The sequence below is a fragment of the Mus musculus genome, chromosome 3, assembly GCF_000001635.26.
Source record: "Mus musculus strain C57BL/6J chromosome 3, GRCm38.p6 C57BL/6J".
Classification (NCBI taxonomy): domain Eukaryota; kingdom Metazoa; phylum Chordata; class Mammalia; order Rodentia; family Muridae; genus Mus; species Mus musculus.
Window position 1 is genome coordinate 149,894,707 of NC_000069.6, and position 72,089 is coordinate 149,966,795.

At 36.6% G+C, this 72,089-nt stretch overlaps 1 long non-coding RNA gene across 1 annotated transcript; it reads left to right on the plus strand.

Annotated features, from left to right (window-relative positions):
• The first annotated feature begins 12,812 nt into the window (after positions 1 to 12,812).
• Positions 12,813 to 44,186, plus strand: Gm31244. The gene is made up of 6 exons (XR_376250.2): positions 12,813 to 12,853; positions 15,263 to 15,300; positions 15,632 to 15,746; positions 41,626 to 41,766; positions 43,394 to 43,465; positions 44,156 to 44,186. It is a non-coding gene; the product is annotated as a predicted gene, 31244 (long non-coding RNA).
• The last annotated feature ends 27,903 nt before the right edge of the window (positions 44,187 to 72,089 follow it).

Genomic DNA, 72,089 nt, shown 5'->3' on the forward strand with positions numbered 1-72,089 from the left:
GACCTTTAAAACTTTCCTCATCTGCTTGGGTAATAGTCTCAGTAGCTTTAATAATACTTGAAGTGGGTTTTTTGAAGAAGTTAAAAAAAATAACATAGTCATTTTAAAAGGTTATTTTTCCTCTGTGTGTATATGTAAGTATGTGTTGTGTGCATATTCAACTGTTTGCATGTGCATGTATTTGTGTTGAAACCAGAGCTCGATCACAGATGCCTTTCTTCAAGAACTTTCCACCTTAGTTTTCGATGTAAGCTCTCACATTGGAACATAATGCTTACCAATTAGGCTAGGCTGCCTGGAGAAGAGCCCAGGAATCTTCCTTTTTTTTAATTAGGTATTTTCCTCATTTACATTTCCAATGCTATCCCAAAAGTCCCCCATACCCTCCCCCCTCCAACCCCCCCCCACCACTTCCACTTTTTGGCCCTGGCATTCCCCTGTACTGGGGCATATAAAGTTTGCAAGTCCAATGGGCCTCTCTTTCCACTGATGGCCAACTAGGCCATCTTTAGATACATATGCAGCTAGAGTCAAGAGCTCCGGGGTACTGGTTAGTTCATATTGTTGTTCCACCTATAGGGTTGCAGATCCCTTTAGCTCCTTGGGTACTTTCTCTAGCTTCTCCATTGGGGGCCCTGTGATCCATCCAATAGCTGACTGTGATCATCCACTTCTGTGTTTGCTAGGCCCCTGCATAGTCTCACAAGAGACAGCTCTATCTGGGTCCTTTCAGCAAAATCTTGCTAGTGTATGCAATGGTGTCAGCGTTTGGAAGCTGATTATGGGATGGATCCCTGGATATGCTAGTCTCTAGATGGTCCATCCTTTCGTCTCAGCTCCAAACTTTGTCTCTGTAACTCCTTCCATGAGTGTTTTGTTCCCAGTTCTAAGAAGGGGCAAAGTGTCCGCACTTGGGTCTTCGTTATTCTTGAGTTTCACGCATTTAGCAAGCTGTATCTTATATCTTGGGTATCCTAAGTTTCTGGGCTAATATCCACTTATCAGTGAGTACATATTGTGTGAGTTCCTTTGTGAATGTGTTACCTCACTCAGGATGATGCCCTCCAGGTCCATCCATTTGCCTAGGAATTTCATAAATTCATTCTTTTTAATAGCTGAGTAGTACTCCATTGTGTAAATGTACCACATTTTCTGTATCCATTCCTCTGTTGAGGGGCATCTGGGTTCTTTCCAGCTTCTGGCTATTATAAATAAGGCTGCTATGAACATAGGGGAGCATGTGTCCTTCTTACTGGTTGGAACATCTTCTGGATATATGCTCAGGAGAGGTATTGCAGGATCCTCCTTTAGTACTATGTCCAATTTTCTGAGGAACCGCCAGACTGATTTCCAGAGTGGTTGTAAAAGCTTGCAATCCCACCAACAATGGAGGAGTGTTCCTCTTTCTCCACAGCCTCGCCAGCATCTGCTGTCACCTGAAATTTTGATCTTAGCCATTCTGACTGGTGTGAGGTGGAATCTCAGGGTTGTTTTGATTTGCATTTCCCTGATGATTAAGGATGTTGAACATTTTTTCAGGTGCTTCTCAGCCATTCGGTATTCCTCAGGTGAAAATTCTTTGTTCAGCTCTGAGCCCCATTTTTAATGGGATTATTTGATTTTCTGGAGCCCACCTTCTTGAGTTCTTTATATATATTGGATATTAGTCCCCTATCTGATTTAGAATAGGTAAAGATCCTTTCCCAATCTGTTGGTGGTCTTTTTGTCTTATTGACGGTGTCTTTTGCCTTGCAGAAGCTTTGCAATTTTATGAGGTCCCATTTGTTGATTCTCGATTTTACAGCACAAGCCATTGCTGTTCTATTTAGGAATTTTCCCCCTGTACCCATATTTTTGAGGGTTTTCCCTAATTTCTCCTCTATAAGTTTCAATGTCTTTGGTTTTATTTGGAGCTTCTTAATCCACTTAGATTTGACCGTAGTACAAGGAGATAGGAATGGATCAATTCGCATTCTTCTATATGATAACCACCAGTTGTGCCAGCACCATTTGTTGAAAATGCTGTCTTTTTTCCACTGGATGGTTTTAGCTCCCTTGTCAAAAAATCAAGTGACCATAGGTGTGTGGGTTCATCTCTGGGTCTTCAATTCTATTCCATTGGTCTACTTGTCTGTCGTTATACCAGTACCATGCAGTTTTTATCACAATTGTTCTGTAGTACAGCTTTAGGTCAGGCATGGTGATTCCACCAGAGGTTCTTTTATCCTTGAGAAGAATTTTTACTATCCTAGGTTTTTTATTATTCCAGATGTATCTGCCGATTGCCCTTTCTAATTCGTTGAAGAATTGAGTTGGAATTTTGATGGGGATTGCATTGAATCTGTAGATTGATTTTGGCAAGATAGCAATTTTTACTATATTGATCCTGCCAATCCATGAGCATGGGAGATCTTTCCATCTTCTGAGATCTTCTTTAATTTCTTTCTTCAGAGACTTGAAGGTCTTATCATACAGATCTTTCACTTCCTTAGTTAGAGTCACGCCAAGGTATTTTATTTTATTTGTGACTATTGAGAAGGGGAATCTTCCTGCCTGCCTTCCTGACAAACTTTTCTTTGTAACTAGGTGCTGGGGATCAAACCCAGGTCTGTGCTTATAAGACAAGCACATCACTAACTTAGGCATCTCCCCAGGCTTCATGGGCTATTTTCAGTATGTTACATTGATGTTTCTAAATAAAATGAAACAATTCTTCTATATTCATTTGGGGTGGGTCTCTCTCCCTCTGTGTGTCTGAGGCTCTGTGTGTGTCTGTGCAATCCTGTGTAATGTGGGTATATTAATTTAGAGGTGCCTGTGTGGGTCAGAGGACACCATTGCTGGTGGTGTTTACTTTCGATCTTGTTTGGAATGATTTCTCTTTTCTGTTTTGTTTTTGCTTTTCTGCTGTGTATGCAAGGCTGTTGGCCCACAAGCTTCTGGAGATCCTCCAGTGTCTATCTCCTGTCTGCCTGCAGGAACACTGACATCACACATGCACATGCGCACACACACACCATCACAACCGCCACCATCACCACCACATCCATTTCTACGTGAGATTCTCTAGTGTCTATCTCCCACCTGTCTGAAGGAACACTGACAACACACACACACACACACACACACACACACACACACACACACATACACACATACCCACATACACCATACACCCCATGTCGATCTTGCTGTGAGTTCCCATTATCCTTACTCAGGTTCTTACAGTTTTATGGCAAGAATTTTAACCAGGAAGCAATCTCTCTTCAAATAGAAAACATGCTATTGTTTTATCAGTAATAAAATATTAACATGCATCATATTTTTAAATTAATAGTAATTCTTCAATGGTAATATTTCCACTAATGTCAAATGAGAAAAATATCATAAACAACTTTAAGACTGTTTATCAATGAAATCTAATAAGAATACTGAGAAGTTAAAATATTGGAACAAAAGTAGTTTTATATTTATTTGTTGTTACTTCATAATATGTCCATTATTCAGAAAAAAAAAAACAAAACAAACAAACCAGAAACCACTGGAAAGTATTGAATTGATAAGATAGTCCAAGAAGTTATCTAACTAATGATCATATCCTTAAAAAATAATAGTTATTGCATTCACAGGCAATTATTACTACATTTTATAATAGAAAGCTATCACACTTTCTGTAAAACAGTAATCACTTTTAGCCTAGAATATCTGTAGTCAGAAAGGCAAAAATTGTCCAAATATGTCACACTGCTTTACTCGAGACAGAAAGTAGGGTTTTGTAGAGAAAGTGACCTGTGTGGCTGCATTTAAAGGTGTGCACTCTATTTTAACTGAGATAAAAATGGAGAAGAGAATGAGATGCTAACTTGCACTTGATCAAATCAGAACCTGAATGTGACTTCACTGAGATTTGAAAACCAAGAGTTTGCCTGGACTGGATCTAAATGCAGGAGTAATAGAAACGTAAAAGACTGTATGAAGTCACACTGGGTGCTCTCTGTCTAGCTATTGACTGGGTGTGGTTGAGATAGTCACAGGAAGGAAACTATGGGGACTAAGAATTTTGTCTTTACTTTGGCAGAGAGAGGAAACAGTGTCAATCATACCTGCTGTGAAAATGAAACATTGTTCAGTTTTCCAAGACTTTGAAGAATCCCTAAATAGGAGCAAATAATAACACAGCAAGTATAAACAATATTGTAAATCATATGGATAGGTATAACTCAGGATATAACATCCATATACATATTTTTAATAAATCTCTCTTGAAATTAGAAAAGATGTATACAGCCAAAATGACGTCAGTGTTTCAATATTTAACCTTGTCCATGTCACACCTGTTTTCCTGGGAAACATAATAAAATCTTTGCATTAATAATATTCTTCATATTTTAAGTAACAAAACTTGAAGTTGCTTCTATGGTAATAGTTTTCTAGAATTACACCCAAGAAAGTCTATGAGCTTGTTATGAAGTGTTGAGCCTCTTAAAATTTAAACATTTCGTCAATGCATTTAAACATACATAGAAATTGAAATTCATCTAAAAATGTTTTTAATAGTTAGTACCATGAGAGAAAGTTAAAATTAAAATGTTAGGCAAATTGCAAATATCTTTCACAATAAATAACTCTTTAGTTTATTAATGCTAAGGACTTGTATAAAATAATTTATGTATCAATGACTTCATAGAAGAGAGACACTGAGTATCCTGAATTCAGATTCCTGAACACAGAGCAGAACAAAACCCGTTAGGATTAAATACTTGACCTCAGAAGTGGGATGTTTCTGCATTCATTATGTGTATTCCCACGTTTCTATTGAGGGAAATATTAAAATATTTTTAGATTTTTATTGAATTGATAAATGAGATGTTTGTAGTTCTCTGATCGAGTTAGAAAAAGCAAATGTCACACTAGAAGGTAAACACTGAGGGAGCACTGTAATCAAATATGGTGTGTACAGATATTTACAAAGATGTAATGTATTCCTTTTCAAAACCCAAATCTGATACTTTCAAGGGAAGTTTTTTTCTGCCCCATCTCCCGTGCTTGCCTAGCCACTCCCTCCTTTCTTCCCAGCAACCTGCTCTACCTTTTGATTGTCCTTTCCCTGTGTTGTAAGCATGTTTTAACAGTCTCTTTGTTAGTCACAGCAAACAGAAACTTTCAGAATCTCTTTCCTTTCTTTTTCTTCTTTGTTCTTTACTGCACATATTTCAGAAATACTTCTTTAGGGGCGGAACTTCATCATATGCTCTGAAACTTCTTGTCAGGTCTTCAGGATTCAGTGATGATCCAGTTTCCTCTCCTCTGACTCTGTGTCCCTTGGTGGATATCACAGATTTAAGCTTTCCTTTCCCTTCCTTTCCAGGGAGGGAAACTTTCGATGCCTATTGTGTGTACATGGAAATGCACAATATTTACAAAGCCTCACTGTTGATGGAATAAAATATGTGTGGTTTCTGACTAATTTTAGTGTCCAGCAATTAGATAACAAGAGAATCATTTATTGGAACTGTGATACAACCCACAGTTTGGAGAAGAAATCTGATTAGCATAATCATGTAAAGATTGAGATGTGAACCCTATTTTGAAAAACACCAGCTATGGGAGTTTTGTGTGATTGCTTTCTTCTCTGTGAATATTGGTCTGTAATCCCTAAAACATAAAAAATAATGACTCTTCCATTTGGTTATATTAAGTGAAGATTCACATATTTGCATGATTAAGAGGGACATGCCAGAATATTTTGTCAATGACTATTTATGTGGTCACGAAGCGATTGCAGCACGTATCGATGGGATTAAGCAGCTTAACTATAAAATTCCATGTGCAGATTTTGTGGCTACTATATACATATGTATGGATCTTGCCTGTGCACATGCGCACACGTGTGCAGATAGTACAGTGCACAAGGATCACTAAAGAAGATACAAAGCTGATAATCTTTCCAGTTTCGATTCTGCCAAAAAAATGTTGGTGGTTGATAAACGCATAAAACGGATGTTTATGTGTAAAAGCTAAAGCGAAGCTTCAGACAGCTCTCATGACTGTACGGAAATTCATGGAGAGGTATAGAGTTGGAGGCTCTGCAACTGGTTATTTGTGCAACTACCTTCATCTAGCTGTGTAATCTTTCTATTTCCTAGTTTTTTATAATAAAGTAAATTTTATTTAAAAGTAAAAAAGTGAAAACCAAACTATGACCTTAACTCTTTATATCCTTGTTTAAAGAATAAATACAACTTAAAAAAAATAAGGTATTACTCAGAAAGTTTTGATGAACTTACAATGTCAATTTATTTGTTGTTACAGTCATTGCTTCTGCCTACAAATAATACATTATCTCTAGGGAATTAAACACGCAAGCTTTTGTGTGTGTGTGTGAGGCACAGAAAGGCATGTGGAGGACAAGAGCAGTATAAACACAGTCCCTAGAGGCTTCTAACTGGACACAGCTATAGACGACACTGGATGAGTACTGACATATGTGTGTTAAAGTAAGTATGATAGAAGTGTTGTGAAGTCATGGACATCACCAACAACTGCACTGGCCATATTTCAGAAATGGCCATTATAAGCAAATCTGTGAGACTTCCTGAGAATAGTGGATGAAGGAAGTTACTGAAAAGGGGTCGAGGGCCCCTTGAAATTGATAGGTCATCATTTCCCCTCCATTACTGCTGCCCATTTCTATCCTTTGCATTTACAAGAAAGATTTAACAAACAGGATGCGTTTAACATTAATCACATCATTCTTGTAAAATGTTGATTATAGAGTTTGCAGACGCATGTTACAGATAATTCATATTATAGTTTACAGGGGATTATCAGTGTGAATTAAAATCATTTCCATCACAATTAGTGGCATTCAATCAGACGTCCCTAAGAGAAAACTAAGCAATATATTTAAAACTTAGTTTTTAAAAAATAATGAAATAACTATTTAAGACTAGTAAGCTGGGCGTGAATGGAAAAATCCTACCTCAGTATTTTGGTAGTGGAGTGACAGTTAAGCAAAGGAGACAGAGCACCAGCTAATTACTGTTGTATAATGCAAACTAAGATTCCAGATTACTAATGCTGGCAGCACACACGAGTAGCTGCATCTCTCCACCTACAGTGCAGCACACCATCAGAGAACAAGAGATGAATCTTAAATGGATGGCTAATACTCCATCTTACAAACTTAACAGATTATGACATCAGGCTGATACCCAATCCATCTGTCAGCCGTGCAGGACAGAGCACATATTGTCACGGTGATTAGGCCAGGTGGCACCTCATTTGATATCACAGCTGTGCTGAACTTTCACTCAGAAACCCAAAACCATGTGAAACATTCCTTGTTTGGGGTCACGCTGGAAAGAAAGAAGAGCAGCTGGCATGGATTCTCAACACATCTCATGTGGAGATTCCTTCGTGAATATTAAAAAATAAAACCTTTCTGTAGTGTGTCATGGGGAATGAAGATGTAAAACCTGGGGTTAGCTATTTGCTTTAATATGATATAGTTTTTGCATTTGTGATCAGGTCACCCACTTATACAAAGCAAGAGGTTACTATGGCATGTGTCAATATGTTACCCAATCTCATTTTGAGATTCTTAATATATCTTCTAGTGTTAACAGTGGTCAGCTGTTAATTAATCTGAAGGTTATGAAATTATATTTCTAAGTCCTGTGTCCCTACACTCTTATTTAACTGCCTTTCTAAAGACAATAGTGGTTACAAATGAACAAATGAATTCATAAAATCTTCCTTGAGATTATGCCTTCAGGTTGCAAGGTAGACTGACTCCCCAAGGGCTGTCAAAGGAGCATCACAGAACAGTAGCAGTCAAATTTGTTCAGTTGCATTTTGTAAATTTTACCTTGGTCCCCTTAGAAGGAATTGTAAAGCTCAGGTGCTCCCTTAGATGAGGATAGAAGTTCAGTTTGGATTTCATTGTTCCCCCCACTTTTAGAAGACAAGGCCAGCCTGCATGGCCTTATATCATGGTCACCAGCCATTAGAACAAATTTTCGCTCTATATGAAAATATACTGTAGGAAATTTAAAGCCAAGGTAAACTTCTGATGGTAAAATTTACCTTTGCCTGACAAGGATAGTGGGATCAGAAGTGTCAGATCAACAGGGAATCAGACTTACTTAAAGACATGCAAATCTTGAGGTCTCACATGCAGGCCACCAGGCTCCTCTTTCCAACTCTTCCCCACCTTTTTCTGGTTTCTAGGTTTATTTATTTTTATTCAGATATGAACATTTGATGCAGTGCCCTTCTATGTTAAGTGCATATTCTGAAGAAGATAGTAGTGCATTTAACAATGAACATTTTTTTGTTTTGTTTGTTTTGTTTTTTGTTTTTTGAGGTAGGTTTTCTCTGTATAATCCTGGCTGTCCCAGAACTCACTTTGTAGACCAAGCTGGCCTCAAACTCAGAAATCCACCTGCCTCTGCCTCCCAAGTGCTGGGATTAAAGGCATGTGTCACCACCGCCCAGCTAACAATGAATATTTTTAATAAAAATGAAAAATTATTTCTAAACTGTGAAGGAAGAAACTGGATACCATAGAGCCCCAGGGCTAGTCCCATAGTGTGTGAAACCTGTATTGTCTTGTATGATTTACAATAAATATTAAGCATTCAAAATCTCTAATCAATTTGCTTGGACACTTCCAAATTGGTGGTAGGAGCTGAAACCATTTGGATATTTTCGTGAGCACCAGTTTGTTATGGATAATAGTCCTTTCCCAAACTGGATAAGGCTTCTGCCATGATAAAAAAAAATAAGGAAACTAAGAACTGTATATAAATGAGAGAAGGGGAAGGGAGGGAAAGAGGTTAAGAGGGAATTCAAGATTACTCATAATAAATAGAAAAACAAAAAGTTAGGAATATAAGAATGTAAAAAAAATGACAAAGTAATCTGGGAAAGTAGATTTCCTAATGTTATGAAAATACTCGGTTCTATAAAGAGAAGGCAAAATCAAGAAGCTCAGCTTTGATATCACTGAAGTGTGGTCTAAAGGGTCTTCTGTTGGACTATTTATTCCTTAAGGTAGCATGGGTTCATTTGATACTCTGTTGATTGGGAGTTACACTGTGTGAAATTTAATGTCATTGTGTAGATTTTCCCCAGAAGAAATGGAATAATTTCTGTGCTATGTAGAAGCTGATAGGAACTCTCTTGTGTTACCCTCTTAGGCATCTCCGGCTTTGTCTTTAACTCAGCAAACTTCCCTCAGATCTCTTTCTCCTTCCCAGGTTTAGTCTGTATCTAAAAGACCCTGTCAGCTAGCTTTTCCACTCACTGTTTCCTCACCGAGGACACAAATACATATTTGTGATCTGAAATTGTAACTAATACAGAATTGTTTACGTGCTAAGGATTAATTTGGCTACTGGGAGTCTTTTGTGGAAATATGAATTTTAGGGATGAGATGGAGATTTTATTTGGGGTTACAATGAATCTTCAAATGACTTTTGCTAAAAATGTTATTTTCTCATTATTAATTCCACCAATCTATGAGAATGAAATGTCTTTCTAGTTACTAGTGTCTTCTTGTATTTCTTTCTCCAGAGGTTCAATATTTTCATTATAAATATCCTTTATCTTCTTGGTTATGCTTATACCTAGTTTTTCTTTAATTTTCTTTCTTTTCTTGAAGTTACTGTGAATGGGAGCTATTTCTCTACAAGGAAATTGTTTGCTATGGGTGAATTTAAAAGTGATTGGTTTGTGCAAATTGATTCTGTATCCTATAACATTGCTCAATTTGTTTATCATTTCTGAAAGTTTCTGGTAGAATATATGGGATTTCTTATGCATAATATCATGCCTTCCACAAATAGCAATATCCTGAATTTGTATTTTCCTATTTTTATTCCTTTAATCTCCTGATGGCTAAACAAGTGTTTTGACTACAACTTTAACCAAGAGTGAAGAATATTCCTGTAACGTTCCTGATTTCAGTGGGATTACTTCAGCTTCTCCCTACTTAGGATAATGTTGGCTGAGGGGTTCTCAGATATAACATTAATTATGCTGAGGCAAATTCCTCCCTAGTCTGATACCCTCTAGAATTTGGATCAAAAAGGCATGTTGGAATGTTTTGTCAAAGTTTTTTTGTTTTTGTTTTGTTTTGTTTTGTTTTTTGCGTCTATTGAGATGATCAAGTTTTTCGTGTTTTGTTTCATTTATGTGATTTATTGCATTATTGACTTGCATGTATTGCCCTAGTTAGTGTTCTGTCAACTTCACACAAGCTGGGAGGACCAAGCCTCAATTGAGAAAAATGTCCTTATAAGACTGGGCTGTAGGCAGGCCTGTAAGGCCTTTTCCTAATCAATGAGTGATGTAGGAAGGCACAGCTTATTGTGTGTGGTGCAGCCCCTGGACTGAAGGTTTGACGCCTATAAAAAACAAACAAACAAACAAACAAACAAACAAACAAACCAGGCAGAGGAAATCATGGTGAGGAAGTTAGTAAGCCGCAACCTACTATGTCCTGTCTTCAGGTTCCTTCCCTGTTAGAGTGCCTGTCTTGTCATCCATGAAGTGTGAGACAAATCAACTTTTTCTCCCCAGGTTTTTTTGGTCATGGTGCTGCGTCACAGCAACGGACACCCACGCTGTGGCAAGGGTTGAGGCAGCTCTCCCTTTCAGAGATAATTACACCTTGGTCATGGTGGTTACATGTACTACGCATAAATAGGTATATAAATATACACATATAGTTTATGCGAAAAGTTAAAAAGCCATAGAGCATCTAAAAAATCTCAAATACCAGACACGAGAAAGGCCTCTTTTGAGTTGTTTAGTAGAATTGTCAACTGACTGAGAAACCATTATTAGCTATTGCCTTATCCTTGAGCTGCCTGCTGACCCAGAACTAGTTTTGCTTTCCTTTTGTTTTGTTTTTTATGAAAAAAAGTTTTAAAAGAATTCCTCTTCTCTGCTATATGCATGGTCTCTAGGACACAATCAAACTATATTATACAATGTAATGCATTGGAGTATTAACCCTTAATTATAAAGAAACAAATGACAAATACTATATTAAAGAAAGTTAAATGTTAGAGTTTAAAAATACATACTCCCTGGCCCATTGGACTTGCAAACTTTATATGCCTCAGTACAGGGGAACGCCAGGGCCAAGAAGTGGGAGTGGGGGGGTAGGGAAGTTTGGGGGGGTATGGGGGACTTTTGGGATAGCATTGGAAATGTAAATGAAGAAAACACCTAATTTAAAAAATGCATAAAAATACATACTCTCTATACATTCCAACATCTAACTTCTTCATGAATTTTGACTGTCTTCTCTAAACAGTTTACTTCTATTCTCTATTGGCCTATGATGTCACCATGATGTATATTATAATATGTTCTTGAGGGACAACTGGTTCAGACTAAACAAATCATCACCGATTGAAGCTACTTTTCTGCTCCAGTGTTCCAGACTTGAAGTGTTAAAAGGGTGTTGCTCACTGGCAAGTAGTTAGTTGAAGTAATTTTGTTACAAAATTTATGAAGTAGCATTTTGTAATTCAGTTTGCATGTTAAATCCTACTTGAGAAAGACTGCATGCATTTTGCTGTGGATTGATATGTTTTAAAATGAAGTTCTGAAATGTCGTCTTCACTTTTGTAATTCTGATGAATAGTTACTGAAATAATGTTCTGGTATACTCTTCCTTTAGAAAAGTACTTACTTTTAGTTTAAGAGAGAAAGAGAGAGAAAGAGAGAGAGAGAGAGAGAGAGAGAGAGACAGAGAGACAGACAGAGAGACAGAGAGACAGACAGAGACAGAGAGACACCCACTTTAGTGAATCTTTTAACCTGTACATGAGATTCTTTAATAACAATCCTCCAGTGTGTCACGTATATATCATGTGAGAAGGATGTTCATGTATTAGAGACTCAGTTTTGTGATGGTATTAATTCCATCCATGTGGGACATGCTAGAGAAGACAGGCAGCACACTCTGGTGGGCCTGACAGACGAAGAGGCAACAGAACCACAAGGAAGGAGATACCGTGCTTACAGCAAGAAGTTTTACAATTGAATGAGAGGAAGAGCTATCACCTTTTATTGATTAAATTCTGAGGCCTTAATTTTGAGGTCTGAATTATTATAAGGAACACCTTCCCTAATAAAATTTCACATATTTTTCTAGTAACTGAAAGACATGACCAGTACCAATGTATGGTATCGGTACTGGCATATACTAGTATACCAACTCCTCTCTGAAGACCGTAAGTGACCATATAATAATAATAATAATAATAATAATAATAATTATTGCAAATAGTGTTTCAAATTGGCTTTGTTGAAATTGTTTATCCATCCATTATAATAAAATCCACTATGATTTTACTTAAATAAATCCAAAGTACTGAAAAGAATTGAAGAAATAAAAAGCTACATCTGCTTTTGTCATTGTATAAGAAGGATCCCATGAGGGGGGGTCAAGTTTATCCACAACAATAAACTTGGAGACAATTTAAAGCTTTACATGCATTTGAACAATAAATAAATACTGCACATGGAAAACGTGCTGCGTGCTCAACACTTAGCCTTGCAGTTTCTCCTAGAAACTTGATATTATAATGTAGACTTGATATTAATAAGCTTTATTTTTAAGATTCAGAGCTTCTGTCAATAAGTTTGATAAAGAATATGTAATAAAATATAAAATTCCCTGTATTCAACTACCACATATAGCAATGATATTCATAACCTCATGAAGACTCAGAAAATGCATACATGTGCCTATGTTTGAATCATGAAGCAATGAGTCTAAATCTGCAGCCCGATCCTGAGAGCAAAGAGAGAATAGCAGGATCCTTTCAAGGTTAGTACCTAGGCTTTTCTCATTCATTTTAATGACTACATGTTATTTATATAGTGACGTGCCTTGGTTTATTTAACTAGTTCCCAAGTGATAGGCCTTTGACTTGTCTCACAATCTTTCTAAAAGCAAGCAGTGGTGCTGTGAACATTTTCTTGCATGTCTCTTCAGAAAAATATGTTACTTTTCTATGGCAGAAACAAAAAAAAATCATGAATTTAGAAATTAAAACAGGTTTGGTTATTTTAACCAAACATGAACAACTGTGGTTATCTCTACACCTATGCTCAAACCAGGTATTAAGATAATTTTAAAATGCTTCACATCAGATTAAAATAATTCTTGCTTGTCTTTCTCTGAATAACACGCCGAAATATTGAGAAACTGTATGATCTTTTATTATCACCTACAAAACTGTATCTAGGTGGTATGATATTATTAACATCTTAATTAGATATTCTTGAAAATTTTCCTTTATGTATCAATATCTCTCCTTTTTACTCTCTTCAGTAAAGAAAAAAATGTGCACACATCTAGTTTACTATTTAACTGTTGACAGGGTAACCTTACATATTCAGCTCAAATTTATTTGCAAAAGTGTTCTGTGTATATGGTATGATTTTCATAAATGAATAGCTGCTGTAACAAAATTAATTACATGCATTGAAATATGCTTTCAGATGTGCTGTCAGACTGTAAGTTCCAGGGGACTTTCCATTCATCTGTGTTCTCTTCTGTGGGAGTGTTCTAATCTCGAGGTTAGCCCAATGCTCTGATAGCTTTTCAGAGAGGATGTCCGTTATTCCTCTTCCAAAATCTCTCGGGATTAGTTTATATATTCCAAATATCTTTGCCATTAACTGTCAGTCATGCAAAGCATTCTTTTTGAATTGGCTTGGAATTGTGTTGAACTTGTGTCTAATCTAGAGAAACTGAAGACCACATATTCTTCCCTCCCTAAAGAGCAATTCTTTAAAATCCAGATTCCATCCAGTTCCCATTTAGTCCTGTACTATTTAGCTTGGTTATATCCTGGGTAACAGTTATTTTTGTTTATTTTTGAACTTAAACCATGCCTTAGGACTCTGTGAATAGTATCCAGAACAGAAAGCAAAGCTTCATTCTTCAGTTTGGCAGAATGTCTTTAAAGTTTATCCTTCTTAGTGAATTCTGTTTAATGTTCTACCATATTTTTGTCAAACATAAATTTTTGCCCATTATCTCTTAGTGAGTGTAACTGAAAGCATTCCTCTGCATACGTCTGTGTATAAGAAAATTGTTACTGTAAGAGTTTTAATTAAAATTCATTTTTAACATCAATATTTTTTAATTTCATTGAAGTGCTTATATATGTTTCATGCTTCAGTCTTGAATAATGGATGCTAAATTAATCTCCCTCTGACTGTTCTGAGACAAAGGGCACTTTGTAAGGGTCTGGCATTTTGTGCCTATATCCCATTGCACTTAATTTCCTAAGATTTTTAATTTTTGTCTACAATTATGTACTATGTTAACCTGCAATTTCTAATTACATATCTGCGTATTATAATTTCAGAATGCATTCTCAGTGATGATTTCATGCTATCCATAAAGTGTGAGCCTAGGACTCTGTTCTTTTTCTTTTTATGTCCTTAGTGAATTTCAGTACTTTGGAGTACATTTTAGTTAATTTGTACTTTTTCTCCACATTTTCAACCAATTTAAAAATTTAAATTAATATATACTAAGCAGCATATATTATAGCTTCAGGTTTGCAGTCGAGTCTGTCTTTGCCTCCACATTTCCTTAAGCGCTGTCTTTGTCTTCGTTCATTCCTTCCTTGCACTGCATTCAGGTTGAGACAGCTATCCTTGTCATAGATCATGTACTTAAGAGAACAACGGGGCTGTTATTCCCTCTGTTTCCCAGACATGCGTAGCTATACTGCTGTCTATAAGTGCTGCTTGGGTGCTTGAAGCCTTGGTCATGTCTTGTAGCTGTTGGTCTTTGCCCAGACTCATGTGATTTCCATGTCTCCTTTTCTCCTTCACATCTTAGTTAGGTCGTTAGTTTCAGTTTCCAAATGCAGCCTGTGGTCTCTCCACTTGTGTCTCCTCTGCACAACAGTTTTTTTTTTTTAATATTTATATTCAAATGATATAGCTTTGAAGATATAAGTGTCTGAGAAAGTTTTTTTTTCTCCAAGAAGTATGGCAAAATTTATTTTCATAATTTGTATCAACAATCATTTTTCTCTTTTAGCTGTGTGACAGGTCAATTTTATTACACTTAAAAGTTTCCTAGTATTTCTCAATATTTCAAACTAATGTTTTTCTCAGGCCAAGTAAGTCTTTACTCTGTATTATGAAATTTTTGGGTCCTTTTTGGTAATATCCTTATTTTATGATAATTCTCGATTTTTTTCCTTCCTAGGGTTCATATATCTATAGTCATCACCACGGGACTTCATGGTTAGTTCTACCCAAGGACAAGAAATATACACACCACCCATACATCTTTATAGGGAGAATTGGAGGGTTGGTTCAGACAGAAAGAATCATACAAGGGCTTGGTTTGGCTTGGGAAATTCGTGCACCTTCTGTGCCCCTTGAAATGCTGTGTGCATGACTCCCGCGTGCGTTATCAAAAATGTAAAAGATAAAACATAACGAGAAGGTCATGGCGTCTGGGGCTTTATTTTATATGGCAGAGTGCTGCAGAAATGTGCTTAAATCAGAAACTAGTTCAAGAACTGGGTTGCTAATGTCATGAAAACTAAATATATATCGTTTTGGCTTTCAGTAAAAGTGACAGACAGAAATGAAAATATGGTGGCAGCAGAGATAGCTGGGTGCTCTGCTATGAAGGGAAGATGCGGCTAGTAAAAGCATCACCTTTGATACAGCGGAAGGCAGAGGTGAGTCTTGAAAATTTGTAGTGTGGGGCAAGGAGGTTTCCTGGCAGCCTATCCTTTGCCTGTGGTGGCTGCTGGGCAGTGCATTTTAAATTATGCCCCAGAAAGAACACTGGATATGATTTTGACATGCGAAGTTGATTGGAGTCACATTTTTTCCCTCTCTCTCCAAAACTAAAATAAAAATTTGACAGAACTCTATTACCATTCTGGATTTAAAATGAGACTGTGAATAGTGAAGATTGGGAAAGACAACTGGCCCCCGATTTTGGCCAGGCTGTAAGTAGGCTAAAATAAACCTCCCCTGTTGTCAGGCAGGAAATGTTCTCTCTAGTTTTTCTCAAATGTAGTGGCGGGAGGATGATGGTAAATGGTATCGCAGTAATAGGTCACACCGTCAAACAAGGAGAAAGTTCCGACCTCAGAGGGCGCCGAGTGACCCTGTTCCATAGAGCATAAGTCATTGCACAAGCTACCTTTGTGTTCCGTCCATGTTTGATTAAGGTTGAAAATGCTTTGTTGGGGCCAGAGGGCTGGCTCCGTGGTTAAGAGCATAGGTTTCACTCACCACACTCACTTGGTATCTCACAGTTTTTCCTAACTCCAGTTCCAGAGAATTTGATGCCTGCTTATGGCCTCTGAGGGAAACCAGCTATGAGCATTTTGCACAGACATCTGTGCAATCAAAACACCCATACACATAAAATATTTCTTAAAAATATGTGCTAACCTGCTCTCCTTCGGCCACTCATTCTGATAAGGCGAGAGAAAGAGAGTAGATTTATCTATTTTAGTAAATGTTTCTCTTTGGAACACAACAGTAAATTTAGGCCGACAGTAAATTTAGGCCGGATATTGTGGACAAAAGTTGTCTCAGGGAAGTGTGAGAGCTGACTGAGCGACAGAGAAACGAAGCTGCAGCTGAGGACAATTTCGAGCAATCTTTCCCGCCACGCTTATTCTACGGGGGGTGTGATCTTTGTCACGTGACACTGATGTGGGGGTAATGTCCTGATATTCTAAGCAATGAAATATCAGGTTACGTGGGGGAGAAATGATGTTTTCGTGTGTTATTTTTGGTAATAGAGACAACTATGGATTAGCAGAACATTGTAGAATGGGACACACAGTTCGCTTGAATTACACTTGTCCTAGCAAGCCTGTGTAACTTAAGAGTAATAGACACACTTATTGCAGGAAGCAATTGATTTGCTGAATTAGCAAATCAAATCTTTTGGTCTTTATGCGATTGATTCTTTTAATAGTATAACATATGCATCCTTCGATATACTTAATGCTCCTTTCATTCAGTCATGTTTGTCTCTCTCTTAGACTTTACTTTTTTCCCCTTCTACTGTGTTCACGTTCTGGCTTGGTCTGTGTTCACATTCTTTGTCAGCCGTTGTTGCTGATTGTTGAAGGAAGTGCCCTAAAAGTGATTGACAGATGAACAAATTGGTTTCTCCATTTCAGAAACATTTTGTGATTCTTAAGACCATTCCTGGAAAATTTACACCCTGTATTATTCAGTTTCCTTTTCATCTTATATGTGGAATTAAAACATAATCGATTAAGGTATGCTTTTCACTATATGTGATTTTTATTCCTTTTTTTTAGATGTCTCAGTTTTAAATTGTGAGCCTACACTGTTCTTTGTGAATGATAGAAATTATTATTTTACTTAAAAAGAATCACAAGTTAGAAATTATATGTTACTCTAAAATATACAAAGAAGTAAATTACAAATTATTAAATTTAATTATGTTGTATTCATTTGGATTCTATTTTGATATTTATGTGTGTTTGCATGTTTTATCCTGTTTCATTTTCAAGAAGTCCCCTCTGTGGGTGCTAAAATTCATTTAAATTTGAAAGGATGTTGATTTCTGGTATTTACAACTTGATGGAGAGATTTGAGACATCTCAGATTAAGCCATTTTTAATGACAATTTGGGGGAATAGAATTAATATTCCCTTCAGTCTGATTGCGCCTGCAGTCTGCGTGGTGAGATTCTGCTATCCCTGACGTGTGCTCTCATTCACATGTGAGGTGTTCCCCTGTCGAGTGCCCACCAGATTTCCAATCATTGTATGCGGAAGAATCCTTTACAGTTTGCCTTTGACTTGCTCAATCATAATTGATCATTTCCATCTTAAATGTCCTGCTTTTCAGTTAAATAATTATATCCTCAACATGAACCCAAGGCCATTCAGTTTCTTTCTTCCATCTATTTTACTGTTCCCTCTGTGAGATCCCCATTCAACACTATAGTTCTGGGAATAAGTTCTAGTTGTATTAGTTTCTCTCTCATGATTTCCACCTGGTTTCTTTCTCAACTTGGAGATACTGCTTAGTTGAACATGCCAGATCACTGTCTGGTATACAGTCAAGCCTGCTCTGTTACCTAACTGGATCTATACACCAGCACAGCACCAGCACAGCACCAGCATGGTCCTGGGTGGAAGTGGTTTGTCCTCAACATTTCCTGTGAGCCCAGTCAGCCTGCTTTCACCTGTCAATCACAGCATAGGGTTTCCTGTTGCTTCTTCGTTTTCCAGTTACAACATCTTTTCATATTGTGTGCTTATCAAGTCTTAATCATTCTATAGGCTCTTAATTATTCTTTTCTGTTCCACACATTTTATTCTCCTTTATTGTCTTCTTTCAAACTGTGAGGTAATAATTTCTGAGATGCAACTTTCTTGTTCAGATCTTTGTTGATATATATATACATATATATAATATAATGATATAATTAATATGTATAATGTATAATTTATATATTATTAAAATGTATTAAGTATATTTATATAGTATATTTAAATATATATATTTAAATCAAGGAGTAAACTTCTAATTTGTTAAATCCTACCAGTTTTTCTATAATATGGTACACTGTAGAAATTGTACTTTATAGTAAATATATTTAATTATATTTATAAATTTTTGTCTGTGAGGGTATGCCACATGTGTTCAAATGCCTATAGAAGCCAGAAGAGACTACTGGATTCTCTGGAGCTGGCTTTGCAGCGGATTCTGAGCTGCCTAACATGGGTCTGCTGAAAGTGACAATGCTTTACACTGCTGAGACCTCTCTCTAGCCTCAGGCCACTGTGCTTAGATGCCACAGTTTCATTATCTAAAATTTGGGGAAAATTTTGTACACAGACACAATATTTCCTGATATAAGGAGACTTCAGTAAATCTTACCACATAGTTTTAATTTTAACTTTACTTATGTCGAATAGAGTCAGAAAAGGGGAAATTATAATTTAGAATGTCAAAAATAAGAAAGAAATGTGAAAAAAAATTGAATAGTAAGGGCCTAATTGAAAATAGATTTCATTCTTGAAACAGTTCTGAGTGACAGAAAATTCTGCTTGCCAGTAAAATGAAGTAAAAGTCTATTGAACTATCTCATATCTATGTCTCTATATCTATATATCACCTATATATCTATCTCTATATCTCTATATCTCTATATCTAAATATCTACCTGCATATCTATCTCATCTATCTCTATCTATCTATGTGGGATAGTTCATGTGTGATGAATATATCATTTTCTCATCCTTTCTTATTCCTAAGGTTTATGGTATTTTGTAGACATTTCAGCTGTGGATGATTACTGAATGATTAAAAGTAACACCTTAAAAAGCAGAAAAATATCAGCCAGCATTCTAGTTTCATCTCTGTCACTGTGAGAAAACACCCAGGCTGAACGAACTCAGAGATGATGGAAAGTGTCCTTCTGACTTACAGTTCCAGGCTACAGATCATCACTGAGTGGAAGTGAAGACAGGAATTCCAGCAACTCAAGCAAGTTTTTCAACCATACTGGTAGTCAACAGGCCAGAGATGTAATGCCACATGCTGCATCCTTGTTTGCTTGTGAGCTAGCTTTTTTTCTTCATCAACAGTTCAGGAATCAGACTAGGGAATAAAACCACTCACAGAATCTATCTTTCCATCTCAAAGGGTGTCAAGATGGTCCATGGAGACAGACCTATAGGCCTAGCTGAGCTGGGTAAGTCTTCATCTGGGACTCTCTTCCCAGGCAATTGTAGGTTGTGAATATTTGACAGGTAAACTACATGGCACTTCAAGCACAGTTCCTGCAAGGCCCATACCATGATTAGAAAATAAAACCTGGATGCATAAATTTGTCTAATAAGAACTCATGGATGTTGGCTCTTACCACTAAAGATGACCCTTTCAAGATATGAAGATCCTGGTTTAACTTCTGTTCAACTCAGACAGTGATGAACAAAACATTAAAAATAAAACAACTTAAAAAGTCAAAGACATCCTTACAATGTGAGAACAGCTGCCTTTCTGTGGAAAACATTGGTTGTGGCTGCTGATATAGTGTTCTTTCATACCAGAGAAACACATCCCTCCATGACTATCTCTTTGTCGTAGTTCTCTTTCTGTAGAAGTCCTTGCTTGTGTAGTGACATTTACTTAAGAGTGTGTTTCCAAAGACTTGTAGAATTATCACAATGAGAAAACTGTGGAATGGTTTTATGAGGCAATAACCCAGTTCTCTTATTAGTGAGCTCTAACCAGCCTTCAGCCTTATAGTTTGTCCACGCGGGAATCCAATTATGGCCTCATGAAACAGCTCGGTGCCCCTATTATGACTTAAATATAATTGTGTTTAAAGACCTTGTTGATTCCATTTAGCAGAATTCGTTTTTCATCTTATATCATCCTAGCAATGCCTTCTAATAACCTTGATGATATTTTGATGTGTGCCCAATTATATTTTCATGATGAAAAGCAATGCTTTTTAATGTCAAATTTCCAGTGGGCAAAAGTGTCTCTGGTCTTTCTTAGTTTAATGTTATACCTTATATTCTTTTTTCTCTCCAGAGATAATTTGTTTAAACTTAGTAAAAGTTAATTATTTTTTATACTGACTAACATAGTGTGAAAATAAAAGAATTCTTTAATCTCATGTATTCATTATCTTTAAAGAAATTTCAACTGTGCCCATCTGTGTTTCAGTGGTATTCATTAAATATCATATATTCAAACATAAGATTATTATTTATATATCTAAATCCAAATTAAACCCTCTTCAGATTTGTTTGTAACTTTGCTCAAGTCAACCAATACACCGAACATTAGTTTCCTAATTTCTTTTGAAAGTGGAAATAGCATGACAAATACAAGGTCACAGGGATTTATGTGGCATATGAGTAACTCTCTGTTGAGCTAGTCACTTGACTTGTATGCCTTGGTTATCAGTATTTCTTCTGATATATAAATAATATATGCGTAATAGACAATATAATATTATGTGCACATATATTTAATATAGACTATATATACATATATTATAACTCATAAATGAGAGATGGTTGATAAGAGAAATCAGAGAGGAAATCTGGCCAGAGATATTTTTATAGCAATTAAGGAGTTACACAACAGGGAGAAAAATTATCATCTCCATATAACAAATTTCAACATTCAGAGAAGAAAATGAATAATTTGAGACTAAGGATTCAGAGCACAGGATGGAGATAATTAAATAGTCTCCAATTTTTTTTTGGCTTATTTGTAAAAAATATAATTGGTAGGATCCAGGGAATTTGGTTTTCTGTCTAATATTGTTATCAGTTTTATAGAATTGTTTTATTTATAAAATTCTTTATTGCATTATAGCAAGATCCGTGAATCTCATGAACACCACAAGTGGATCTTATACTTCCTTCTGTGAGCTGTGAGAAATTTTCTGGGTATGAAATCCATGATTGTCTCTTCTCAAGTGCATGGTCATAATTATAACTCCAGGAGTCAAAGTTTGTTTTTCTCACGATGGTGCATTTTAAGAAAGTTTATGAAATAAAACACCTCACATGCTCTGCTTCCTTTTTACTGTAAGAGCCTATATCACACAGGAGTAAATCTTGATTTTTTTTTTAAAGATTTTGACTGAAAAATTTATCCTGACATTCCAAATGATGTGCCATTTTGAATTCTGCTAAACACAAGAGGTATTCTTTATCAATACGGGTGAAGTTCTGAAGGCATCTTGTAGTCTGGTGTGTTTGACACTTCAATGGTTTGAGTGTTATTTGTGAGTTATTTTTAAATTTTATGGTTGATTAGAAGATAGTGTTCACTGAAATAAGACTGGTGTCAACTTGGCCTTTAAAATACGTTCATTAAGGACAGTCACAAGTTCATGGTCAATACATAACTAGTATTGACAGTATCAAACCTTTGGCTATTCTTACCCTTTCCATAATGGAGATTTTCAGTTATACTCAATAATGCTGTCCATCTAACTCAGTGTAAATTTTCCTTATAACTAATGAGGAAGAATATCCTTCTAGGACCGACTTTTAAAGGAAGCTTTTAAAGCCCCCTCCTAATTGAGGGAGGTCTTATAGAGGAGAGATTTCTAGACTAAAGATAGTGAAAGAAGAGAAGACAATTGAAAATCCATTCTCTTACTTCCACATAAACATAGGGGCACTTTGCTAATCAACCTCACAGTATTTTTAGAGAAAATTTTTTCTTATGAACAAAAGGAACCAGAGTGAAAACTGCTCAGTTCATTGTATCACTCATTCCTCTTTTGACCCAGCACTACTAAGGCTCTGAACTTTTATATGTTAATATTTTCTGGTCCCTTGAAGAATGACCTCAGAGAACTTCACAGGGATCCTTGCCATCTCTCTCTCAGGGGTGCTGTGAAAATGTCCATTAACATTTATGGTGTTATATGAATTCCTCAAATGAAAGACATTACATAAGAACAAAATAAACAGTTTTAAAAACAACATTTGAATAATTTAGCTATAAAAGAATCAAACACATATGCATTGGAGTTATGCAAACACAGCTTGGAATTGAGCATTGAAGTTCTTAGCTAAAACTGTTTTAGGTTTTATGAACTTTAAATAAGGTTGATATATTCCATCTTTGCCAGCCTTTGATACTACATGTAAATATTACTTTATGGATATTCAGAAAAATTATTTAAAAACTATTCATATTTCTAATAATTATCTCACAAATCTCAGGAGAAGTTCATGTTGTTAATGAGATTTACTTCAAATCAAAATAAATTATTGGTTTCATTAAATACTAATTGCATATAGTGTTTTTTTATTTTCTATTCACTCAAATTATATTTGATTACAGATAATTTTAGATTTTACTACAATTAGAATGCAACCAATATTTATTGAAAGATTTGTTTGGAGTATAAAATACTGAAATAAGAAATTAGAAATTGGCTCAGTATCAGTTAAGTCAATCTCCAGATTTGAAACTTCAAACATGACATTTTATGAGGCTCAGAAGGCTGAGGACATAGACGAAGAAGTCATAACAAGAGTTCTGTCTGAAGCTGCCATTAATGAACCTTATGTGGAGACCGAATAAATGATGTTGGGTCATTAGACATTTTCAGTTAAAATGACTTTCTTTCTAAAAGAAAGATTTTTGCCAGTTGAAAAAGAAAACACTCTGTATTCCCTATTAATTCCTTTAACACCACTGAAAATTGTCAGCTATATAATTAAGCAATGAAACTCAAGGAAAATTAAAATTTCTGTTTGAGTCCAAAGCTAAGTTGGAAATGAGTTAATGTTTGCTATGGTCTCCCCTTCTTTGTAGTAGAGTTTTATTGATCAGGTGCTTAGATGGTCAGAGTTGTAGCCTGTCATTGAAAATACTTCTCACTGTAATACTGTAATGAGTCATACTTAGAACTGGACACAAAGTGGGTAAAAGAAAACCACATAGAATTAGCCTTGTCTCAAGTCTGACTTAACCATATTAAGTTGCATGAGGCAACATCAGTGCCTGCGCATTTTAGGGACTTGCTTATGATTAGGCAGTCAACCGGAGACAAGTGTTCAAACTCTGCATTGCTCCAACTCTGCTACTAGTTCCCCTGACGGCCCCTCCTGCTAGAATGACCTCTCTGATGGCTTCTCACGGTGACAAGCACAGATGCAAAGAGTCTCTGGAAACTATTACTTTGGTAGTAGCTGGAAGAACTCTGCGTGTTAGGTGTCATGCATACACTTTGCAGCATAAAGAGCCCACTTCCACATGTGCACTGATGAAGCTGTTGAAAACTAGGAGCAATTTAACTTCAGTCTGAACAGGGGGAGAGAGGTTTGTGTGTGGTTTTCCCAGAGTTTAGACTTTTTAATTTTATAACGGCTGTAATAGGTTTGTTTAATTTTTCATTCAGTGTTAGAAACAATAGAGGGGAATAAGAAAGATAATTAATAAAAATACAAATTACTTATTTTTTTTATGTCAACATAGAAAGCTGTAAGAATGTGTGGGTTCTTAGGCTAGAAACAAATCCAGCTAAAATCTGGTGTTTCTAGCAGAGTCTAAATGAATATTTATCCTAATCTGCCTTCAAGATGGAAAGGAAAATCAAAAGCAAACTCTTTAATGACACAGCCAGACTCCTCTGTGAGTAGATGGAGATTTTAGGGTGAGCGATGAATAAATGCATATAGTAGTGCATTGGCTAGTCTCCTAAAATCAATTCTTTTGTTTTGTTTGTGCTGAAGCCTCTGTATAGAAGCTGAGTTAATATTATTCTCCAAAAAATATAAACAACCTAAGAATAAGTAAAAATGAGAAGGCAAGTTATAAGGCTATTTCTGCATGGAAAATAAAAAAGTACTAATTATCACAAAGCCCACGTAGTTTGAGATTGCATTCCCTGTATCTTCAGCTTTCTTCTGTTTTTTTTTTTTTTTTATCTAATGTTCAAGTAAATTCAGGCCTTTTTAAGGATTATTTATGTTGTCTAATATAATCATATCACAATCACAATACATGGTTTGAACTCCGTAGCTAAGAACAAATGGCCATTCTAGAAGGGAAATAAAATCATTCAATAGTTGCCTTATACATAATAATTATTCGTAAACCATAAACTTTTATAATTTTCTCATATGAGCAGACAATGATTCCTTATAGAACCACACAAACGGTTTCTGCAGATACTTAGTTCTGCTATTTTAAGATTCTGGGTCTTTGTGAAATGAGAGGTTTTATGAACTTTCTTTGGATGTAGTTTCTTGAAAAGGCGAAGAAGAAATTCTAAACTCTTTTGTGTGTGTGTGTGTGTGTGTGTGTGTGTGTGTGATAATTGTGTGTGCGCGTGTATGTGTGCCTGTGTGTGTGTGTGTGTGATACACTCTTGTTCTCATCAGTGACCTCTTCATTGAGGAAAAAAGAGGACGGAAGAAAGAAAGTGAGGTTTTTCTCTGATGACAAGTCAGTTTAAGAGAAGTCTCTGATCAATGACCATGCTGCTCAAAGGCAAGCGGTTTCTGGTTTCTCTTACGGGGAAAAAAAATAACGCTAACATATTGTTGATGGCTTGTAGTCTTTTGAAATTGTGGGAACATGTTCTCAATAAGACTTCAGAAAGTTCGGTTTGATTTTTGCATGAGGACTTCATTTATGGAGTATAAAAATATCCTCAGTTAAGTTAATGCCTAGGAGAGAGGAAGTGAAATTTGAATGCTGCTTTATTTGAAAAAAAAATATTTAAAAAGGCCTCATATTAATGACCCCTGTCTTATTAGGCAAGAGTTGCCTCTCTGAAATAGTTGAGAATTTAAAAACATAAATATCACATTTTTAATCTCCTAACTGGGTTAACAGAATTACTGATGTTGAAATTATCATGAGTTAAGTGATTTATGATGCTAGAGCCTCTACTGACTTGAGATGCTACACTATCAAATAAATTTAGTGTAAGTTGCTTACAAAGTATAAAACACTAAGAATAAGTATAATTAATCTTTCAACAAAAATGTCCAGTGAGCAACCAGAGTCGATGCAACACTAAGTGTGCAAACACATCATCTAATGTCATGTCTCCTTCTGTGAAATATTTGTGGAGCCGAAATTGTTTACTCTGATGAATCTGATTACATTAATGATTTCCAGTGTCTCTTATCTAGCATGAAATGAGCTCATTCTGCCCTTTGGTCACAGTGTTTTACAAGCAGCTAACTGAATAACAGTAATAATTAGCTTTAATAAAGTTCTCATCAGAGTGTCTTAAAGTGCTTTTGCAAAGAATTAAATTGTACAGGGTTCAGTAATGCAGAGGCTTTGCAGTTTTTTACATGGGTAAAGTGAGGCTCTCAGTACATAAGTGACTCTCCCCAGATATATGCAAAAAACAGTCAAAGATTCATGAGTCAATGTAGGAATCCTGGCTCCGACTACATTGATCCGAAGCTGGACCTCATATTTACTGGAGAGACATATTTGTCTTTAAGGGATAAACCAGAGGCATGCATTTCTTACAGCCCTACTTCAGCTTCATAATTAATAATAAAAAAGTCTTGCCACGGAATAGGACACTTGTACTGATGGATGAGGTTGGCTTTTTTTTTTTTCAAATATAGTTTTCAGAAATATTGCCTTTTGTATCTATATCCCTCTTTCTTGGCATATTTTTAAGCAGCTTTATTCAGAGAGAAATTCTCCCATCAGTGAAAAAAAGAGCAGTTATTCTTTTTTTCTATTCAAAAATTTAAAATTAGATTTTATTGTTTGAAGTAAATGGATAAACATTAAACAATTCTGTAGCAAAACCAAAAACTCTGAAATCTTCTATTTGTTTTTGTCTCATCCAAAAAATATAAGTAATAACTCACCACTTATCACTCCTTTAGGAAAAAAAAATAGTAGAGCTTCACATAAATACTTGTTTCTTCTTAGATGAGACACAGACAGAAAGACAGACAGACACACACCACACACACACACACACACACACACACACACACACACACACACACACACACACAGAGAGAGAGAGAGAGAGAGAGAGAGAGAGAGAGAGAGAGAGAGAGAGAGAGAGAATATTATTTCTTGATTCTTTTATGGAAATTAGTTCTTTCAATTTTGTTGCTAATGGAAATATTTTACTTGCATAGTACCTTTACTTATGAGATTAATAATCATCCTGTGAAATAATCTGCTTTATTAAGTCTAGAAGACCTTAAAGATATATAACATTTACTTCTTAGAACAGTTTGTATATCAGGTAAATAATCCTTTATGCTCTACTAAACTTCTATTTGGAGCAATGTCTGATGGGTAAATGCTAAAACTCTACAGGACTGATGGCCTTTTTAAAAATGTTGGCATTTTTTGTTCGGAGATAATGACAATGAACATATTACATTGTCTAAGACAATTTCCTACTTAAAAATGGTGAGCTTCTGGTTCAGTGGATTCTTATTTCTGGGAGGTAAAGAGAAAGTGGCAGAGCAAGGTAAAGATGTGCTCTTCTGTACTCTGGTGTGCAGTGAGCAAGTGCATCTGTACACTGGTACACAATGAGCAAGTACATCTAGACACTGATATGCAATGAGCAAGTACATCTAAACTCCAGTGTGCAGTGAGCAAGTGCATCTAGACCCTGATGTGCAGTGAGCAAGTGCACCCAGACACAGTGAGCAAGATCTATTTAGTTAACACCAGATGCTGTCTCAGCAGAGGATGAGATGGAGTCACTAGGAACCAAATATAGAATTAGTGAGTCCTGCCTGTGGATAGTAGTGTTCTTGTTGCTTAAGAGTGTTGAACTATCCAGGGGACTTAAATGTTTCTTAAGTTGAATCACAAGATGTTAGATAAGACTCTTCCATCATAAGAGGGATCGGGTATTTATAAGCCTCAGAATGATTTGGTATAAGAACAGTCTTTCATGGTGCTTCCAATTAAATAATTTATTCATTTTGTACTTCTAACATTGAGATTAAGACCTTGATTTAAACTTAGAATGCATGTGTTGATGTGCTTAACAAAAAGGCTGACATTTGGTTTAGTTATTTATCGTGACTATAATTTCATTTGGAAAACAAGATAGCTTTCACATAAAAAAAAAAACAAAAAAAACAAAAAACAAAAAAAAAAAAAACTCCACAGTTTAAAAAAATTGAGTTTTCAAACAAATCTGAGACTGCCTTAAGTACTTTACTTTTAGAGTATCAACAATATTCCAATTAATTAGGAAAGAGTTTAACCATGGCAACAACATTAATCAATTTAACAATTCTCCTCCCCTTCATTCATCTTGGAATGAGATAATGAAGCAAGACTAGTGTAGTATAGAAGTCACTCCTATCTGAAGAATTTGTCTGTGAATAGCCTTCGGTTGCATAGTCTACAGCACTATTTAAGCATTATGGTTGAAATGAGGTTAAACTTTTGGTAGTATCACACACTAGATGGGAGAAAAATTACTTAATACAGCATCTCTACAGATTTTATAGAAATAGAGTATTCATCTGTTTAAAAAGATAACTAACCTCATTGAAATACTATCAACTAAGATCATGTAATTTACTTTAAAACTCAGGCAAATGCTTGCTTTTAGGTCAGTCATTTCTAGAACTATGGCCTTCACCTTATACTGCTGAGAAGATGTTCACAGGTAGACCTTGAACTTATTTTCTCTTAAAATATGCACAATTGCCAAGCAAACAACAAAAAAGAATAAATTTTATAACTCCGTAGATCCTTCTAATTTCAATATGCCCCTTGCTGTAACACATTTTCATGGGAAGCATCTAGTCTTTTTTTGTAACAAATAATTCCATGTAACATGGCAATAGCTATGGAGTTTGAGAACACAATGTTTACATAAACAGGAACCAACCATACAGAATTAGATGCATGAATCTAATGTTCATGGAGATTAAAAACAAATGGGAGATTCTCCTAAAGTTTCATTAAATTGCAACACACATAGAAAAACTCTGTAAATGCTTTCCACCTCCCCAGAGCTTATTCCTCACAGTATGGTAGCCGCCTTGGGTAAATCTGTCTTTTCCTTCCACTGATTGAAATATAAAACTAAAGCCAACAAAAAATAAGTTCAAGACTCATTATGCTGGTGCACTGTTTGCTGAAGAAATGAAACAGACTAAAACACCAGCAAACAGTAAATGGATGCTCTATGGCTGTTAGGGATTAGCATCCTAAAATTTGGATATCTTTGTCTGCATGGAAAAAAAAAACAAATTGAATTAACTTAAGAGGAAAAGTATCTTTTTTAAAAAGGCTAAAATATATTTATCTATACATAGTAATAGCATTAGCCTTCAGTGAAGTCTGGACTTCATTCTGATGACTAAAACAACCAATAAGCATGATGAATGAGAGAATGATTGAGTGGTATTGGAGTGACAGCTGATTTAAAATGACTGCAAGTTTGTTCTATGTACACAGAAGCAATGCATGTCCACGCCAAATAAATGCAATACAATTTTGAGTAAATAAAAATTACTGAAAAGTGTTTTTAAAATGAAATATGTAAAATCGAGGCAGCAGCATGGGTAACCTTTTTCCATACTGCTCTGAGACCTCTGGTAAGTCCTGAAAGAGTCAAACACACAACAGATGCCCAGATCTCTCTGCAGCAGGCTTTCCCTGGAGATCCTCCAATGGTCTTCTGCTTTAATAACATCCCTGATCCTTGATCCCTGTCAACTGATCAGATTCCAGCTTCCATGAGGGGAAACAGAAAGGATGTGGGCCATTCTCATCATTTTATTTGTGTAGAAGTCTGCTGGTCTTTGGATAACATTCAAACCTTTTTTGTTAGTTAAGAAATAATGGAAAAATAAAACAAACTTGAGGAATCTGAAGCACCAGTTTTTGACTAGTTTTCATGTCAGCTATGTCAAGCACCTGGAATCTGACTCATGTTTCTGGTAATCCTGGACAGCCATGCTCTGGATTTTAACATTCACAATGCGTTGTCTAGAAGGGCAGACCCAAGACAATATAAGTGAGTAATGTAAGAGGCTGGCTGACACATGACACAAGCTCCAAAGTAGGAAGAAGAAATTATAACCTCATGAGTTTAACGGTGAATTTCCAGGGATGGTCTGAGACCTGTGGACTGGGATGGCAAGAGAGTGTGATTCCAGTCTTCAGGCAGAATGGAGCTTTAGAGAGTGCTGGGGCTTTGCCTCCAGTCAAAGTCAGGCATGCCATGAGGATGGACTTGCTGGGAAAATTTGGGATACATTTAAACATATTTCACTGTATTAATGTACAAAATTCTCAAAGGTAAAAAATAGTTTTAAAATTATAAAACATCACTCTAAATATACACGAGAGTATACTCACGGTGGTGGCTAAACACAGCATCATGTCGTCCAGACTTGTGGGTACAAACAGCTGACTGCTGTACAAGTTCTCACTCCTGGTCATTCCTCTTATGTGGTCAGTTTCGTGCTCTTCCCTACTCTAACTTCTCAGAAGTTTTCTGTTCCTGGAAGAATTGGTTTCTTCTTAGTGTATCGGGCAAAGGCACAGCCTGGCTTTCTTCTATCTCACGGCCCTTGCTTCTTTGCAGTAGTTTTGTTACTGTGTTGTCCTTGTTAGACACCTTAATCTTTTGAGTGAGTCACTGTTCTTTGTTCATTTCTTACTATGCCATTGTGATTTCTCCAGGTCTTGGATAAAATTTACATCACTGGTTTTAAATATTATTCTAGTCCTGTTTGTGGCCTATCTCTGCATAATTCAAAGTTTTTGTAAGGGATTAAATATATATTTAATTAATATTAATTTGATAAATTAAAATACAAATACATACTTATACACATGCCCAGACACACACAGACACAAACAGACACAGACACACACACACACACACACACACACTCACTCACACACACATAAAGCTATCACAGAGGAAATGTGTGCCTATTCATGAATTGAAACCCCCATTGGTTTTTTTTCTTGGTCGTATTTGTTTGGGTTTCGCTCCCATTATTATTTTTCATTGGGTCTTTGTTGTCTTTCCTCTCTCTCTCTCTCTCTCTCTCTCTCTCTCTCTCTCTCTCTCTCTCTCTCTCTCTCTCTTTCTCTCTCTCTCTTTCTTTGTGTGAGTGTATGTGTGAGTGTGTGCGTGTGTGAGTGTGTGTGTGAGTATGTGTGTGTGTATGTGTGTGAGTGTGTGTGTGAGTATGTGTGTGTGAGTGTGTGTGTGAGTGAGTGTGTGTGTGTGTGTGTGTGTGTGTATGTGTGTGTGTGTGTGGTGTAGACTTATGCAGATGCTCTATATCATTGATCATGGAAACCTTTACCAATACATCATCTGTCATTAAGGTCTTGCACGCACTCCTTTCACTTCAGTAAATCAATACTTTGTTGTGTCTTCTTTAGGAATATAGCCTCATAGACTGACGCTTACAGTAGAAATACAGCTAAGCTTTGCATCCAGGACCAATGATAAAGTTCCTGAGCCATAATCCATTTGTACTTAGAATATTTTTAAGATTCAGCATAGAAGTGTTTGATGATCTTTTCATTTTCAAAACCATTCTAACAAATGCAGATGAGTGTTTTTCATGGACAAGGAGACCAGCCTGGAGGTCAATATGCACAAATGCTTTGAGCTTCACATTCCGGCCATTTTAAAGATACAAATACAACGCGGTAATTATTGTGCACATGCAAGCCAGATTCTTTCATGTCATTTATAATATTTCTTTGCAGCCACAGAGATTAACTCCAGCTCATTTTAAAGCTTAGCCTAAGTTCAACTGTAATTAACATCCAAAGGGGTATTAGAAATTCTGCAATTAGGAGAGTGTTTCTCTTTCCAATTCTCAAGTAAAAATATATTTAGTTTTAATGAAGGGATATTAAAGCCTCTTAGTCAAAAATAAATTTTGTTTCAAACTATTCTGACTCAACAATTCTGTAAATATTAAAAGGGTTAGAATCTTTTAGGAACTTCTTAAGTTTAAAATAATTATCCCCTGCAGCTTGAGAATAGTTGAGCCAGTTTTAACTGTGCATTGTCAGTGTGTAACTCAACACAACTTCTACTGGCTTTCAAAATTAAAAAATAGAGGACAGTTATATTACACACAGGGAAGTAAGGCCTATTTTCATTCATATGCTTATAAGAAAACTGAATAGATATATAGTTTTAGAAACTTCATAAATATCATATCCATAACCCAAAGGTAGATTTCCAAAGACAGAATGTAGCAAGTTATCTATATCAACAGACATTAATTCATTAGTTATCACACATAAGCATTTAGTTTTCCTCTGACCTGGTTTTGAATACAGCCAGAGATGACTACTGTGTCCAGAGCACTGAGAAGCAGTTACTTAAGGCAGGAAGTGTTTATTCTGGGTCAGGTTCAAGGCACTATCCATGTTGGTAGGGATAACACATAGAAGAGTTGGCTTGTTTTTATGGCCATGCAGTGAATGTGTAAAAGTTCTTGTTCATATATCCAATACACCAGAACCTGGGCTGTGAACTGCAAGCTGAAGCTTCTAGGGCCATCTTTTTTTTCCCCATTAGGCCTTTCTTTCTCAAAATTCTTGCAGACTCCTGAAATAGCACCATCAGTTGACCATGTGCTCTACACATAGCCTGTGAAGGGGCTTTTATGTAGACAGCACAACACCTACTGTCTTCAATCATTGTCTTAGATTCCAGGGTTGTAAAAGGGAAAATTGCTGCCCTGAGAGTGTTTGTGATATAAGCAACAAGTGGCAGATAACATATCCATGCATTAAACAGCTAAGTGACATAAGTCAACTGAGATACTAGCCAAGGGTGAGCAGGTGGTAGAGAAGTTCCCTAGCTTCAGGAAGGCTGGGATGGAGAGTACTTATTTCAGACCTTGAGGAGGGGCCCTGACTTTTGGACTATGTCTGTAAGGACACTCTAAAATCCACCATGCATGCAAAGACTACAAGACTAGAGACTTGAGTGTGGTTGGGAGAACTGAGTTCTGTGGTAGATAAGCAAACAGTGAGTGAGGAAAGGAAAGTGTGGAAACCACACTATTCTGACATGAGGCCACATCAAGAAATTGGATGTCTGTCTGTCTGTCCGTCCATCTATCTGTATGTATGTCTGTCTGTCCATCCCTCTATCCATCCATATTTCTGTCTCATCTATCTATCTATCTATCTATCTATCTATCTATCTATCTATCTATCTATCTATCTACCTATCTAATCTATCATCTCTTCATTTACAGAACTTATACCTTTAAAAAATGAAAATAACCCAATAAATTCAGGTGTTCGGAAGATGGTGGGGGCTGAGTAATGAGAAGCAGAATGATGGAAGGATGTTTAAGGCTGTGAAGGGAATCGGGCAATGTGGAGCATGTGACTAAGTTTGTTGCTATTGGGGCTGGCCATGGTTAGGAGTGGTTTTCAGGAAGACTTAGCTGATATTTGAGATTGGAATGACTAACAGGGAAATCAACCACAAAATGTCTGGCTTTGTGTTGTGAGGGAGATACTGAACTGAAGTTAGTAGTCTTTGCTCAGATGAAGAATGCTTGGAAATAAAAGTATGTTATCCACATGTCTATTTACAATGGTTATATATGAACTGGCTTGTGTGTGAGAGGTGTGTTCATCCATAGAGTTGAGAGATAAAGGAGGAGGATGATTTAGTCAATGCATGGAATATTTACCATGTGTGATGGTTTGTATATGCTTGGCTCAGAGAGTGGCACCATTTGGATGTTTGGCCTTGCTGGAGTAGGTGTGTCATGGTGGGTGTGGCCTTTAATATCTTCCTCCTAGCTGCCTGGAAGTCAGTCTTCTTCTACCACGCTCCAGATGCAGATGCAGAACTCAGCTGTTCCTGCACCATATCTGCCTGGACACTGCTTTGCTCCTGCCTTGATGATAATTGACTGAACTTCTGGACCTGTAAGCCAGCTCCAGTTGAATGTTGTCCTTATAAGAGTCACCTTAGTCATGCTGCCTGTTCACAGCAGTAAAACCCTAACTAAGACTCCATAGAAATGTAAAATATCACTCAATGGAAATGTGGAGCTAGACAGAAGATGGTGAAGAATAATGCACGGGAAGTCAAGGGATCTCGGAGAGCAAGAATGTCTAAGGAAACCCATGAAAAAGGGGGAAACCGGGAAAGTGGGTAACATTTGAAACATAAATAAAGAAAATATGCAATAAAAAAATCCCCAAACCCAAAAAACAAAAAAACAAAAAAGGAAAAGTAAAACAAAAAAAGGAAAAGAGGTTTGAAAAACAAGCAGCAAGCCAGAAAGCAGGGAATGAATCTAGAGAGTGTTTCACAACAGAACTGAGTGGTATGCAGTGTCAAGAGATGAGAAACAGCAAGGTGGGTTTACTAGGAGCCATTCTATGGACTGGGTTACTGGCAAACTCACTTTCTGCAGATGCCCCTCTTTGCTAGACTCTTTGAAATTAAAAATCTTGGCAGAAGCTCGCGATCCCCCACATGCATTTATCCTTCCGTCTGTGGCATTTGAAAAGTTGCTTTTTCTTACCACAGTTCAAGCTCTAAATGCCCACTATACACCAAGACCTCACGAGTGATTTGCCCAGTCCAAAATACAGTGATGTATCCTGGGCCATTAAGTAGCTAACAGCCTAATTAGTCCTCATTAAGTTGAGGGTTTGACTTAGTTTGAGGATGGGAATTTGTGCCTGTCCATTTCTGATACCTCTTTTAGGGGAAAATACCTTCCGATTTAAATAGATAAAAATGAGTTTCTAGTCACAGTTACTTTAGAATTAAAATTTTAAAGAGCCCATCAAAAAATAACTCTCACATTCAACTTTACTGAGAAGAGCATGCAGAACAAAAGCACGTGCGGCTCTGTAGGTTGGCAGGAATCCTTGTCTGGCACTTTCCAAATTGTTTTAGCAACGTTTGGCAAGAATCTATCACAAATTATGGATGATGATAATTTCACAGTGTGTAGAAGCAGATGGAGAAGATGAATTGACAGAAAGAATGTTTCTTCCTCGAAAACTGATTGGTAATAGTAATTATTTTTAGAAAGGGCAAAAACGTGTCAAGAATCACCTACTGACTGTTTTATAGGTATACATATATTAATGTGTAACCCGACTAATAGAAGAAACCTTTCATCTATGCAAAACTGAAGAAAATATTAGCAAAAAAAAAACCTAACCTTTAGTGGTATACATCGTATTATTGAGGGACGATTCTGAGTTCTGCACAGGCATAATTGTTTATTAAAATGTCATTTCTCCTAAGGAAAATAATTAATTCAATTGACAGTTCATTGAAGAAAGAGTACATAACTGATTGTAGCATATTTTTCTTAGAGGTAAAATTTCCAGTAATTTTGTAACAAATGAGGCCATTTTTCATTCTTTTTGTTGTTGTTTATTCATTTAGTTTTTTTTTTTAAACTCATGGGTAATCATTTGGAAAAATCATGATACCTGTATAAGGTGGTATGACAGAGTAAACAAGTTAAAAATAACCAAGGTTTGTTTTATATTAATCCATAATGTTACCTGATGGTTTATGACAATGTGATTCTAGATGCAGAAAATGGCTTAAAGTGTTTAAAGAACTTAGTGTTTGCCTAGCAACCAGGATGATTTCAGATCTGTAGAATCCATGTAAGTACTGAGTGGAAGTTGTGGCCTCCTGGGCTCCAGCTTCAGGAGGTAAAGAAGGCATCCTTAGAGCAGGCAGTAAGAAACTGACTGTCTTTACTGACAGAGATGTTGCCTGCAAGAATAAGGTGGAAGGCTATGAGAGGGGCCTACATCACAAGGGCTTCCACATACACATGGATATGTGTGAGCATACATATGTGCATGCATCTATGCACAAGCAAACATGTGTAATACATACATACTGCACACATAATCCCACAGAAAAGAATAAAAGTGTGATTCTGAATTCTGAACTATCGTTTAAACTCAAGCCACTTAATCTGTGCAGACAAGAAGACATTTTGCATACTCTTTTCTACTTCATTCACAGTAGCACACCCAGGAACCAAGGTCCTCTATAACTCCACATGTATCAATATGTTCCACTTTGTCATATCTTCCATAAATTACTGAAGTTAAGCAATTCTTAAAACAAGTGTCTCTGTGAATATTAAGTCTGACCACTATGCCCTTTTAGGCTACTTTGACAGGCTTCTCCTGTCCTAGGCATTGGCACCACTATTTGCTTTCTCTGTAGTCTCACTCTCTTTATCTTTCTGGGCTTTGTTGTTTACACATGTTGACCTCCACACTGTCTCGAGCACGAAAATCTCATCCTAGTGCCCAGAACCTGAGTTTGCTGTTCTCACTGCTAGAACAGTCTCCCTCCATCTTCCTTCAGCATCTTCTCATCCCTCAGGTCTCCCTTTAGTTCAAGTACCTGGACTAGGTTCTCACCCAAATACCTTCATCATTCTTTCTTCATCTACACCATTTGTCTTCTACAGGACTGATTGTCATCTACACGTTGTAGTTATTTACATCTTGCTCATTTGTTGTAACTGGTCAGAAGTCTATAGGAAGTCTATGATGAGGACTTAACACTTCTTTTTGTAGCTTCGATGTAACATAGGAATTAGCCATATTGTTAGGTGGACTGGTAACTTGCAAACTTATTTTCTGTTATTATTGTGATTAGAAATTATGGTCTGGTTGTTGCTAAAGACACTCCACTAAGTTATGAATGTTGCCTTAAAAATAAAGTGAGAGTGAACACTTCACTAATGTGCTATGGGAATAAATAAAACTAAAATCTCCACTGCACAGGATACTTCGAGAGTTAAATACAGCATTGATATGTGGATATCCAATTTACTGTGTGGCAGATAAAAATGATAAATTGAGGTTTATATAATTTATAGCTAAGTTAAAAAGTGGTGATTATATATATGATTATATATTATATGCATGCACACACATATAGATAGATAGATAGATAGATAGATAGATAGATAGATAGATAGATAGATAGATAGACAGACAGACAGACAGATAGATAGACAGGTAGACAGGTAGACAGGTAGACAGATAGACAGACAGACAGACAGACAGACAGACAGACAGATAGACAGACACAGGCAGACATGAACATATGGGGGAGAATCACTCCTTTTCATCCTGACTAGTTCTTAGGAAAAGGAATTTTTATGAGTACCAGAATCTTACCCCAAACTCATTTGTGCCTAGAATCATTCCTACCACTTCCTTTCTCTTTCACTCTTGAAACATCCTTCAGAGAACAAATGATTATTTTGTCAATATTACCTCCTGAGAAATGATTACCAGGGCAACGTGTAGAGACATTCAGTGTGGTGGATACTGCAGTGAGGTAAACACAGACTGCTTCCCAGGAGCTGTGGTTGCTTGAGTAAAGAGGCATTAGGAAAATAACTGGGGAGGGGGGAGGTAAGTTTTGTGAGGCATTAGAAGGTTAATGTGGAGGTCAATTTTAGGGGCATGTTCATTACTAGTCCCAGATTTAGTGCTGTCAGAGAGCATGATCAATTCCTATCCAAGGCCACCCTAAATGAGGCACAACTGTTACATAGAAAGGTGGCAGCAGTTGCTTATATTAGGTAAAGCTAGGGGTGCTTGGTGATTTTGTGGGAGTGTTTTACAAGATGTTCTGGTTGCTGCTTATGCTCAGTCATGAACACTGAGTATCTTTGCTATTGTTAAAAACCACAATGGTCTTAGAATAACTTCTGAGGCTGTCAGTATAGGAGCTTGTGTAGGATAGTAGGAGAATACCATAGAGTTTCTATAAAGTCTGGCTAGGCCAAATCCCAGCATCAACAGGGAGGAACTTCTAGAGTAAGGCTCACTTGAAAGTATAATGGGCAGCGTGTCCCACCCTCCAGGCTCTGTCCGCTGGGCTACACACACTTTCTGGAACCAAGCTTTTGTGTTTTCAACACAGTCATTTTCTTAAGTAAGCGATAAGCCATTTAATAAACTGGGTCCAATTTTGATGATTATTCTTTTGTTTAATTTTTTTGTGGTAGTCTTTATTATTATTTTAGCTATTGATAACATAGCATGGCAGCAAGATTACATGAGTAATGTAATATAATGCAGTTTCTTTAATTGAAGCCTTATCCCTTATGCTTGAGGGCATTGGAACTCCCAACTGTGATGCCTCTACTGTCTCCCCCAATAGAAAACTATTGCACTACATTAAAGGTATATTTTACAAACATGATTAGCAGCACTGTTGAGCTTGCCATGATTGTGGTTCTACAGAGATAAATACTTTAAAGCATGAGTAGATTCTTAGAACTAAAGCATTGTATTATTTCTACCGCTCCTTCAAATGCATCAGTGCAGGAGCATGCTTGGGCACCGCTAAAACTTCCATAGTTTGATCCATCAACACACCAGCCAGTTACAGCCATACCATCTTCAGGGTAGCAATGGCAAGTTATTGTTTACAAGATGAAACATGCCTATACATTAGGCAGATAATTTCAGGCACAAGATATGGAACACTTTAGCTTCTGGGATTTGTTGTGGAAAGTCCTTCTGAATTGTGAGCATGCTTAAATAAACAAACAACAACAACAACAACAACAACAAAACAGAGTGGAGGTGGGGTTACACAGATGTAGCCTTGCTATAAACCTGACAAAGTTAGGTCTGTGCTCCAAAATTTCACTTAATAATGGAAGTGAAAGGTAGCTATTAAATTTACAACTGGAATTATTCTTAATATATCTAATTCTTCTTTGGGGAAATATGTGCCTTCCTATTTTTTATATAAAACCATTCTAACCAATTTGTAATATAGTTTTTTTACAGTTAGCTATTTAACCTTTTTTTAGGTATGCAATGGTAAATATCCAAAGACACCTAAGTTAATAATACTTAGGAACAAATAGTGTTGATCAGATATTCTTGTAATGTGCACGCCATTTCTAGAGGTGTATTGATAATATTAAATATCAAAATGTAACTTATAATAAAAGTATACAGATTCAAGATTGTCACTGTAAATCTGTTTGTAATTTTAGCATGAGAAAACTTCTAATTTTTTGATTCCTCTGAATATTACCAAGTTTTCATTAAACCACTCTACTCAGTTTTTGTTATTGTTCTGATAGTAGATTTTGCAATTAAATGTTTAATTTTTAGGTGTATTCCATTTATTATGAAATAATGTATGAAGTTCACTAAATGTCAGTCAGATGTTGATTCCTAAGAATATAGGTATTACCCTGAAAAATACAATTTCTGTCTTGTTCATTTAAATCATACTAGATTTATTTATCAGGATGCATGATTCTCATATCTGTCTATATGAATCATCTCTGTGCCATTAATCTATTATGTGTGTGGGGGTATGTTGGTATGTATGTCTATTGGTTATATATTTATCATCTGTCTATCCATTCATCTCTTTTGGTCATTTATAACCTGTCAATCATCAACCAATTTATTATCTATCTATCTATCTATCTATCTATCTATCTATCTATCTATCTATCTAACTATCATCCATCTATCCATCTCTCTATCATCTATTTGACTGTGCTGGTTAGTCTTGATTGTCATCTTTCTAGGATTTAGAATCACCTAGACAGTACTTCTCTGGGTGTTTCTGGAATGAAGTTTTCAGAAAATATTAGGTAGGACTGTTGTTTCACCCTGAATGTGGGCAGAATCATGTTGTGGACTTGAGTTCTAAAAGGAATACCAAGAGAAGAGAAAGCTATATGCTTCCTGCCTGCAGACACAGTGACTAGCTACATAGTGTCATAACCAGAGCCTCATGCACACCCAACCTGCCCTGCTATGATGGAGCAGACTTTCAAATGAATATAAGTGAAAGCTCATGTCAGGTGTCTTCTGTTGGCATTTTTGTCACCAGATGTGACTGTGAAGGAAGGACTGTGCCCTCTTTCTAGACATATAATACTATGTATGTATTGTGATACTTATATAGATATACAATACTTATATAATACACCGCATACTTACATGCAACTGCATATTCACCTAGCTGAGTCTCTTGTCTTATAAGACAGACATTAAATCATCCTCTAAGACATTCAGAAATGGTATCAAAAGCTCAGGGTTTTTCTTTTTTCTTTTCTTTTCTTTTTTTTTTTTTTTTTTTTTTTTTTTTTTTTTTTTTTTTTTTTCAGAGTCAAGCCTTTTTTCTCTGTGACACTTGTGTCTCCTTTTTGGGTTAAGTTAAAAATCCCCTGTGGATTGTCCTTTTTTTCCCATAGCAATTTATATAAATTCACCATTTATTATTTGGGAAACTCATGAAGAACAGTGAATAAAATTGTCAAGCTTCTTTTATTCTACCACAGTCTGCTAGCTTGAAAAGGGCTTCCTTGATCATAAAATGATCCAGCAAAGGTGAGGCATAGGTGGATCCCTATTTTACAGCACAGAGTGAGTTTCCAAAATGATGAGCTCTTTGTGGATAACCCCACGCAACCTATACTTTCCTCTTTATTTTGCAAATTATTGAATTCTTTCCCAAATTGTCACCCAAATGAGGAATTTTGAAACCTCCCCAAACTTTGATGAAAGTTTTGGGAATTTGAAAAACCTAGTGTCCCTATAGATCTCTTGTTTTGTATGAACACATATGTGCTTTAATAAGCACTCAGGTGGTACTCCCAGATTCTAAAAATGTCACTGGATGCCTGTTTCAGAGTTTATGAGTCGGAATTTGAGATAACCGAAAATAGATTTAGGTTGAGTAAGACAGATTATCTTTAAAAGTCAACATTAGGTTACAAAATAATTGGCTAATGGAAATTGTGAAACCAGTCAGAAACTCAAAATAAGCAAAATTCTAATGGATTTACCACAAGTAACGTAACGTGTTTTGCATCATTTTTTCTTTGAATAAGTGAAGTTTTTAAAAGTGCTTTTAGGCTCATAAATTTAATTAGAGATTTCATGTGTTCTCCACAAGTCCTGTTTCCTTTCATCCCACATACAGCCCATCTGCATGCGAGACACATTTTGCAAAATGAAACACTCAATTATAGAACTATTTGCTGGGTGCCAATTTAGTCAATGTTTTACACTGGTGAAGCCATCTTTACTTAACACCTCATAAAAAGAAAATCCAGCCTCTTAGAAAAAAACCAGGTTTATTGTACACAAGGGTCTATGCTCATGAAGGTCTCTTACTATATGAAGCAAGTTCCAAACTCTACAGATCTGTAGGGTGCTGTACTTCTTCTTAAGAATGCATGTTATGTACACCTTGAAAATATACATGTGAATAACAATACAATATGTTCCATATTTGTAGTAAATGCTTAGTAAAAACTTCAGCACAATGTAACTATGAGAAAGACTTTGTCATACAATAAATCTGCTATTGGGTATTCTCTCTCTCTCTCTCTCTCTCTCTCTGTCTGTCTCTCTGTCTCTCTCTCTGTCTCACTGTCTGTCTGTCTAAATAATATCTCTAAAACAGACACACACAAGGATGCAGCAACATAGACAACCTCCATGATAAAAGCCTTCCATAATCATAATTTTCAAGCCTCTCTTTGGCACCCTAATAGGATATTCCACACGCATCATCATTCTCTCTCAGCATGATGTAAACACTTTCCTTTTGATGGACTCCAGCCATTTTTGAGCATTCCCTAGGGGCCCACACTGGGATGATCTTCCACATTGTCCTCTAAACATCCAGCCATGTAGCTGGGTGTGCTCCAGTTTGGAAGCTTAACAAAGATATCACTTACAAGCTGCAGTTGCTGCACTGTCATTGTACCTTCCCAAACACCTGCCTATTGATGCCTGGCTCTAGATTGTGGGAGAAGAAAATCGATTATTTCTTTGTGGATCCTGAAGCCATTTCATCTGCACATTATTGATGGAGCACAGAAGAATCAAGTCATGATGACCTCCGAATAAACAATATAGGGGCAGGGCTGGGAGTAAAAGGCAATCAAAGCCTGTGAAATGATTTGTATGCTAGTAGATGTCTGTTCGCAAGACTTGTATTTTGAAAAATCTCAGAGAGTTGTCTAGGTAATGCCATCTTTCTGGTTGTTTCTCTTACAGCTCAGACAAGATTCTGATTGTCACAGCTGAATTCATTTAGTACATGCCTAGACTCACGCTGGCTCTCGGCTCAGAGAACAGATGCACATCCATTATTAATCGTTGACTATTGCAGTCATCATCTCATCATTGGGGTAGAAGGTAAACGCCCATCAGGAAAACAAGCAAACATTGTGATTACTGCAGAACACAGGCAGATAGTTAACGTGTCTCTATCGCGAGAGACTGTAGCCCCTGATCTTTTCAGCAGTGTTTACGGAGGGAGCTCCGTCATGTAAATATGTTTACTACAACCAAGTGAGGTAAACCAGAAGAATCAGAAAGTTGAGCCTTTGATGGAGGTGTCAAAATAGTTATTTGCCATTCTTGAGCCCAGAAGATTATGTGCATATATAGGGGGAAGGGAGGGGAGAAAAAAATACTGACATGTAACTTCAGTCTAAAAATCTCAGGATTAATTTTTATAGTTGCATTATATTATAGAAAATGAAGGGACTCAAATCCAATCACCGAGCAAGTCTGGTGACATGCATACATATCAGAGAAAACACACTTTAGGAAAGTTCAACTCATCTTCATCACAGGGAAAAGGTCTGTATTTTCACTTTCCTCCCGCTGGATTTTCACAGGTTCTGTGATGTGGGCTATGAGACTTGAGTCCTTTAATTTTCTTTTTAATTTTTTATTTTTTTTTGAGATTTTAATATATTTACAACATTTCTCCTATTGCTTTTCTCTCCCATACACTCTTAGAGATTCCTTGTTCTCTTTCAAATTTATGACATCTTCTTTCATTATTACATTCATATATGAATGAGAGAGAGAGAGAGAGAGAGAGAAAGAGAGAGAACTCCTAAATAACCCAAACAACCTGACATAACCTGCTTGGTTTCTATAATATTAGCTGTGCAGCAATATTGTGTAGACAGTAGATTAGGGACGGTTTTGTGATGCTATGTCTCCTAGTAATGTAACAATCTATACCCATGAAGTCTAACCAACAGGACTGCCTAAAATGAGCTGAAAAAAGTTGACACAATAGACATGTAAAGCAGGAGAGGCCTCAATCCTACACAAAGAACTAAGGCAGTTACAGAATGTTGGGAGTTGTAGAAAGAACACAACAATTATGTTTCTGACACGAAATCGTCATGTTTGAATTTTGAACTCAATGTAATAAATAAGAATTAATTAGAGTTTTAAAAGGTACATGTTCTTCAGGGTACTAGTGGGATTTGAAATTGAAACTTGTTGGAAGTAAGTATTGAAATCAGTTTTGACTGTCTTAAAAATGTCCAAATACTTTGAAAGAGTAATTATACTTTTCTAACTGATCTCAAGGACGTTGTTTGAAATTCAAATAGGTAGTTCTAAGGTTATAATCATTCTCAAATAACCAAACATCAGAGACATGTATCAATGTCAGAAAGAGTCAAGAAAATGATGGCACGGATATACTGTCTTAAGTGAAATAACTGAAATCTATGCATTGTTTCTTTCCTTATACAATGTACAAAGGGTAATGCGTACTATGATTTTAAACCAGGTAAACACTTTTCATACAAGATAACTTTCCTTAAAATATACATGCTTATAAAAAGTTACAAGAAAACATTGAAATGTTAATTAATTAGGTATTTTTGTAAAGACTACTTCAGAACTGTTGGATATAGAGTAGGAATGCACTGTACTTATGAGACAGTTAATTTGGATTGGGGGTGGTTGATGAAAACATTTCCCAACCTCCATATGTCAACTTTCTGTTAAGTGCATGTTGCTGTGACTAGAGAGAAGTGCAATGTTCCTCGTGTGCAAAGCCATCACATGCAGGAGTTCCATGGTAAGTGTGCAAGCTCCTTTGTTTTCTGTATTGAAATTCGGGGTCCCAAGATCAGCCTAAATCCCTTGGCTGCCATTTGGAAAATGGCTACAAAGCTAGAGCAACTCAGCCACAGTGACACTAAGAAAAGCTGACCTAGTTGGTTTCACTTATTACCTCAACATAACACAACAAGGCTCAGCTATCTTATTGTAACAGGACACATGGTATTCTCTCTACATAACGGAAAAAGGCAGGTGATGAGCAATGAAAACTGGAAGTGAGGTATAACTGCTTTTGTGATATTTAATTTTCTGTTAAATGCCCTTTTAAACGGTAAACACTTTGCTTCTGTGATTCTCAACCTGGCTGTTTGTCCACTAACACTGGAAATTCTGGGTTACTAAGTTTTATACTAACAGCAAAGAAAGAATAGATAGACATGTGTGCACCTGTGCCAAGTACGTTCTTTAATTTAGGTTTTATTTCATGCTTGCATACTTGTATAAGGAGTTCTTCCAGTTTGTACTTTCTCCTTTTCTGCATAAGACATATCTGTTCACTCTTGAAAATGAAACTCAATGATGCCTTAGTGAAGTCCTTGCGGAGTTCAGGTCCTGATGTGTAGTTATTCTTCACAAACTATAGATGCAGAAATAATGGCTTTTAAGATTATGCTGAAAGGACCCTGATATAGCTGTCTCTTGTCAGAGTATGCCTGGGCCTAGCAAACATAGAAGTGGATGCTCACAGTCGGCTATTGGATGGATCACAGAGCCCCCAATGGAGGAGCTAGAGAAAGTAGCCAAGAAGCTAAAGGGATCTGCAACCCTATAGGTGGAACAACATTATGAACTAACCAGTACCCCGGAGCTCTTGTCTCTAGCTGCATATGTATCAAAAGATGGCCTAGTCGGCCATCACTGGAAAGAGAGGCCCATTGGACATGCAAACTTTATATGCCCCAGTACAGAGGAACGCCAGGGACAAAAAGGGGGAGTGGGTGGGTAGGGGATTGGGGGTGGGTGGGTATGGGGGACTTTTGGTATAGCATTGGAAATGTAAATGAGCTAAATACCTAATAAAAAATGGAAAAAAAATGAGTATTGCTGTTATCTGCATCTCCAGCTAACTTATCTCTAATAAAGTATTTATATCTTGGCTTACTTTGATTTTTTAATTTTTAGCATAACTTTTATTTTCCCTTCCATAACTGCGTTTACACTCAAAATCCAAATCATACCTTTTTATCATTCTTTAATATCAACTTTAATGCACTCTTTTGAGATTAAGTTTTATTTTTCCAATCAATTTGTATTAAGAGAATATGCCCATATATAAATCTTAAAGTACTTGCATGATTTATGGACAGCTAGGTAGTCATTTTTAAAAAATGTAGTAAGTCAAGTTATAGCACCTACAAAGATTACCCGGTATATTTTAGAAAGAAAAAAAGAATGAATGGAAATAATCTGTGTTGGTTATAGGCGTTTGCTTCTCCCTGGGTTGTAACAAGTCCTCAGGAACACTCACCCTTATTGCATAAAAACAAAAGAGTCTGCAAAATCTTACGTTTCATTCAGAATATCAGAATTTTGACTTGACCAGACAACAAAGCAATACAAATTTCCAAGGGCCTCTGAGGATCAAGAAACACTGGCCTTTCATTCCCTTAACCTTCTGCAAAATGAGGGAGGAAAAAGTGACAGACAGGATTTAGAAAACTAGCTAAAATGTCAACAAATTTCCAGAGGCTGAATAAAGATTGATTTAGAGTCCCTGGAAGCCTCAGATCCAACAAAAGCAAGTTGTCCTTCACAGACTCTGCTTTATGGGCCTCCATTCAGGGAGCAAGACAGAGACAGAGTTGAGAAACATCAGTGATAGGCAGGCATCAATATCTGCTCATTTTTTCTTACCTTTCTCTGAATGGTAAGAAATGCCTCTGCAGTCTAGAAGATTCCCTTTGCCCTAAGCACAATCATTGCAACCCACAACAACAACAACAACAACAAAGAAAAACTATCAGGTTGTGCGAATGTGTACCAAACACCTCTGCTGCTGGTTCCCAGCAAAGATACTCTGCCATTAAATGACAGGTAGGAACTAGATCTTGGCCTCCAGGGATAGAGTTGAGAGACTACCCAGTAATAGGACTTTATGTTTAAATAAAATTCTGGTTATTAATTGAACATGACATGTTGACTGAGCTAAACAATACTCAGATGTCTAGTAATATATTATTCCTCCACGTTTTTATGAGAGTGTTTCTGAAAGGTACTGTGAAAAAGATTTGATGCTGTTTCTGAGTTGTGTCCTCTTCAGATATCCAGATTCACTGACAATGGAATGGAATGAAGAGGTGGGACTTAGGGGCATGCAACCATGTGAGCTAGTGGCTAAGAAAAGAAATGACTTATCATTGTGAAAGGGCTTAGCAGAGGGGCCTTGTCCACATTAGCCTTCCCTCTGCCATGTGTAGAAAACATGTCTCCTTTGGAGGTGGGATCTTCAAGGCAACATCCTGGAGGGAGAGAACAGCGCTCACTAGAGAAGCTACTGGAGTCTCATCTTGACCTTCATGCTCTACATCAGCAACTCCCAGGTGTTGTAAAACAGTCGCATAAAACAGACTAAGGCAAGTGTAGACAGGAAAGAAGACTTAATTTGAGCAATTCCATGGCCTAAATGGCTTTTTAAAATAATTTTTTATTACTCTTCTTATTGAACAATTGTGCTTTTCCTAATTGACAAATATACAGATGCATAATTTCATGCTGATTTACATTGAAATGGGAGTGAATTATTCTATTTTCATATTGAGGAAAAGCCAAGGGAAGCTGTTGTTCTAGTGATCCCTGTACTTTGATGAATGAATCCAATCCGTGACGTCATTGGATGGTGTGACTGGTTAGTCTCCATTGTTCCCTGACTGAATTTACTTGTTTAGAAGATAAACTCTTGGGCAGGTGTGATGGTCATTCCAGAGGGGCTTAGCTAAAGATCGAAGACTCACTTTGAATGTAGGTGGCAATATCCCATCAGCCGTCGTCCAGACTGAATATAAAAGGAAAGAGAAGGATGTGAGCGGACCGCTAACACTCATCACTATAATTCTTGATGCAGATGCAGTATGACAACCACCCTTGTACTGACATTACCATGCCTATCTTCAGATTGTGAGACAAAATAAATATTGCCTCTCCTAAGTCACTTTTCCTCAGGTCCCTGCTCACACTGATAAAAAGAAATAATCCCGGCAAGTAAGGCATTTTGGGTGGAGATAACAGCTTCCACAAAAGCGCATGAACGTAGATGTTTCCACTTTCTAAGTAGCTTCGAGTAAATGTGTTCTGTGTCCAGTTAATGGGCTGTTTGAGTTAGAGGTTGTACTAGTACATACCAGAAATAGAGGCAGCCTGGAAGACCTATGAATTCTAAAGAGCTGTATCTGGTGGTGGTAAGTGGGAGCAGGCTAAGGGAATTTCCTGGGAAAAGATCAGTTTAGAGAGGCCACTCCTGCTTTAATGAAGCAAGCATAAGTAGGATGAGATGGGAAGGGGTCCTGATGATAGTAGCTGCCAGTCAATATTACCTGGGCAAATAATGGAAGAAATGTGGGTAGATTACAAGTTTTACACAAAGATGCCCTAAGAAGGTGCCAATCGTCCTTTCCCAGCAATCATGTGTTAGTCTGTAGTTCCCATAGGTAGACCTTATTTTCATTGCTCCCATTCTTATTTCAAACAAGCAAGCAACTGTGGCAGAGAAAATGACCCAGCATGTAAGATTGCTTGCTATATAAATATGAAGTCCTGGGTTTGGGTTATAATTGTTCACACAAAAGTCAGGCATGGTGACTCTCACCTGTCATGCCAGGTAAGGGGAATAGGAGCAGGCTAACAGGCCAGCTTAGCCAAAATATTGAATAGAAACTTTCTCATGCACAAATAAAGTGAGGATTGAGAAATATGCAAGAGTTTATCTCTGACCTCTTGCAAGCTCATACGAGAACACACACGTGCATACACAGACACATGTACATACAGTTAAATGAAAGGGGAATCAGACAACTCCCTGTGAACACAGACTATTCTTGCCACATGTGACACTTTACCACTACCACACCTGAATGTATTCAGAACATTGCAGCATTTAATTTATCCTCAGAAATTAAAGCAATTTTTCTTGTGTCTTGGAGTAATAATTCTAGATCTTATTAATATTATAGCAAGCCCAGGGCTAGCCAGTTTCTTAGTTTAATAGATTACCCAGGTTCAATTTTTGACAAATATAGTATTTTCAGGTAATAAAGCAGCATAAGCATTTGAAAATTTTTGCCAAACATAAGCCCCCATAATTAATATGTTATATTACAACTCTACAACATGTGTTTCAGGAACTTTTGTTACAAGAGCGAAGCTGTCTGTTTCATCCTAAGTGCCAGCTGCAGGCATTTGATGTTACTTGAACCTGAAGAAGGAATGAGCAGTTTGTTTAATGAATATCAACTTTTAAATCGTCCTAATATTGGTGCTAAATTACCGGCATCTCAAAAATTCCATAATTGATTTAAAGTGGGATACTAAGATATAAAATAAAACATCTGCTGTTTAGAAACTATGCGTGTTTAACCCTTAATGATTTCATAAATCAAAATCCTGTCAACTTTTCATTCCTTGTCATGGACTAATGAATGGGGATTTCAGTTGAGGGTGAGAGAGGGCTTCAAGGTTTCTTTCATAGCATGTCCCCTCACATCAATAAGAAATAGTTGCTTATTTACCTCATTTTCCTTTGTATGAATGCTTTAAAAAAAAAGTAACGTTTCTCCACCTTTTGAGAAACTAGCCACAGTAACTGCAAGGACAGTTCATAGGTTTGTGAAGAACATACATAGTAAGACTGGTGAGTCCAGAGTGCAGAGATGTACCCAATGGCCTCAATCTGTCCTACAGGTAGAACACAGTCAATGCTTTGCTGTGAAAAAAAAGGTATCTGGACAAACGTGAGCTTGTCAACCAAGAACCTTACATTTGTGAGGAAATACTTACTTTGGGGAATACAAAGGCATCATTGCACTTAGATGACTATGAGAAAACAAAGCCAGAGAAGTATTAACCTGATGCCTATAGCAGAGCTTAAACAGACCTCATATTACTTTTCTCATTACTGTTGGCAAAATGACTGAAAGGATTTCATGTTTAGAGAGGATGTAGCCCATTAATGGTGGGAAAGCATGAAGCCAGGAGAGGAAGTGCCTGGACACATGAAGCAGAGCAAGGAATGCTGGTGCTCAGGTCACTAATTTCTTTTCCATTCAAATTCTTCAGCTCATGGGATGGCTCCACCCACATTCAGGGCTGCGTTTTATCCTTCAGTTAGTCTTCTAAGTACATCCACAGTCACATTTTTTTTCTATCTTTCATGTAATTATAAATCAAATCATACTTCAGTAAAGAATATCCATCACACATCTGTTAAAAAATACAGTATAAATTTAAAGAAACAAGAGATGATAAACACTGTGTGGTAGAGAATGCCTACTCATGAATGGCTCCTACAAGAACGAAAAAGGGAACATCTCACATTAAACTCAGTGCTATTAGGGTTTATTATATATGGAGCATTGGTTGTAAAAATTGTATTGACATTTTAGGAGGCTTATCATACTGGAAATCTAACTTCAGTTTAGCCTCTAAATGCTTAATTAACTTTTAATATTATAATATACTGGTAGGAAACTTGATAAGAGCAGGGCTTCTGCTTATCGTTGACTAAAATGATAACTTTAAGTGGTGATCATCACCTAATATGAACAGGGAAGGTGGCCAGCAATGTCTGCAGTGTCACTTGGCTGGCTTAGTCAGCATTTGTCATTACTAAAAGTGTTGTGTTCAGACTGTGTGCATCATGATGGCAACACAGAAAAAGAGGTGGGCACTTCTCATTCCAGATCCAAGCTTCAATCACATTAGGCTGCAAAGAGTAATACCCATGATTAGAATTCTATTAAACAAACATAAACTGTGTACCATGATGGCTTTTATGTGACTGAAAAAATTATAAAATTTCTCTTCGGGATCTATTGACTATGAACAAGTGTTGGTTTCATAAATTATATCTTTTAAAAAAAACATGTGGGTTCATCTAATTAATTAAAATGAATGTCACAGTACTACACATGTCTTCTTATGCCCTCAACAACAATTCTTACTTCCCTTCATACCAACATACATTTTTATTATTAATTATTTGGGAATCTCACTTTCTTCACCTTAATCATGCTCACCTCTCAGTCTTCCATTGCCTGCCCCACTCCCCCAAAAAAGGAAAAAAAAAGGAAAAGTTTACATTCCCAGAAAAAAAATTATATCTCGTTACCCACTGCATTTTAAGATATGTTCTACTCATTCCAGCTTTGAGTTGTAATAGTTACAAAAACTGCCATTTGGTTTTAATTCTGTCTGTTTCAAACTCTAAATAAATAGGCTGCTTCCTCCAGGTTAACTCCTGTCATGGGCACTTCTTCCCTTTCAGTCATGAGTACAGGAAAGACAAATTCCCAATCACATATCAGTAACTCACACTCACTTTGAAGCTCTCTATCTCACAGTGTGATCCCTTGTAAACACTGGTGCTTAGTAACTTCAAGATGTGTTACATAAGTCTATCATTTTCATTGCTGATGAATTCTAGAGCAGAAAATACATATTTGTAGATGATTTTGATATTTTCCTGTGCCAGTTAAGTAAGGAAAAGGAGAGAGATGCTTCAGTTCTTCCAGTCTTTATCGTCTCTATTATTTGCATGTGTTGTCGATTTTTCTAGCTGATGTCTGATAAAAAAATAAAAAGTTGGATTATAGCATCATTTTATTCTTTGATGCATTACATAATCTGCTCTTTTCTTCACTATTTGCTTTTCATTTTCTATAGATGTAAAAGTCATTTAATTTTAATTAAATCCTAAGGCTTTGATCATCTCATTTATCTTATTTGTTTTGGTTATACTTTCACAATGAAGATTAACTGAGAAATCGTTTTGTTCTGCTCTTCATTTGACAAACACATTCTTGCTATTAGTTTTTTAAAAGCAGTTCCTCCAGCTGTGCTAATGTTGTGTTGCAGTTTTTTTTAAGTACAAAAAACAATGACAAATCAATACATGGTATCAGTGCCAAGAATTTTATGTAATGTCTTTTGTCTTTTGTGTCTATGTGGAAGGAAGGATAGGTCAAAGGAAGGATTCCAGAAGACAAGGTGACGTTCCCTTATGGCCTGTGTCTATTCAGTCTCCTTTTTTACAGAACCAACTCATTTTTCTCTTCCCGGTAAGGATATATGACCATTAACTTTAATTTGACAAGAGTATTCATCCCTTAATAAAATCAAAATTTGACCAGTGGGGTTTATACAAGTAAGGTCTTCACCCCATGAAGAGCAGTACATTACCCCTTGGAAGTGTGATTCTCTAAGAGGTAAATGTGTGTGTGTGTGTGTGTGTGTGTGTGTGTGTGTGTGTGTGTGTGTGTGTGTGTGTGTCTATGTTTATATGTCTAGGTTGGGGTTTCTTCAGAAATGTGTTTCTGGATGGCCAGAAATTAATATTAAATATGTGCCTCTACCACTTTAAACATAAACATTATTGTATGAAAAAGAGTCTTTGTCTGAATCTAGGGCTCCATGGTTTGGTGATACTTGACATCCAGTAAAGTCCCAGGATCCTTCTGTCTCCTCCTCTGCAGTTCTGGGATCCAAAGCACTTACTGGCCTTTACTTCACTTCCAGGCAAGCATTTTCTCAATGGGTCATTTCACTGGCCCAAGACAATTCTCCACTTCATTTATTTTCAACTGCAAGGCATCACCTCCCTACTGTAGATGATTTTTTTTTCCCGAGGATTTGGACAGAATGAGCATGCACAGTAGATATAGTTGCTTTGTATAGTGTGACAAGTACATTAGTGTTATTACTGTCCACTTAGTGTTAATACAGGCCAGTACTGCCTTTCTCTTAAATGACATCTAATGTACTGCGATTGTGACAGTTTTCCCCTTTTCCAATACCTCAAATGGAGCTCAGAGAACCACAACCACCATAACAACCGTTACCAACAACAAAATTATCATTACCAGTGTTGTGAGCAATAGAAGGTCTATTATGTCAAACCCAAGAACCTGGGTCTAAGACCAACACCTTTGTAATGTTGTCACTATAACCCAGCCATTTGTAGGAAGAATGAAACACCAGACATTTTGACTTCCCAGACAGGTCATGCTTGCATTGAGATCAACTGTTTTGATATTTGAAGAGTTCCAAACTGTGTCTCCTGTGATTGCATCCCAATTTCATTGTTTCTATGCATGAATGCCCCAACTTTGATGTTTAGCTGTATAGAGCAGCATGAAAGGAATAGACAGTGCAAACCAATTCTAGTCAGTTGTGATAGAGAGCAAGTTCGGCTGAGATCTACAAAAGTCCACTCTGTAAGATGAACTCAAATCTCAACTGGTTGACACTATAAAATGCAAGTGGGACACAGTAACTCACCCAATCCTGCTCATCAAGAATGTGTTTGAGTGAATTTATACACAACCTGATTGGGCTTTCAATCACCTCGGTGGCATACTCTTGAATTTGTCTATAAGGGAATCCAGAGAGATTTAACTGAGGGAAAATCCACCTTTGATATGAGTGACAGTAACGGAACTCTGTTTCTGAACAGAATAAAGAGTGAGAATGTGAGTTATAGTCACAGTACTCATTTTGCTCTGCTTCCCAACTGTGAACATGATGCAACCAACCATTTCATGTACACTCTATGCCATGTTACATTGTATCTCCTCAAATCCCTAGGAAAATAAACTCTGCTTGGGCCAGTTGTTTTTGACCCTTGAAACATAAAATGTTACAGCTTAAGAGGCATAAAGTTTACAATACAGTTGTCAAGAATAGCTGTTGTTCAGAGTTGAAACAATAGGAATCTTTTGTGTAAATGAGAACAGAGATGCCTGGCTGGGCATGTGCCCTGTTAGCATCAGAAGATGGCAAGGTATGGTGATCCTACCAGTCTCAAGAACCCAGGACATGAGGGGTTTGTGAGTGTACCTTTTGCCCAATTTCTTAGTAGAATACCTTCAAAGGTCACAGAATTCTCACAATAGCACGATGCAGCCATTTATTCTTTAGTTGTTATATATCTGTGGTCTAATTAGGATACCTGTGACTTCTTTTCTCACATACATTGTGTCTGACACTGTGATACATACTTCAAATACACCACTTAACCTGAGAACAACTGTACAAGGCAAGGACTATTACTAACTTCCCTGAATGGCTGCAGATAATGAGATTTAGATTTAGAAAGACCAGTTCAGTTCTAAGAAAGAAAGAAACTTCATACGCAAGTCTACTGGTCCCGAAGGCCTTACACATAACAGTCAATGGCTTCTCTGTTGTCTTCCTGTCCATCCTGAACTGAAGGCCTATGGTTACCTAGAAGTCAGCTTTTCCAAGATCTTTATTTATCTTGACTTCCAGTGTCTCCTCAAGTAACACTCACAAAGTAGTCCTGCTTCTTGTATCAAAATGACTAAATCCAAAGCATCAGAGTGGTTTTAAAATTAATCCCATTGTTTTGCTCTGCATTGTTATGTGTTATTCTTGCCAAAAGAAAATGCTTAACAGTTTTCATAAATTTTTTTGTGTTAAAACCACTTAATATTTTGAAAATGACAAAAAATTATCTTTTTGTCCATTCCAGTATTGTAAGTTTTATGGTATACTTTGCTTAGCATCTCTGACTTTCTAGAGTAAGACCAAATGTTCTCAATTCATTTAATTTTTTTACTCTCATGTCTGGAAAAACATTTTTTTTGAACTCTCTGCTTCCCAGAATTCAGCAAAAGCTCATTAAGATTTTGGTCTCTTGAATAAAGAATTAATAACAAGTTGAAATTAGATAGGCTCCAATGATCTATATTTTAAAGTTAGGGCATGTGTCAGGGGTGCAACTAGACTCTACTAAATCCACAGAGTCCCTTATCTTATCTATTTACATCTTCTGCTTCTGTGGAAAAGAACAGGGCATACCTGTCATCAGAATTTGCTCAAAAATATATTCTCCTGAAATGAGGGGGGAAAAAAATCTAGCTTCAATGAGAAACAAACAGAGGCGAACAGATAGAGGGCTGATACCTCTACATTTAGAGGAGGCTTCCTCAGTGATCAGGTTCTTGTATTGTCAGCCTTGCCTGCTTTCTTGTAAAAGAAATTAGCCTTTTTTTGGCACATTATATTGTCAATTCCAAAAGAAATCTGACATCTACAAATGCTTCACATATTGTAATGTAAAAAAATTACTAGCTTATAGACCCTTTGAAACTGTTTATGAATATGGAGACCTCTAAACATTTTTAGTCTATTTCTAGTTGCTGATGAATATTGAGAATGACACATTTGGATTCTTTCCATTAATTTCAGATCATTGTTAATAATGAAGTACAGGAAAATGTGGAAAGAAATGCAATGCTATGGAAAACTTTTTAGTCAAATAACAAATGTTAAACATTAATATCCTTTGTTGTCAGGGCATTAGATTTCATGGTAAAATAAGCCACAGTTTTCATTATTGCATTTCCATTATTGCTATTGAATGTCTAAGCTCCTCTTAGAATGATTACTTTGTGAACTGCTTCATCAATACCTGAATACTGTGGAGCACCGTGGAATGCTTAAAAATAAGAGGTTCTAATAATAGCAGATAATTATTAAGTCATCACATTCAAATCCTGTTGTCATGACATCTTAATGAAATTATGCTGCTTTTGGAGAAGGGTCTATAGAAAATAAGCCTCCAAAGATTTTCATGTGTAAAGAATGCCAACATTTGATTTACATTTATTAACTTTATGAGGCATAATAATCTCTAATGGTAGAAGACATTGAAAATATGCAATATTGCTACAGAGTTAAAGCGGCTTCTAGTTGTGACAGCAGCTGACTTAACGAGCCAGTTCCAGTAATAATTGAGTTTCTGTGCTTTTCTTTTAATTTTGCTACCTGACGCTACCTGAGAGCAGTCGACTTTATTTCAGAATCCCATTAGGTAGCATTATGAGATCCTATTTCCTGGGGTTTTAAAATCTAATTGTCAGTCAATGCACTACGGCAAACCTAGCTGCCTTTGATTCTCAGGGCTTTTCGTGGTGGGGAAAAAAAAGAGAAGAAGTATGCTCCATCATCCTGTCAAGGAGGTTTCTTAACAAATTACCTTTCCTCTCAAAAGAAAACACACAGAGGCGTTTTTGTTGCTTTAACAATTCTTATAGTTCATATCTTCCTTTCTGCGCTATTACAGAGACCAGAAACTGAACACCCCGCGCCTAGCCCAGACAGGTTGACAGTTGATGTCCTTAAGATTTATGAAGAAATGCAAGTATTTAATGACTGTATCAGGCTAAGCAATGCTGCTCAGGCGTCTTAGATCTGCTTACGAGTCTTTGTTTTGTCTCAGATTAAAAATCACCTACATAGATTTCATTTGACCTGAGAGAACACTGGACTTGGAATTTGAAAATTGACTTGTTTGTTTTCCTTTAGATATTTTTGTGATGAAATACAACCTCCATATCTATTAAAAATTAAAATAGAAAACATTAGGCTTCTATTTTTTACTTCCTGCATTTGGTGGTTTTTTATAAAAATAATTTCCAAATCACACCTTTTTTTTCAGCTCTGTCCAATTAATGGTGGATTTCCATTAAGTCTCACTCTTGCTATGACTCCAGCAGGAACAGCCCAAAGGCAGAGAAAGATTAAGTCACGTATTAAATTAGCTGGATATTTTTGTCAACCCAGGGTAGACATATTTAGATCACAATGATTTAAGTTTAGTGAATTTTTACAATAACAAAAATTTTTTCTGTAGACTGGTACCATTCATAGGTTTCTTCCTGCTTCTTCCTTCTGGGTAGAAATCTTCCTCTCTGGTTTTATTAAAAAAAAAAAAACTTTTATTTAAAAGGGTTTTAAATGTCACAGAAAGAAGGGGCAGCTGTTTGAACACTGTAAAAGCAAGTTGGTTTATATCTTATTTCCTGATGGACCCAGGACAAAGAAAGAAAGATACATCTGTCTTCCTCCAAGATCTTAAAGATCCTGTTCATTTGCTTTCTTCACTTCACTTTGAACTGGGAGAACTCCTTTGTAAGGGATTTTGATTCGATATATCAAATATATATCAAAACAGCCTCTGGTACGTTATTCTTATATCTGTTTCCTCATCTTCTGCATGTTTTAGTCCATCTGTGACGTCTGTCTCTAGGTTTCCATAAGTGCGGTAGGCTATGTGGCTGCAACACAGCTCCTTTCACTTCTCACAATCGGCTGCTGTGGATCAGCTGGATCTACAGTGGGCTGCCTGGTAAACTGCAGCAAGTGCATCTTGCTCAAGAGCTCACCTGGAGCTGGGACCTTCTTCCACCTCATTTCCCATTGATTCATCCAGGACTCTGCAGCCTCCAAATAGATCAGGATAGTGAATTTTTTTCTCATAAAGTAACAAGTAAAAGAACAATATAAAAACCAGAATTATATATTCATAAATAAGGTCTGAGAAACCCTGGAGGAAGTAAGACAAATCTAAACAAACAAGTGCTAACTTCTCCTAAAAATTAAAACTTAAATATGAAAAGAAAAATCCTACAAATAAGGAAAAATGCAAGTTACATACAAAGGTCTTCACATCAGTAGGCACATAATGGCCAAAGACTGTGCTGTAGGGAAATTTATAAATTTCTTGGCTCCACAGAGTAGTCTGAACATACCTTTCATTTAAAGAAAAAAAATTTTGATACCACAAGAGACTTTCAAGTTAATCTATGTAGGTAGTCCACAGTTAAAGTGATTTTTATGAACTCTGGTGTCCATGCCTCCAAAGCTGCAGCTCGCTGTATTCCATATGAAGCACGCCATAGGTAGGACAGCTCCCAGGACAGAAAGTCGGAAGTTTGGGCTTTCCTGTTTTGGTTTCCTCTTGCTTTAATACATCCTTGCTTTCAGCACTTTTCACTGACTTGCTTGACTGCGAAGACATTGACAAATGCCCAAGTAGACCATTTTATTTTGTGGACTGTGCTGAACTCTCTTTACTTTAGGCTGATATGTTGAAATATAAATAACTCTAAGTAGAATTGAAAAATGCCACGAATTTCTGAAATACAAACAAGGATTTAGAACACCAGCAGAACACATAACAAGAAAGAGCAGACACAGATATCAGACCAGACACTGTCTTTAAAAAACGCAGTGCAGTTTCAGAGGCCACTGCTCTTCAGATTTTAGGTCCAAAGGCAAGGACGTGTGAGATACATTTTCTACCACGTTCCTTGACTTCTGTCAACAGACTTTCAGCTGTAGGCAGTTCACATAAATTCTATCTAAGGAGAAAATTTGTCACTCATGGACATTTATTAAGAAATTGAAGGAAAATTATGTTGCCTAAGCCTTGGTACACAGCAGATTAGTGAAGGCTTTAAGTATTGTTACAAAGAAAGAGTCATACAAGAGAATTTGTAGGCAAATTGTGGGATGTTCACCGTGTCTATGAAATGCCTGCCTTATGTTTAGAACTGTGTCAGTGCAGTGGAAGGAGTTGAATGAATTACATTAGATGTTAAAACTTGATACTATTGTTTGAGAAGTACAATTTACTCATAGGACACATAGACAAAACAGCTGAGATTAAAGAAAGGCCAAACCCAGGATAGTGCTTACTTTTCAGAGTGACTTTTAAAGAAAGAATATGTCTGGAAAGGCTTTGTGAAGGAAAAAAAAAGTAAAGTAAAACAAAGAAACTCACCAAAGGTTAGAATCTGGATGAATAAAGAAGGAAAGGCTGGTCTCTGTGTATTTGGCTTCTCTATATCTCATTTCCAATCCAAGTGTGTGATTAATAACTCTGTTAGGTCCCAAAAGAGTAAGGTGCATATGTAGAATAGCAAAGCACAGTAGAAGCCTAGATTATTTTCTCTTGTTGGGAACATGGGCATAAATTATAAAAGTTTTCCACAGGATTTTATAACTCTAAATTCTTTGAGGGAGGAGGACCTTTAAGACAAGGTCTCCTGCATCATCCTACCCTGGCCATAGGCTCATTCTGTAGCTCAGAGTGGCCTTGAACTCCTGGCAGTTCTCCTTCAGCTTGTTAGTGCTGGCAGTACAAACCTAGAGCACTGCACCACGCTTTCCTTAATCTTACAAAAACTCTTTCACATACCTACTGCCACAACGTGCATCATGGAAAGTTACCCTGAAAAGGAACTTTCTGACATGGAAGTGCCATAGAGGCGCACATGTAAGGTATGAGTGTGCTTGGGCTGAGCTAAATGAGGCTTAGCCTTACATTAGATAGAAGATGTGTTTCAGTTCAGGTCTCTCCACTGCTTGCTTAATATCTGGACAAAGGGTTCATATTTACCTCTGGAATATTTCCTAGCCTTACATACTGGAACATAAAGAGAGTCAACCTGGTACCTGCATCTAAGACTTGTACTTAGCTACTTAGCTCAACAGCATAAGAAGAAAATACATGTTCTGTCCATAAATGAATATCCATGAGTTACTGCAGGCGTTGTCCACCATGAGATTTACAGGCAGGTTACCTTGAGTTTCCACACTGCCGTTTAAAACTTTTTTGTGATTTCAGCAGAAGTAATTATTCCAGATGCTTGGGCATTATGTAAAACCACAGGCTTATCAATTTGAAGGTACATATTAAAAAGATTTTATATTCAAGAAAGAAGTAAAACTTATATATCCTCTCTCCATCCTATTAGCATTCATGACAAGGTCTGAGGACAAACATTTCTTTTCTAGTAAAAAGATTTATTCATTATATAAAATTTTACATTGAACATTTACTCGATGTTAAGTGTGATTCTCTGGAACCACACACGAAGAACAAAGACATCATAACATGCCTGGAGACATCCATCTGCCTACATCTACAGGAAACACCTGAACTACTACAAGAACGAATGCCAGCTAAAGGAAGCCATGTTAGTATTGTGCCCAAGTTCCTACAGGGCCTATCAGAACATGATGTCACCAACATGACAACACCAGGTAAGAATGACCTTGAATATTATGGCATAAGCAAGCTATGGGCAATTTATTCTATTCTTTTAACTTCTGTCTTTTCTGGAAGAAATATAGTTTCTTAAGAAACTAATTGTTTAATAATGAAATATTGTTATATTGTTACTTTCTAAATATATTTCATGCTACTTAATGGTTATTCACTGTGTGCCTAGGCTATTGACAGCAGCGAATGGAATTTTATTTCTCTACTCTTACATAAGGGGCTAAATATATTAAGATGCCAGTTGTCAGGGTTCAGTGTGCTTAAAAATTACCACCAAAGGCAAACAAATAAAAGGAAACTCAAGGAATTCATCCCAAATACTCTGGAGGAGCCTGATGGATAGGGCCCAGTAAAATGCATTATGAATCAATTTGTTTCCATTCCCCCAGTCATTCTGAGACTAACAATCATTGTGTCTATACATATTTATTTCAGTTTACCAGTGTCAGTACTGTGACAATGAACTTGCTTTGTAAAATACTGCTAATTATTGTCCAACTTAATGATAAAGGATCACATATTTGTAAACAGAGAATCTATTTACAATTAAATGATGATTTGAAAATGACACACTTAAATTTGACCAAGAAGACAGCCTCTGTATGGAAATGGTGTGTAGTTCTTATTTGTGGGTAGATAGACATACAAGAGTCCAAAACAAACAAGCAAACAAAACACAAACAAAAAAAAAACTAATTAAAATATATAAGCAAAAGCTAAGAGATTGTAAGATTTTCCCCATGTGTGTGTTATATGTTGGTGCTTTGTGTGTGTGTGTGTGTGTGTGTGTGCATGTGTGTGTTTAAGTGTGTCGCTCATGTGGGGATATTAAAAGCATCAGATGTTGGTTCTACACCTTCTGCTTTAAGGTGGGATCTCTCTGTTGCTCACCATTGACCATTGTATACACTGGGTAAGCTGGTCCATGTTAGGATCTTCCTGGAACTCTCCTGCCTCAGATTCCACCTCATCCTAGGAGTCCTGATATTAAATGTGTTTTTGCTTTACATGATTTTAGGGATTTGAGTTCAGGACTTCACACTTATGTGCCTAATGTTTTACTAACTGAATTATCTCCTAAGCCCCAAAATATATTTTTAATACGAGGAAATATTTAATACCTTAAAAGTTGTACAAATTGCAGTAAAACAGAGGTTATAATAAAAAATAGAACTTGTAGAAAGGAGAAACAAACACCTCACACCAGTATAGAAGCAAGAGCAAGTCCAGCTGATGCTCAGGCCAGTGTTTAGGGCTCTAGAGACATATCTTCAAGGCCAAGACTTGGGAAACAAAACTCAACACTGACCATTGCTCAATCAGAAGCAGCTTCATTCAGTTCAATAACTGAGCAGATCAGGAACAAAAAGATTGAGTAATAAGTGGACATAGACACCTGTGGTCCCAGTACTCAGGAGGCAGACATGTGAGGCTTCAGGAGTGCAGTGAATATGTCTCAAGATTGAAAGTCATTAGAACTTGCTTAATGCTCATAGAGAAAATGAGAAAATTAGCAAAGTATTTTCTTTAACCACGAAGGTAGATGATTGTCATGTTTATCTGGGGAGAAATGGCAAGAGATGACTGTGCTGATCATCATGAGAAACAGGCCCGTTTCCCTGGGAATGTTATGCCCAGTGTGTATCCATTCAGTTATTTCTGTGAGGCATAGAGCAATACAAAAATTAACACATCAATAAAATTGGGGGTCAAATCAGAGTTTTAGGGGCTTGTTGATTTTTTGCCTGGCTAGGAGTTGTGTTTACTTGCTCAGCCCTTGGGTACCATCTTGATTTTCTACTCTTCCTAGTTTGATTAATGCCTTATTGTTATCTTTACATAGAAGAAAACCTCATGTCCCCATCATGTCCCCATCAGAAGCATTACACAGTAAGCAACCCCTGCTTATCTCCAACTGCCTGCTCAACTGCTCTCTGTATCCCTCAGGGAACCCAGGTCTTCCTTGAACCTAGCCTATTCTACCACATTTTTTTTGCTTACCCCTTGAATGTAAAGTCTCCCCATTACACGAAAACTGAAATACTTAGTACTAGTTACATTTTTGAAATATAAATCCAATACATTCTCTTCATTTCTCAAAACAGTGATATCAAAATGAGCCTTCGGTGTATCGCTCTGAATTTTTAATATTCCTGTTAACTAAAAATGGCTGCTGCCGACTTACTTGTAAATATGGAAAATCAACACATTTTTGAAGCCTTTACTGTGGGTGACATAATCATGTGTTTCGATATGCCTTGGTTTGATGTAGTTTTGAGTTTCTTACCTTACTCAAGGAAAATTAATATTAAATCCCTGAGAATGTTTAGTATCAGCAGCCCCTGGAAGAAAACACATGTTGGGAGAAGTCTCAGTCACCAGGAAACTTAGCTTAAAGGTGATTATGCCCCTACAGATGCCAACTACTGTTGTTGCTACAGAGTTCTGTGACTACCTGAAGGGACACATACCTGTCCTCTTTATATCTAGGAGAAGTTCAAAATGCTGAGAGGGGTATCTTAAGAGCTAAGTTACTGGGATATAGGCTAGAATGTTTGTCCTGGTCACTTTCAGCAATATAAGCAAAGAAAAAGTTGTTGGCACCATGAAGGTCACAATAAAGAAGGCAAATAGATTTTGATTTATTAAAGTCATAAATATTATAGTCTTTTGGGAAAGTGTCCTATTAACATTAAATCAAGTGGCTTAACCATATTATATCCCACGTACAACTATACACACATAGACACATACACATTTCTTGGACTTTTAAGTCTGAGAGTGAAGAGCCTGTGCATTAGTTCTTACATGTGCAAAAAACATTGTGCATTTTGTCAATGATTCAATGAAATACTAATGCCATTGAAATGTTCACATAATGCTTGGGCTGTTAATGAAACTTAGACAATAGTCATCAGTATTAGTTTCTCAAACATTGCACCAAATATTTATGTAATCTAAAGAAAGATAAGTGTATACAGTTCATTATGGATAGCATAATAACCTATTATGATAATAATTATTACTACTTTAATTATGAAGATGTGAGTGTGTCTATATGTGGACTTCCTCATGTGAGTATAGTGCTTGCTGAGGGCAGAGTATGGTATCTGTTCATCTGGAACTGAAGTTACAGGCAATTGTGAGTTGCCCAATGTGTGCACTGAGAATTGAATTAGGATGCCCTGGGAGAAAAGGATTCTACACATTCTTAACCATTGAGTCATCTCTCCATCCTTACTTACAATAATTCTGACACAGAGACAGACACACATACAGGCACACACAGGCACACACAGGCTCACCTCCCACTATATATATACATATACATATATATATATATATATATATATATATATATATATATATATATATATATATATATACACATACACATATATATATATATAATTAACTGTACATATAAATTTCAATGATAGTTTGACTTATATAGTAATTTACTTTATTACATTTTTATATTAATTAATACATTTACTTGATATTCTACAGAACAGCCTATTTATAATACCACCTGAAAAATCAACGCAGGAAACAGTAGTTCCCCTCACTGCTACTGCCTCTAGCTGGTGTATGCATTTAATGCCATCAGCACTCTAAGGCACTTGTGTTGCAGTCTTTCCAGCTCAGCAATATGCACAGAGAAGTAATTGCCATGCTTATTAATCATCAACAGTTTCTGTCACTGTCAGACCACAAATATTAAATTGTGCTCTCCTTAAATCCCCGTTTTTTGATATTAAAATATCTTTAACTTCATCACAGCTCGTTGAACAGTCCACTCCTTTCAGCTATTAATCTCACTTTACAGCCTCCCTGGCCAAGTCATTCACTTTAAAAGGACTTCCCTTTTGCCATCATGTAAAGACCAAATGGCTCTTTCTAAACCTCAAAAGGGAAGGAAGTGAGCTATTCTTTATTACACTTTATTATGTCCTTTTAAAAATCTTATCATGTATTAGCAGTAATATTCATGACACAGGAGTACACTTATAATAGTCAGCTCTCATGGTTATCAAAAAGGTTCATTTTAGCATTTAATCAACTCTAAAAGCAATTCATTGCTTTGGATATTCCCCACGCAATGACCATTATCCACAAGTACGTTCCTTTTCACCTAGAGCAGCATGGTATAGGGGGTGGAACATGGTTCCAGGAGGGACTTACCAGACTTTTAAAAGGGCATTTTAATTTCCATAATAGCTTCTCCAAGGAGCCGGCTGAATGGTCCTTTAATCTACCAAGTTGGGGGAAAAAAAAAAAAAAACCTTAAAAGCACTGTGTTGCTCTCTGTATTTAGGACCCCTTTCAGGAAATGAGCAGGTGTCTTGACATGACCTCAAGCAAGACTGAGTTATGTACTTGTGGAAGAAGCTTGTTTTATGGTAGTATTGATTCATAGAAAGCTCTACCCCATCTAAAGCCTGCCCTCACATGCCTGTGATGCCTACTACTCTTTCTAATGGGAACACTCCGTAGAAGCAGGCTCCCTGAGTCTAAGTGAAGGGATGGATTTGAACTTCTGAAAGTGAGTATACCTCTAAATGTCTATTTCCATCCCACCCATCCCAAAGGGCATTGTTGCCGAGCGCCTCAAGGGCAGATGAGCTCTCCCTAACTTCTCCTCCCTATTGCTGTGTTGTTTTAGCCTGATGTAAGTACAGATGTAGTAAGTTCTCCTGTGGAGCATCCCATTTCTTTCTCACTGTGAAGTCGAAGATACTGAACCTGAAGGATCATTTCTATGGTACCCTGAAATGCAAAAGATTGTCTAGACTATTACATATGACTGTACTGTATATTTAGCCACTGATTATACTGTATGCATTATTATTTTATTTGTTAGGCTCTCTACACCTCTAATGCTTTTTTAGCATGTTGGTAATCCTTTTATGTCTTTGTGCTGCTTACTTTCCTTGAATTTTGCAACTCAGACCTACAAAAATGAGTGAAGAAAATCTGTTTATCAATGTACTTCAACCCACTTCTGTTATTACTTCTATGTCTGACCTCTCATCTGCATCCCTGATACTATTTGGAATGGTGTGAAATCTTGTTAGCTCTCACATAGAACATCACATACCTCTCTACCTCTCTACCTCTCTGTCTCTCTGTCTCTGTCTCTGCCTCTGTCTCTCTCTGTCTCTCTGACTCTCTCTCTCTGTCTCTGTCTCTCTCTCTCTGTCTCTGTCTCTCTCTCTCTCTCTCTCTCTCTGTTTTAATATATGCCTTAATCTTTTTGTAAATCTTCCCAAGTAGAGATGAACACTTGTTTCATTGTATGATAAGCCCTGACAATATAAGCCTTACATATGTAATTGGACAGTTTACAGTGTGCGTGTGTGTGATGTATGTGTGTATACTGTAATATACATATAAATAATGTATATGCCTTTTCAAATTTTGTGATGAATTGCATTACTCAGTATAATTTTTAAAATCACAAAGTATTTGTGATTTTAAGCTAATTTTGATTTCAGCCATCTTTGTTGATATCTTGCAGGAACAAAAATTAATATGATAATCCTAAAGAGAATGAAATATAGATTGTAGGTAAAAGGTAAGAATAATAACTAGATTTTCTTCATGAATTATTCAAATAGAGAATAACATATCTCAGTATAGAACTAGGATCTGTTCCTTAGACACTGTTTAAGGGGCAGTGGTGGTAGAGGACAGAGAACTCCAGGGTGTAGATGAGAGTGCTTGCTGAAGACCTGGCAGGGTGGACAGGTGGACAGACTTGAGGGATGATCAATGGATTTTATATGAAGATTGGATATACTTTCTAAAATGACTGAGAAGAGCTCCTGCAAAGCTGAGCAATCCAGGTCACACAAATGTTGACACAGAAGCCTAAGTTCAGAAGGTTATGGAAGGAGGGCCTGGAGGAGTATGACTAAAGTTAAGCTGAAGAAAGACTTTTAACTAATATAAACACACCTCTACCTTCTGGCTCTAATGCACAAAACTGGGCTCTGAATTTCCAGATTATATTTTATTCTGTGCCCAAACAACTCAGGTTAGTAATTATTTTAACTTTCAATGTACATCTGGAAACAATGAATCTCAGATTAATCAAATCTCATCACTATAAGGCAGAAAATAAGGTCAACACTAGGTCTGGCTGACTACAGAATTGCATCCTTGCCACTTGACAATGAGCTAAGAGGCTTCAGAAAAGTCTCAACAGCATTGTGTGACTCAGTGGGCTACTAGACGTCAAGCATCCATTCAATGGGATAATAATATCCACAAGGCTCAGACAATATGAAATATAGACATTCTTCAAAATATTGGCCTTGGGAACTCACCCAAATACGTGACTTTCACCCAGTATGGATGTCTAAAAGTCATGAGATATATTCTCTATCATCATGGAGCAGAAATTCAAAAATAAAATGAGTATTATTTAAACAAAAAATGAGATGCCCTATTTTTAAACTATGTGTCTAAGTTCAGGGAAATGAACTTTTTATTTTCCCTTTTACTGACTACACTGTCAAGATGTGGCTGTGAGCTCTTCTCTTACAGAGACATATTACATATTTGTTTAAAATTTCAAATATTCAGATTTCTTTTTGCTGTAAACCAACACCACAGACACCCCCCTTGTATAACCACTTTGTTCTTCTGGGTGAGAGGCTGGCAAGCAAACAAGGAGCCGTATGTGATGGCCAACATGCAAGCATCATTCTCATTTACATTTCTGAATGACAGGGTGGTTGGATTTCCCCACAGGAAAGTTGCACCCAAAATTGATCAAGTTCAGCATCATCAACAGATGTCCCTAAAACCATTAGCAACTAATGGATTGCATAAAGGATGCTAATAGCTCATTTGTCTACTCTAAATCCCATCAACTCAACCTTTAAAACCCCTACTTTCTTCTCATTACAAAATTAAGGCCATTGTCCTTTAATTTTTAAATGATGTGTATTTCAAATCAATTAAGGCCAAAAGACCAATTATCTGTTGGATTTGTGGCAGCCAAAGTGCTCTGAATAGCTGCTGGAAAGAGCTAACTTGAGTAGAACAGGCTGTGGACTGATGAATCAGGCAAAGGAACCAAAAAGCAGATGCATGCAATGTTAACGTATGCATGTTAGCTCCCAAAGGACTCTTAAAGAAGATGTGTGTGCCCCCTTGCTACAGTTCCCAGAGCTTTGTAATAATGAAAGTTTATATTTAAAGGTTCCTACCTTTTCTCTTCCTCTTTGAGGTGTTTAAATTTTTTTCTCTCTTGTACCTTATTGTTACATACCAACCTTAAAGTTTTAGTAGCTATGGTCATCATCCATGAAACTTTCTGTAATTAAACATAGTGCTTATTTATGCTAGTTAGCCTTAGACTGAAACCACTAGATTTTTTCGAGCCTTATGTTTATCATCTAGAATGGTACATGTGACCCTAATTGCAGTCAGATAAATGCACACATCTCTGCAAAATTTCAGTGTGCTTATTGCAATGCTTCAGAAGGTTGCAGTCTTGGGATTTTAATGCATTTTTTACTTGTCACCCTGTCACTGAATAGGAAGCTATATTTAGTGAGTTAAGAATAATGGCTTTACTGTTGCTCCTGGTAAACAGCTACACGAATGCAAATCTGAGGTAAGGAAGCAAGTTTGGAAATGTGAGCTACTTCAGCTACATGATATATTCTTGAAATTGCTATTCTGCAATAAGCATTCCCTTATTTTTATGCATTCTGACTTCATCTAACATATTTTATTGGAAAAAATAACAAGCTTTTTACTTAGAATTTAATTGCTTAAGTCTTAGCATATGAATAAAGAATATTTTAAATTTGATTTAATACCTCCTGATTGTTAAACTTAATTAAAGTAAGCTAATTTTGAAAAAGACTAAATTAAAGGGGGTATGTAAGGGGACGCCTGATGAGCTAAAAGCCTTATTCCCCATTTTTAAAAAGTTAAAATATAAATTGCACACAGTAAAATAATCTTTAACATACAATTATTTCAGTTTTGGCAAAGAACCATGATTGTCTGGCCACTAGTAAGAATAATGGAGCATTACTACCAAGCCAAAACTCCCTAGGTAACTAAATAGCCTGTTTCCACTTTCACTCTCAATCTAGAGAATCACTGGACCATTCTCTGACTCTTATAGTTAGTATTATACATGTAATTATTTAGGATGCATGGTTACACACACACACACACACACACACACACACACAAACACACACACACAAACACACACACACACACGCATGCACACACACAGCACATGGCCCTGTTCATAGTCAGATTGACATTATGTCAAATCTTTATAAAAGATTTAGAATCAACATCTCACAGATACTGAGGCATGCAATTATGAACAAAATAAAACCACAGTATTTTTATCTTTGGGTTTTCTTTAGTATTTTATAGTTTTGTTCAAATTAGCCTGACAAATTTTGACAAATGAATAGTATATACTGAGTATATAACTATGTGATAGATATAGAAGAACTAAATTATATATTTAATGGTCATTGGAAATGGCATTATTAATTTTAATCACTAATTGATTTTTCTTTTTAGATCGAATGTGGCTTTGTACATTGTTCTTATGAAACTCAAGAAGAACAAAGACCAAAGTGTGGACACTTTGCCTCTTCTTAGAATTGGGAAGAAAACACCCATAGAAGGAGTTACAGAGACAAAATTTGGAGCTATGACGAAAGGATGGACCATCTACTGATTGCCATATCCAGGGATCCATCACATAATCAGCTTCCAAACGCTGACACCATTGCATACTCTAGCAAGATTTTGCTGAAAGGACACAGATATAGCTGTCTCTTGTGAGACTATGCCAGGGCCTAGCAAACACAGAAGTGGATGCTCACAGTCGCTATTGGATGGATCACAGGGCCCCCAATGGAGGAGCTAGAGAAAGTACCCAAGGAGTTGAAGGGGTCTGCAACCCTATAGGTGGAACAACAATATGAACTAACCAGTACCCCGGAGCTCATGACTCTAGCTGCATATGTATCAAAAGATGGCCTAGTCGGCCATCACTGGAAAGAGAGTCCCATTGGACTTACAAACTTTATATGCCCCAGTACAGGGGAACGCCAGGGCCAAAAAGGGGGAGTGGTGGGTAGGGGAGTGGGGGAGTTGGTATGAACCTATTTGATATCAAGTGATCTCATTCTGTTGCACATATTACAATGATTTAGATTATTTTTCTCTTATTAATGTAGTGAATTATACTTTTTGTTACATAAAAAGACAACATTCCTGTAGTGAGCCATTTATAGCCATGATGCTTCCATAATTTGGTTTCTGTTGCATTTAGTTTGTTAGAATTTTGTTGAGTCCCCCTAACCCTCACAATCAAGATAGATATGAGCTTTTATTCCATTTTAGCCTATTTTCATTAGGATATTCTTCCAATGTCATTATTGTTCCTGGGCATATGTAGTTTGATCCATAAAATAAATTGCGAACTATCAGTTCTTTAAATTCTTGAATAATTTGTATAAAATATATAGTGTTTTTGTCATAAAATCTTCCATAGAATTTAATTTATAAAGATGCCTGGACATGCAATTGTCATTTTTTCCAGAACATTTAATTATAAGTAGAATTTTCTTAATAGATTCAGAAACAAATGTGTGGTTCATTTTCACAGTGGAATGCTGTTCAGCTATTACAAAAATACATCATGAATTTTACAGGCAAATGGATGGAACAAGAAAATATCATCCTGAGTGAGGTAACCTGAACTCAAAAGGATATGCATGGTATGTACTTACTGATAAGTGGATATTTTTCTCACTTTTAGATTTGAGGCCTGATCCAAACTCAGTCTGCCAGTCACATGTTGCTGATGGGAGCTGAGACTAAAACTTCACAAAATCTCCGAGTTGTTTAAACACTGAGATACAATGTGTGATTGATTTTATAATTTATTGCTCATTTAATGAGTGGGAAATTTACTGATAACAGTGTCCTGTTGCAACATCAAAAGGCTGACATTTTTCATTGCTCCTGTCCTTTAGAGAAGGTCTTTTGTCTCTTCATTCTTCCTTGGACTTTCCTAGGCTGGTGGTAGGCTCTAATATTCTGGTTCAAACCAGGACTTACAGAGGTAGTTTGAAACGATGGATACTGCCCAAATGTCTTTCCTACACAGGGAAACTTTTAGCGTCTTCACTTGGACATTGTGTTTTCCTGTCCTCTTTATGAAATACATAATCTTTTATCTTGTCTTATTCTTTCTGATACAATAAGATTTTTTTCCATGTGTATTGCCCTCCTTTTAGCAGCTTTGTGCTTTTGTTCTTCTGGGGACACAAAGGATGGTGACTTGTGCCTTTTCCATAGTGACATTTGTTCCCTGAAAGCATGACAAAATCAAGTTAGGGAGGAAAGAATTTATTCAGCTTACACTTTTACACTGTTGTTCATTAGCAAAAGAAGTCAGGACATAAAATCAAGCGGGGTAGAAACCTGCAGACAGATGCTGATACAGAGGTCATGGAGGGACTTTTCTTACTGACTTGTTTCTCATGACTCAGCCTGCTTTCTTATAGACCCCAAGACGACCAACCCATGTATGACACCACCCACAATGGGTTGGGTCCTTTCCCATTAATCACTAATTAAGAAAATACCATACGTCTTGACCGAATGGAAACATTTTCTCATTTGAGATTTCTTTCTCTCTGATGACTCTGGCTTGTGTCAGGTTGACATAAAACTAGCTCGTACAGAGCATAAGAAGTAGTCCTAGTCACCTTTTCAACTAGACATGGATTCTTTCATGATGGATATATCCTGTTTTTATATTCCTGCATGACCTACCACACCCAGGCTTTAGCTGTTGAAGTCTTCTGATTGGCTAAATTGATTTAAACATCTCCTGTAGGAAAGTGAGTGAAGTCTTAGAGGATGGTTGTTTTTCAAACTGGATCACTAGACTATGCTGCATATTTAGTCAACTTATTTAATTATGCCAATTTTTATGTCCATTTTGAGGTAGATGTAGGTTTTCCCTAGCTTTCTATCCACAAAACAAAGACAGTGGTAGCAATTTAATGTTTCATAATTTAAGTTGTATCAGTGTTAGAGATGTACATGTAAAAAGGCAACATGACAAGGAGGGGGTTTATATTTTTTATATGCTGTGTGTTGACACAGGCAGCAGAATGTATTGTATGTAAGCAAGTAGTATGATTGTATGTAAGCAAGTACTATGAAAGATATAAAATACCTGCTAGACTTACAAAGTTATAAATAAACAGGTACAGTTATTACTAAATGGAGGTAACCTAGTATTTTCTTTAGTAATGTCCCCAGTATAATAAGGCAAGAGTTTCCTTACAAATATCCACAATTTAGGGGAATAGGAGTTATTGAAATGTTTAATGTCATGCCTCTTTGGATTCCTAATCTAAACATTTTTAATAGAGCATATGCTGACATATTTAGATGGCTTCTGAGTGTCGAAGACTATAGGATTATTTTCCTCCATGGTTTTAGAGACTTAGTAGCTGTTATGGGAAATTTGGCATAAAATTCCCATAGAAAAATATTCATGGTATTCTCCAAAATGAGACTTTGCTTTAAATATCCATGATTTCATAAGCATTTAAAAATTAGACAATATTTTGCATGAAATAAAGGTTTTGTGTTCTGATTGTGCCAGAAAAGCAGGCGACGGGATTAATTTGGGGCACACATGTTGAGCTGGCTTTCTTGCCATGGGTGGTTCTAATAAAGAAATATTTAAATATGAACCTTCTGGCTTTTATTCCAAAAATGGAAATATCAGAAATTAAATAGCTGTCCTGCTTCAATTATGTTATATAATACATAGAGTATAATGGACCACAGCTTGGATTGGAATTTTGTTTATTAATGAAATCAACCTTCATTATTCAAAGACAAAAATAGGTACAAGCATGAATGTTAGATATGGTATTCAATGAAAATTTTAGGCAGTGTAATGAGTTCAATGCTGTTCCATCTTACACAAAAGTGAAAAAAAAAACTTTTTACAAAATTTTAACCAGCACCTACCTACCTCGGAAGCATCACACACAATGGACACACAGATTGATATATTTTCATAACTAAGGTTCTAGTTCAAACAGAAATCCAAAATCTGCAAATACTGCATCCTGTGTTGACTTTAGATAGTTTTTAAATTTTTATATGTATTAAGCCTCCTTATAGGTGCTCTTTGCTTTCTGAATTTTTGTTAGATATATTCACTACTTCCTAGGTGGTTGGCTACCATTTATGTTCACTGTTTCCTGTGGCCTTCTTTTGTGAAGATATAGCATGCTTCATCATATGACAGCCATGTATGGATGACCACTTATAATGGTGGTGAGCAGTGGAATGAATTACCTGGTCACATCTGAGGTAGAGAAGTACTCACTGTGTTTAGCACATGCTTAGGAGGACATTGCTCATATAGAACACACTTTTATAGTCTTTTCTAGGCAGACTTAAGATGAAGGTTTAGGAATTTGTGCATACACTTGAATGTACTTCATGAAATTTTAAGAAATGAGTGTCCTTGTTAATATATTTTCTGTTAGGTTCATATGAATAATTCTGGTGTGTTTTCGTGGTCTTGTTTTCATTTTAGTGTACATTGTCCTGATAGATCATGTAGAAAAACATCTGTAATTTTAATTCTTAACTCAAATGTCTTCTTGTGTGAACTGTCTATTTAAGCAATCAGGCTATCTATCCTCTACAAATGTGCCTTAGTAATTGGTTATTAAAGAATGTCATGATTCACAAAATCTGGAAAATAGAAGATTTTCTGCTTAACATAGTGAACATCTTGCAGTCCATGAGCATCTTTTGTTGTATTTGAATGTGATTTTGATAAACCAAACTTGAGTTTAAGAACTCCTAATACATTAGGTTTCTTTCTTGTGATCAACTTTTGTTTTTTCTCCTTGAGAAATCTTTATCTGCTCATCCCTCTCTATTTTTGTAAAAGTTACATTTATTTAGCTTATAGAATCTGACCTACAATGGACATTTACTTGGTTAGGTCAAAATTAGGCAGGAATAAATACAAACATTTTCTTCAACAAAGGAGTAGACAGCATCAAAGAAAGGGCTCAGCACCTTGATTTCAGAAGAGTATGATGTCACCTTCATCTTAAGTCAATGAGGATTTGTCTTTGGATCTATTCAGCTCCATTGTAAACCCAGTCTGTGATGGATCAATATGCCACTGTCTACGTCCTTACATTTTATAGATGATGTTGATGCATGGAGTAAATATATCAACGATGTCTGTCTTTAAGTTTTCTCCAACCATTTTTTACCAGCTTTCACTCCCTTATGGAATTTATAGTCTGCCTTGCCTTTACATATAAACACACATATACACAAAGGCTGCATTTAATCACTCTATCTACTGGATTGATTTAGGAAGCAGTGACCTGGAATTGTTTATTTTTTAAAATCTCCTTTGTTATTTTGTTGTTGT